The sequence below is a fragment of the Solanum stenotomum genome, chromosome 2 (assembly GCF_019186545.1).
Source record: "Solanum stenotomum isolate F172 chromosome 2, ASM1918654v1, whole genome shotgun sequence".
NCBI classification, from domain to species: Eukaryota; Viridiplantae; Streptophyta; class Magnoliopsida; order Solanales; family Solanaceae; genus Solanum; species Solanum stenotomum.
In genome coordinates this window covers 45,056,980-45,129,068 of record NC_064283.1, presented here as the reverse complement: position 1 = coordinate 45,129,068, position 72,089 = coordinate 45,056,980, and the positions used below count along the sequence as shown (strand labels likewise).

The 72,089-nt window shown below is 35.9% G+C and overlaps 1 protein-coding gene and 2 long non-coding RNA genes across 4 annotated transcripts; all 3 read right to left on the bottom strand.

The window, feature by feature from the left end:
• Nucleotides 1-42,133: 42,133 nt before the first annotated feature.
• LOC125856654 (uncharacterized) lies at nucleotides 42,134-42,646 on the bottom strand. Its single transcript, XM_049536243.1, has 2 exons — nucleotides 42,423-42,646; nucleotides 42,134-42,338 (listed from the first exon to the last, which is right to left on the bottom strand). Exons 1-2 carry the CDS (start codon nucleotides 42,629-42,631, stop codon nucleotides 42,182-42,184), a joined length of 366 nt encoding a protein of 121 aa, XP_049392200.1. The 5' UTR covers nucleotides 42,632-42,646; the 3' UTR covers nucleotides 42,134-42,181.
• Nucleotides 42,647-46,128: 3,482 nt separating this feature from the next.
• LOC125856657 (uncharacterized) lies at nucleotides 46,129-48,075 on the bottom strand. Its single transcript, XR_007445548.1, has 3 exons — nucleotides 48,033-48,075; nucleotides 47,880-47,954; nucleotides 46,129-46,354 (listed from the first exon to the last, which is right to left on the bottom strand). It is a non-coding gene; the product is annotated as an uncharacterized LOC125856657 (long non-coding RNA).
• A 46-nt stretch (nucleotides 48,076-48,121) lies between these two features.
• On the bottom strand, nucleotides 48,122-67,061 carry LOC125856656 (uncharacterized). Of its 2 annotated transcripts, none has more exons than XR_007445547.1 (7): nucleotides 66,380-67,061; nucleotides 66,147-66,245; nucleotides 65,548-65,686; nucleotides 64,941-65,004; nucleotides 57,261-57,334; nucleotides 48,316-48,534; nucleotides 48,122-48,229 (listed from the first exon to the last, which is right to left on the bottom strand). It is a non-coding gene; the product is annotated as an uncharacterized LOC125856656 (long non-coding RNA). The 2 variants fall into 2 exon arrangements; XR_007445546.1 differs by having other exon boundaries at nucleotides 64,969-65,004.
• Between the last annotated feature and the right edge of the window lie 5,028 nt (nucleotides 67,062-72,089).

Genomic DNA, 72,089 nt, shown 5'->3' with positions numbered 1-72,089 from the left:
GCTACTGGTTCAGAGGGAAGTGCAATGTCCGAAAGCGAATCTCAAGAATATGCTACCACTTCTCCACCTGCAGTAGTACCAGAGGCTGCAATTGGAGCTCAGACAACGACATCTGCTACGGAGGGGGATGATTAGGTGACTCCAGACGATACAATGGTCCAATATGTTAGCATCCACGAATTTGACCTAATAGTGCGACAACAACTTATTGACTGTTTCAGAGCCATGTGGAGGGTGATCAGGTAGGAAGACTTCTTCAAACATGGAATTGTGAGCAAGTCGGGGGTGGGGGGTAGAAAGATACCACTCATGCCCGAAACTAGGGTAGTGATAGAGGACATCCATGCATTCTAGAGATTTACAGGTTGTTCCAGATTCACCAGTTTGAATGGATGACCAATGCTCCTGGAGAATACACCGACCATTTACCTCGAGAGTTCTATGTTATCTACACAGCCACCCCAATGAACATTGTTGCGGAGACTGAAACAACAAAGCGAGCACAGAAGACGCTTGCAACCACATTGGCTTCTTTAGACACAATGAATATTCGGGGTAAGACTGTGAACATCTATGAGGAAACAATTAATAGGATGCTACATGGCCATGAGTATACAACACCAATTTCTGTGGGACTATTTGAGGGAAAACATCACACTGTCACTAGTGAATCGGAGATAAAGGATCTTACTTCGCGAGAGCGCATCATGCGTTGGATTGTCGGGTACATTGCCATAGAAAAAGAAGAAGTAGTATGGATGTCTGATCCACATGTGCAGATTTTCAAGGCATCCCTCACCTTTTCAGCCAAGGTTTGGTGGTCAATAGTTCGAGCTTAGTTGCGACCCATAACAAATGATAATACACTGTCTCCGTCATTAACATCATTGGTTGCTAGCCTCATGGCCAGTTACCTTGTGAATGCAGGTCGAATCATCGCCACGGAGATGCGAGACAAAGCGCTGAATGAGAGATCAGGTTCTTTCCTATCTAATAGGGAAACTTTGTTTGCAGGCGAACAGTCCTCCAAATAAGTTGGTGGATAAACTGGTTGAGGCATCCAAGATAACTGCGGCTTCCAAAATCCAGGATGTCAAGATAATTGCAGCTTCCAAACTGGTGGGACCATTAGCGGTAGTACCATGTCCAAACACAGTTGCTGGCTGCCAGATTGGGCAATAATGAAGAGTTTCAGAAACAATTAGCCGAAATGCGAGCCCAAGTTGCTAAACTGGCTGAAAAGCCAGTACATGTGTCCACTCCAGTCATGCCAGACTCATTAATGAAGATATTCGATAAGCAACCTAGTACTCAGTCTCTTGACAATATCTGGGGAGAACTCCCAAGAGTAAGTCCAACAAGAGGAAACACAGAGCCGGAGAATCTGGTGAGGACCTGCTGACTTGTCCAGAGAGGCAAGAAGGCAAGAAAAGAAAGCCCACAAGGCATCCAAGAAGGACGCTCGAGAAAAAGAAGCACTTGAACAACAACAACTAGATGTCATGTTAGCTGGAGCTTCTGGTAGCGGAGTACCTGTCCCGGTGAGTGGTAGCCAGCCTGATCCTGAGTTGGTGTCTCAGAGTGCACCCGTTGATAAGGGTACCAACATTGATCCGACTACCGACGCCTACAGCGCCATAAGTATGATTTACTTTGAGGGGAATGCCTTTTTGTTTGGGGAGGGGGTGGTAAAGAACCTACCAATTAAGTTGTTTGAATGAATGGAGGTTGATTTTGTGTTTAAAGTGAAAATTGTTACTATCTTGTGTTTTTGTTGGTATGTTGAGTTGTGCAGCAGCTAATTTGTGTGACATGATTACCTTGACATGAGATTTGACTGTTAGGATCTTTAGATGACGTCTTAGATACTGACATGTTGAACATTGCTAGTCTGATAAATAAATTGGTGAACCAAGAAACTGGAGAATGTAGTCCTGTGTCATGTGTGTGTGAGTGTTGTTCGAAGTCTAACACTAGGAGCAGAAACTAGAATTTGCTCGAGTAGTCTTACTTAAATTTGAGAATAACCGGATAGGAAAGAATCAGTAGGCCATTTTTGTTAAGCCATAAAAAAGCCAACAAAAATAAAAAATAAAACAACCAAATAAAAAGCTTATCACTTGAACCCGATTTGAGCCTAAAAATCAGTTTTTGTTCTTACCCAGTAAATATCATAACCTTTGGTTTCCGAAGATACGATGTCACAACTCAGGCCAAAAGCCTAAGTTGAGGGTGATTGCAATCTGAGCAGAAAGAAATAGTGGAAAAGAAGGTTCAACCAGTGAGCTGAGTGCATACAAAAAAATTTGCATATATATAGAGAAAGAGGTGTGAGGAAAAGAAAAGGAAAAGAAGAAGAAAATAATGGTTGCTTGGGATGTGCTGAAATGAAGTAAAAAAGGGAATCACTTAGAAAAGAGTTGTCTGCAAATGAAACTTTGGAAAACCAATGGACTAGTCACTCACAAATCCAATTATCCATTCCCTAACTTGAGCCTATGCTACAAGCCAATTAAGTCCTACAATGATCCTATTTCAGGTGTTTGAAAGATAGAGCGTAGAAAGCAAGGGCAAGCCTATGATAGTTTGTTGTTAGTGTTAGAAGTTCTTTGAGAGAGTGAGCATAGTACTTAGTCCCAATTATCATGAGTGAGGGACTTCTTTGGTGTGAGGACACATTGATTGCATTTGAGAGTAGATTGTGTTAGCTGAGAATTCACAGACATAAGCATGATCGACTGTGAGTAATGAGATGTCATAATTGATCCTTGCATGTTAGATCCATGGTTTTGGATACAAATTGTGTTTGAGATGGCTGCTGCGTGGTTGCAAAAGTGTTTGAATGATTTGAGGGCTGAAAATATTATTTTCTAATCACTTGAGGACAAGTAATGGTTCTAAGTTGAGGGTATTGATGTGCCGCGAAATCTTGGCACATTTGATGCTTGAAAACTAAGAATTGATACTAGAATCAAGTGTATTTATGTGGACATAATGTGTTTGGTAGTGTTTGTACATGTGAAACATGTGGACGTGAAAGAGAAAAGAAAAGAAGGCTGTTGATAACCAAATGCCAAGTGAAGACTACGGAGCCCATTACGGGCAGTGGTCAACTAAATGAGCCGTCGTGAAGCTTGTGAAGAGGAAGCAGTGCACTAGAAGTTGATGCAGCTGATGACAAAATTCTCCAAGTGAAGACCACAGGAGTTATTACGGGCCGTTGTCCTTGTCACGGATCGTGGTGTTGTCCATGGAGATAAGTCAGTAAGAAGACTTGAAGGAACCATATTATGGGTTGGCTAAGTGAAGACCATGGACGCCCAGACGGGCAGTGGTCATCATGACGGGTCGTGGTGATGATCGTGATGCAATTCCAGTAGGTAGACCTCAAGAAGTTGAAAAGTGAATTGGCCAAGTTAAGACCACGGGTACCTAGATGGATCGTGGTCATCGTCACGAGCTGTGGTGATGTCCGTGACAAGAATCTAGTCTGCAAGTTTTGAAGATTCGATTTTGGGTGAGTCCAAGTGAAGACCATGAAGGGCTTCACGGACCGTGAACCCCTTGACGGGTCATAGAGTTATCCGTGAAGTGCCCGACATTTCAGTCCTACTTCAAGTAGGACTCTTTTTAAAACACTATTTTTGAATTAATTAGGGTGTTTTTAGTTTTTATCTGATCTTACCATAAAGAAGGAATCTGTTTTCCATTATGCTGAGCTTTTGATTATCGACTTTAACATTGAATTAAGTTCGAAGTTTGGATTTCCGATTCTTGAATTATCGAAGTGGCTTGTTGATTTGCTTATTCTCGTAAGTACTGTTTTAACATGTTTTCAATATATAATTCTGATTGTTTATGTGAAATCATGAGTGGTTAAACACCACAACTGGGGTTGTGGGATCCATGACGTAATTATAATTGTAATTTCATAAAACGAGTAAAAGGCGATTTATGTTTACAAATTGTAATTTAGCTTTCGTTATTCATGTATTTGATGAGTGCACGCATTAGAGTGAGCCTGTATATGTTATTTGTTCGAGAGAAAAATGATAGTTAGGAAAAAGTTAAATTAATCTGACGAAATGGAGTCAAGGTTTAAGTTCGAGAGAAAAGAATCTTAACACCATTGTAAGCGAGGGTAAATAGTGTGACAATCTAGGACCGAGAGGACTTGAATGAGATTATCTGAGTAGACTAAGAAGTGTCAGATATGGCTAACTCGCATGTATTTTGTATAGGTAAATTGCATGAAACTCAATTACGGAAGAACATTGACGCAATGCTATGGGGAACACAATACTAGTTTCATTTAAGTATTGAAACAATTTCAAAAATAATATTTTGTTAATTGTTGAATTAGACTTTAGTTTACAACTTTGGTTACTAGAACATGATTCATGCATATCTGTAGAAGTAAAATAAACAAACTTGAGGTTACAGTAGCCAACATTGAAGATGCAAATCTCATTCATCAAGATTTTCCAGTTAGTAAAAGCACAGTAAATCACTAAAATGAAGTCAAATGTCACAAACCGTTAAATAGTTAGTCACAAATTGATCATGCAGGAAATGGGCAATTCGAGGAAGTAAAGAAGTTATGTTGAGGTGATCTTGGTGCTCCGGTATCTTAGAACAATTTCAGCAAGCTCCCTGTATATTATTGACATCATGAGTTCCTGCACATTTTGGTGATAAATTAGCTCTTATCATATCACAAGCAGAGATAATAATGGGTCCAATTCCCATAGCATATGACTTGAGCATATTACATTATTCTTTGTGAAGGAGACTAAAACAAAAGGCACATAAATGCTTGAAACTAAAGTAATTATGGTACATATTAGCATAACTAAATACATGGCAATACAACAAAGAAAAAACTGTCCTCCAATAGCTAGCAGAGGTACCTCGCCCACCACTCTCTTCATGCATCCATCCATCACCTAAAGAGCCTTCCCTTCACCCCACTAGCACCTCAAAGACAGGCAAACCGCTCCGTCACAAACCAACAACTATCCTAGAATCTTTTTGACTTTGAAATTTTTCATCTTTTCCCAAAAGTTATTTTCAAAACATTGTTTGGTTATGCATTGGAATGATTTTTTGGTTAACTTTTTGAAGATGGGTTTTTCAAGTTTGACATCAGTGAATATTTCTTTCAACTCATTGAACTTCAACTTTTTGCAAGTGCGATACATGTCCAATACAACTCCAACTTCAATTTTTTTTTTAAAGTTTCAATCAAAAATATGTCCAATAGCCTACTTAACCATTCAGGACCTTCATCCAATATCTCATGCTAAATACTGTATTTCGGGATCTTTCAAGATTAAGAGTAACAATAGCTAAGAAGTCCCAGAAACTCTAAAGAGAAAGGACAATCCAGTTACGTTGAAGTTCTATAAATTCTTTAAACTTATTTCTTCTTTTTATTTCTGAGAAGTAGAATTTTGAAACTAGTCGTGGTGGATAAGTTTATGGCCTTTCATAATACTGAAACGAAAAACACTGACTCACACCTATTCTGAAGGCATGATACACACGACTCACTATACTCAAATAGGTTTCTATAAATTACTAAAACCCCCAGGTAGCCCCAGAGATCATAATCAACCTATAGATCACAAAAGCATTCTAGATACAATCTATAAGTGACTACACCCTCCTTAAACACTACACAACGACTCGTCATTTCCAACTTTCTCCACTTTTCTTTCAATTCAAACCCATGCACATTCCACACTATTTTTCATTTTTTCTCTTCTTATTTCCACTTTAGATGCTCCACATGCAACCATTTTCAACTTTTGGAGGATTCAAGACTCATTTATTCATTTCCGTTCTTTCTTTTTCAAAACTTTTTCTTTCTTTAAGACTTTTCATCCATCCCTCAATTTCTCTCTTCTTTATATTTCCTTTTTTCTTTTTACAGCATGCCCTCATGTGGTAAGTATCCCTTTAATGAATTTCCCGTAACACCCACAACTTAGGCTTTTAGCCTCAACTTTCACAACATCAAGTTCTAGAAGGAAATGGTTCAAAAGAGAGTTACCTTTTCAAAAAGGATAAGGCTTGTAATGTGGTTTCCCATAAAAAAGATTAGGCTCAAAGGGGACAACTAAGGATATATTTAGTACAAAGGTGAGATTTTTAGGCCAAGTGGACTTCAAGACATTAAAGAAAGCCTAAGATCATTTCTCCAACCAAAACTCATTCAAGACCAATCGGGCATATTCTAGGTGACAAAAGCAAACACAAGGCATTATGCAACAACTCACCACACATAGCCTGCAAATCAATCAAGACGGTTCAAAATCTTTCTTCCTCTTGAAAATACAGGTAGCATTGAAAATTTTAACTGCTAATGAATCAAAAGTTACAAAAAGAGTTGTAAGAGTTATCACAAAATCACTCATAACTATTCAGGCAACCTCATGTATCTATTCGGGAACAACTACTCAGACTTCGCCACAATCAATGTTAATCAAACAAATGTTCCAACTCCACAATTTTCAACAAAAAAATTGAAAGAAAGAGAAGTAATCAAAGAACCTTAGGATTGCCTCTGGTGCATGAGTCAACAAGAACTCTATTGGAATGAAAGAAACCATAGACATTTTGAGGATAGTACCAACCCTGTTCAGACAGTCAAAGAAAACTGTTTCAATACATTATACTTTTGGGGTAAAGGTGTACTAGTAGATGAACGATGAGTAGATTTTATGGTGCTTTTGTAACTATTTAGTTTTTTCTTCTTCTGTTTTTACTCTTCCTTGTTTAATTTCTGGGCACATCTTTTAGAGGTTGCCGACATAGCCTTAATGCTAAGGAATACAACATTACCTTTATCAACAACAAAAAAAGTACATCTTCAATGACATAAATAACATACCACATCACCCAAGTGAGAGGTTATTGTCGGCAAATAGTTAATAAGTTCACCATATAGAGCAACTGACATCTCCCCAAGAGCAATGAACTCACTGGCACATTCTGCAGGTATTTTAAGGACATGAGGTATATGATTCATGCATATCTGTATAAGTAAAATAAACAAACTTGAGGTTACAGTAGTAAACATTGAGAAGATGCAAATCTCATTCATCTAGATTTCCCAGTTAGTAAAAGCAGATTAAATAACTAAAATGAAGTCAAATGTCACAAACCGTTAAATAGTTAGTCACAAATCAATCACGCAGGAAATGGGCTATTAGAGGAAGTAAAGTAGTTATGCTGAGGCGAACTAGGTGATCTCGGTGCTCCAGGTATCATAGAACAATTTCAGCAACCTCCCTGTATCTTGACATAATGAACTCCCCAGTGTTCCTGCACATGTTGATGATAAATTAGCTCGTCTTATCATATCACAAGCAGATATAATAGTAGGTCCAATTCCCATAGCATATGACTTGAGCATATTACATTATCTTTGTGAAGGAGACTAAAACAAAAGGCACTTAAATGTGTGAAACTAAAGTAGTCATGGAACATATTAGCATAACTAAATACATGGCAATACAACAAGGTAAAAATTGTCCTCCAATTGCTAGCAGAGGAACCTCGACCACCACCCTCTTCATGCAGCCATTCATCACCTAAGAACCTTCCCTTCACCCCACTAGCACCTCAACGACAGGCAAACCGATCTGTCCCAAACCAACAACTATCCTAGAATCTTTTTAACTTTGAAATTCTTCATCTTTTCCCAAAAGTTATTTTCAAAACATTGTTTGGTTATGCATTGGAATGCTTTTTTGTTTACTTTTTGAAGATGAGTTTTCAAATTTGACATCAGTGAATAGTTTTTTCAACTCATTGAACTTTAAGTTTTTGCAAGTGCGATACATTTCCAATACAACTCCAACTTCAAAAATTGCTATTGAAAGTTTCAATCAAATATATGTCCAATCGCCTACTTAACCATTCAGGACCTACATCCAATATCTATGCTAAATACTATATTCGGGAAGTTTCAAGATTAAAAGTAACAATAGCTATGACGTAACACAAACTCTAAAGAGAAAAGACACTCCAGTTACTTTGAAGTTCTATATATTCTTTAAACTTATGACCCCAAGGCCTAGCTTGAGTAGCAAAAGGTGGAGGATTTGTGGCTTAGGTCACAGGTTCAAGCTCCACACCATGCAAAACGAAGCCCGATATTCAAGTGGAGAAAGGTAGAGGGACATGCCCATTATCCACCGAGTTTAGAAGGCTGTGATTGGTCCAAAGAGCGGATCACAGACGAATTTCTTGGTTATAAAAAAAAAGAATATTCTTTAAACTTATTCCTTCTTTTTACTTCTGATAAGTAGAATTTTGAAACTAGTCATGGTGGACAAGTTTATGGCCTTTCATAATATTGAAATGAAGAACACTGACACGCGCCTATTCTAAAGGCATGATATCCTCGGCTCACCATACTCAAATAGATTTCTACATATGACTGAAACACCAAGATAGCCCCACAGATCATAGAAAATGCATTCTAGATACAATTGCTAATAAGAACAAGTAGGTAGTAGATACCTTTTGGTATATGGGTTGCATCCAGGAGTTCTTTCCCTCATTAATAATTACTTTATAGAAGAAAACAATTAGGCAGAAGGCATTCGCACCCAAAACACATATGTAATCAGCCTTGAGGTACTTAACTCCTCACAATATAACCAGAGATTTTAAGCTAGCATTCACCTCCAAAATATTCCAAATTCTGCGTTTTAGGGACTTCCAATTACAAAACTTCAATTCTTTTCCAAGTAAAATGCATGTCCAAAAATCACAACTTCAAATATTCAAGTTTCAACTTCAAAATCTCTAGTCAAACGGGAGATAAATATCCAGTTCCTCAGATATTCAGCAGATCACAAAATTTTACACAGCACAAGAGACTCTGAAATAGTTTCCTACAATGAAATAAATAATGTGATGCAATTTGATAGCAAACCTTAGCAGCTCCCCAACTGCGAGAAGAGGTCCATGTATACTATGAATATGAGTGTTTCTCCCCGATCCATCTTGGGTAGCCTCAACCATTCAATAATACCTGTCGAATCACCAATTTAAGAGTAGATGCCTTAGATCAAGAAATTTGTGACTGATACATTCTTTGACATATTGATAAAATGTTAATGACATTTTCTGAAAACTATAAGGGTCAGAGAAGTAGACATACCACTGAACACGCCATCTTGTCTCACGCTTTTCAATAACACGAACGCAGGCGCACAATGTCTCAACAACCTTCTCCCGAACAGCCAACGTTGGATCCCTCAGAGCAACCCAAATAGCATCCATAAACTTCGGCACGTGAACATTGAAGACGGTGGAAGCATTTTCTGCCATTGTTTTGATTCCTCTAAAACAAAACCAACAATCGAATGGTGCTAACCCTGCACCTTCAACATTTTCCAAGAACTCTCCATTTCATTTACGTGTAAATACGAAAAAAAACACATTAAAAGCACCAATTATAAACTAAAAGCCAAAATAACTACCAAAAGAGCTTCAAATGAGTGGAAATCAACCCCCCTCCCCCCCAACTTAGAAACTTCGTTGTTCCTCAAGTCACGAAAATAAAAAACACAAGAGACTCTTATTTCAAGATACACCACAAATCAATTTCCCTCTCTCAATTAAGCACAAAGGTAAAGGCTTCAGTTGGTACTAACAATTAGTCCACATGCAAATTTTTCACAAAAGAATCCTCTTATTCTCAGCCCCCAAGGCCTACCTCAAGTGGCAAAAGGTGGAGGATTGTGGCTTAGGTCGCAGGTTCAAGCCCCACACCATGCAAAGTGAAGCCCAGTATTTAAATGGAGAAGGGTAGAGGGGTGGGCCCATTATCCACCGAGTTTAGAAGGCTGTGATTGGTCCAAAGGGCAGGTCACAGATGAATTTCTTGGTTATAAAAAAAAATCCTCTCATTCTCATGAAACATTTTCAAAAATCAAGAATCATTTAAGTGACAACAACTCAAACTCAAGAAATGACTCAACTCATTAACTCTTTCACACGCTCACTTGACTTAATTAGGGATCTTCAAAATCACCACTTTTTCAACTTACATGCCCTCACAAGAAAGAAGTATCCCAAAACCACACATACATATAAACAAGACAAGGGACAAAGATGCAACACTTACACTCACAAAGAATCATCTCATGCACACAAATGTCACACCATAGGCTCTCCCATATTTTCAATCAACATTGACTCAACTCCATTTGGTTAGAAATCTCAAAGGACTTTGTTAAGTTTGTAATATAGGCTTAGGGAAGGTTGGGATATAATTTAGGTATAAGTGACAACACCCTCCTTGAACACTACACAACAACTCATCATTTCCAACATTATCCATTTTTCAAACCCATGCACATTCGACACTATTTTTTATTTTTCATTTCTTATTTCCACTTTAGATGCTCCACATGCAACCATTTTCAACTTTTGGAGGATTCAAGACTCATTCATTCATTTTCTTTCTTTCTTTTTCAAAACTTTTTCTTTCTTTTTCCATCCATCCCTCAATTCTTTCTTCTTCTTCTTCTTCTTTTCTTTTTTTGTTTTATATCATGCCTTCATTATTAAGCATCCCTTCGATGAATTTCCCATAACACTCCCAACTTAGGGTTTTAGCCTCAACTGTCAAAACCTCAAGTTCAAGGAGGGAAGGGTTCAAAAGAGGGTTACCTTTTCAAAAAGTATAAGGCTTGTAATGTGGTTGCCAATAGAAATTATTAGGCTCAAAGGGGACAACTAAGGATATATTTAGTACAAAGGTGGGAGTTTTAGGCCAAGTGGACTTCAAGATATTAAAGAAAGCCTAAGATCATTTCTCCAACCAAACTCATTCAAGATCAACCGGGCAAGTTCTAGGTGACAAAAGCAAACACAATGCATTATGCAACAACTCACCACACATGGCCTGCAAATCAATCAAGATGGTTCAAAATCTTACTTCCTTTAGAAAATACAAGTAGCATTTAACATTTTTACCGCTAACGAATCAAAAGTTACAAAAAAAGTTGTAAGAGTTGTCACAAAATCACTCACAACATGCTCAACCTTTTAAAAATGGAGAGGTATGCTCAACAGTATTCACGTGCATGACTATGCTCTTAGTACCAACCAAGGCAAAGCCTTCCCAAAAAGATGACGATTTTGCCCTTAAGAATGTTGTCAACTAATCCACCATCAAGCAACCACATGCATCAATTCGGGAACAACTACTCAAACTTCGCCACAATTAATGCCAATCAAACACTCACAAGCAATTGACGATTTACCCTTAAGATAGTCGTCACTTTCTATCCATCATTGGGCATCGTCAATCCAAATCTTATTATCAAAACAAAAACAGAAACACAGTAGCTACAAACTACAAATCAAAAACCAAAATAGACTAATCCAACACAATATCAATAGAAACATCCACAATATAGAATCTCGACAAGGGCACACCAATCCATAAAAAAGAAAGAAAAGTATGCCTGACAAGGGCACAATCACTATATGCAGAAACAATCAATAAATTAACTACAAGGGAGGCACACCCAACTGAAAATAAAATTGTGTCCTCACAATCCAATTATCAAAAGAGAATATGAGGGACTCCCTGAACTGCATCACTCTGAGCTCGAGCTGGTAGATAATGTGAGGTCCTCCTCATTCGAAGCACTGCTACCACATAAGCTCCTAAGCTTTACCATCATCTTGCTCTAGAACTTTCTCTTTGCCCGCTTATGCTCTTAGAATGTCCTTTGCTCTAGAGCTCCCCGACTGCAAGAAGAAATACATATATACAATGAACATTAGCATTTTCCCCCAATCCATCTAGGGTAGCCTCAAACATTCGATAATACCTGTAGAAATCACTAATTTAAGAGTAGATGCCTTGGATTAAGAAATTTGTGACTGATACATTCTTTTATATATTGATAAAATGTTAATGAAATTTTCTGAAAAACTATAAGGGAGGAGAGAGAGGTAAACATACCACTGAACACGCCATCGTGTCTCACACGTCTCCATACCATAAAGGCAGGCACACAATGCCTCAACAGCCTTCTCCCGAACAGCCAACGTTGGATCCCTAAGAGCAACCTAAATTCCATCCACAAACTCCGGCACGTGAACAATGAAGACGGTTGAAGCATTTTCTGCCATTTCCTAAATTTTAAAGATAGAGATTGAAACAGGGACGCATAAGCAAGTACATAGCTCATATATGGAATTGGAATTCAATATGCTATGTGGTGGGTGATATGGAGGGAGAACTGAGAATTGTTTAGGGGTAGGAAAAAAACCAGCTAGTCTGAAATATGGATGTATGTTTTTGCTAAATCTTTTAGGGGAACATGGAAGATGTAAATCATGTGAATGACACATGCTTGAGTCTTGACGTACTTAGTTCATATTGTTAATAATTTAACTTTACCTACCAACAAATAAAGACATAATTTGGGGAAGCCTGAACTATTAAGGAACTCTCGATTAGACACTTGAGAATTAATGGACGGGGTCTGCTGTTTCAATTTAACAGTTAGATGTGATTGAATTATTTATAAATAATGACTTCTTCAGGAACTATATCGCTAGACAGAATAAATATCTAAAGTAGCAGAAAAATATTTGGCTAGAAATACTTCCAGTTATTGATTAAAACAGAATTTGGTTTAGATAACCTACTCTCCAGCAAAGTATATATATATATATATATATATATATATATATATTTGAATATTGACATGATTACCTTCCCAATTGATCAAACATTATTTGTGTATTGTTTACTTACATGGATACTACAATATGTGTTTAGCATTTAGATAAGGAAATGTTGTTGACAAACTACAACATAAAGATATTTATTTAAAATATAACTAGAATGATAACCACATTTCTATGGTATGAACCATTTAACTCTTCATTCAGTAAAAATAGAAGAAGAAAAACACTAGTTAACCTTTGGGATACAATTCTAATAATAGCAAATATTTTGTATTCAGTTTTGAGAAATTCTAGCAGTCAAGTCTTATAGTATCTATGATTTGACTCAACCTTTTCCCATAACGCAAGGATAAAAGAAATAAAACCCAGCTTTCAAGTTTCAAGTTTCTGCTTATATAACAAATCATGAAGAAACATGTTAATTATACCTTCAATATAAGACAACAACAAAGCGACGATACTCAATTCTTTCACCACAAAGTCATTCTAGTGCAACTTTTACCTGGAAATACAACAGAATTGAGATCCTAATGTTAGACAATCAAAGTCTCTGAAGTATCACAATGTTACACACCTGATGCTCCACTTCATCTGCAGTCATTGCACCACCAGATCTATCTAGGTGACCAAGAACTTTACTATCAAGGACCAAGATTTCAAGATCATGATTTGTTTCAAAAGCAACGTGCCTGTAATTGGAGAATTTTGCAACTTTTGATGCATTTTCGCTAATGGTGACATCTATTAGCTAGTCAATAACCCTCAATGCTCCTAGATTTTCAGAAACTTCAATACTATCAAGAAATGTGGTAATGCATTCATATAGATGATCCATAAAACGAGCAAAAGCTTCTCCACTAAGGGCCTGTTTGGATTGGCTTTTGGCTAATGACTTATAAGCCAAAAGCCAAAAGCCAAAAGTTAGGATTTCTAACTTATGACTTATGGCTTTTGGCTTATTTTTGTTATTTTGGCTTTAAAATAAGTGCTTATAAGCACTTTTTAACTTTACCTAAAAACTTCAAACTGCTTAAAAGCTATTTTGGCTTAAAAGCACCTAAAATAAGTCAATCCAAACGGGGGCATTAAGATCAGGAGCTTCTTCCTCTACAGGCCACCTCAAAATCAATGCAGCCCCATCCTACCAGAGAATAAAATAAGATTTCTGGCATGGTTCACAAGCAACTCAAATATTTAGAAGAGAACTTTAGAAGAGGGAACTAGGAAGAATGGAAAGAGGCAGAGACAGCGAGAAAGAGCATCCAATATCATTCAAACTCAAACAACAACATTAGGCAAAAACAGAATGTTATATGATTAAGACAGAAACCCATGTAAAAAGATTGCTCTGCTAATCCTTCAATAGAAAATAAAACAGGAAAAGTGAATGAAAACAAACACAAACAAAACCTGGTATTCACATAATTATTCAAACCAAAAAGTTCACTAACATGATTGATATAAATTTAAAACCAGGACCTATCTATCCCTCTTGATTGATGAATAGGAAAGTAAATAAGCATAATTAACAAGAGGCATATAAGAGGAATCTTGGATACAAAACAGTGTACAGTCACTTATATTTCGTGTCATGATTCAAAACTGGATTTAAAAAAAAACATATAGAAATCCACAATAATAATAAAAGTTGTGTTAGATAAAAATAGTCGTCCTTTGATCTACCTTGCTTCTAAAACAAAAGAAAGACTTAAGGAGTATATTTGTTGGTCTTCTTCCACACAAATCCCAATAAAAATAAATGTGCCCAAAAGTGAAGTGTAGCATTCTGCTTTCTTTCTATTTCAAACTCTAGTTACTTTCTGTTAAATTGAGTAAGGAAAATAAAGAAAAGAACTCTTTATCTAACAAAAATCAAGAAAAGAACTTCAAAATGAATGTTTCAGATAACTCTATCCAATTGAGGAAAGAAAATCAAGAAAAATAAAAAAAATCAAGAAAAGAACTCAAGATGTACCAAGAACTAAAATCTTGAATGAACAATCTTATATCCTTCCTTAGTTTCCCTCAATCCTTACAAAATCAAAATCACGTCTGGTTCCACTTCCTCACCAATTCAACAAATGACTAAAGACCCTCAATCCTAACAAAATAAAAATCATGTCTGGTTCCATTTCAAGACCCTCAATCCTAACAAAATGAAAATCACGTCTGGTTCCACTTCCTCACCAATTCAACAAATGACTAAAGAACAACATCAATATTCCCTGAACTGTTCCAACTCCACAATTTTCAACAAAAAAAATGAAAGAAAGAAAAGAAATCAAAGAACCTTAGGATTGCCTCTGGTGCATGAGTCAGCAAGAACTCTATTGGAAGAAAAGAAACAATAGACGTTTTGAGGATATTACCAACCCTGTTCAGATAGTCAAAGAAAACTGTTTCAATACATTATACTTTTGGTGTAAAGAAGGTGTACTAGTAGATGAACGATGAGTAGATTTTATGGTGCTTTTGTAAGTATTTAGTTTTTTCTTCTTCTGTTTTTACTCTTCCTTGTTTAATTTATGGGCACATCTTTTAGAGGTTGCCGGCATAGCCATAATGCTGAGGAATACAACATTACCTTTATCAACAACAAAAAAAGTACATCTTCAATGACATGAATAACATACCATATCACCCAAGTGAGAGGTTATTGTCGGCATATAGTTAATGAGTTCACCATCCAGAGAACCTGCCATCTCCCCAAGAGCAATGAACCCACTGGCACATTCTGCAGGTATTTTAAAGAAATGAGGTATATGATTCATGCATATCTGTATAAGTAAAATAAACAAACTTGAGGTTACAGTAGTTAACATTGAAGATGCAAATCTAATTCATCTAGATTTCCCGGTTAGTAAAGGTAGATTAAATCACTAAAATGAAGTCAAATGTCACAAACCGTTAAATAGTTAATACTAATCGATCATGCAGGAAATGGGCTATTAGAGGAAGTAAAGAAGTTATGCTGAGGCGAACTAGGCGATCTCGGTTCTCCAGGTATCTTAGAACAATTTCAACAACCTCCCTGTATCTTGACATAAAGAACTCCCCTGTGTTCCTGCATATTTTGATGATAAATTAGCTCTTATCATATCACAAGCAGAAATAATAGTGGGTCCAATTCCCATAGCATATGACTTGAGCATATTACATTATTCTTTGTAAAGGAGACTAAAACAAAAGGCACATAAATGTGTGAAACTAAAGTAGTCATGGAACATATTAGCATAACTAAATACATGGCAATAGAGCAAAGAAAAAACTGTCCTCCAATTACTAGCAGAGGTACCTCGACCATCACCCTCTTCATGCAGCCATTTATCACCTAAGAACCTTTCCTTCACCCCACTAGCACCTCAGAGATAAGCAAACCGCTCCGTCACAAACCAACAACTATCCTAGAATCTTTTTCACTTTGAAAGTTTTTACTTTTTCGCAAAAGTTATTTTCAAAACATTGTTTGGTTATGCATTGGAATGATTTTTTGGTTACCTTTTGAAGATGAGTTTTTCAAGTTTGACATCAGTGAATATTTTTTTTAACTCATTGAACTTCAACTTTTTGCAAGTGCGATACATGTCCAATACAACTCTAACTTCAAAAACTTCTATTGAAAGTTTCAGTCAAATCTATGTCGAATCACCTACTTAACCATTCAGGACCTACATCCAAATATCTCATGCTAAATACTGTATTCGGGATCTTTCAACATTAACAGTAACAATAGCTAAGAAGTAACACAAACTCTAAAGTGAAAAGATACTCCAGTTACTTTGAAGTTCTATAAATTCTTTAAACTTAGTCCTTCTTTTTATTTCTGATAAGTAGAATTTTGGAACTAGTCATGGTGGGCAAGTTTATGGCCTTTCATAATAGTGAAATGAAGAACACTGACTCACACTCACTCGCGCCTATTCTGAAGGCATGATATCCACAGCTCACCATACTCAAATATGTTTCTATAAATGATTGAAACACCCAGATAGCCCCACATATCATTAATCAATCTATAGATCACAAATGCCTTCTAGATACAATTGCTAATAAGAACAACTAGGTAGTAGACACCTTTTGGTACATGATTTGCATCCAGGAGTTCTTACCCTCATTAGTAATTACTTTATAAAAGAAAACAATTAGGCAGTAGGCATTCGCACCAAAAACACATATGTATGTGAGAAATATATGGGAAAAATATTATTGAATTGTTGTTGTTTACATTATTACATGGAGTCCCTATTTATAGACCCTTGAATACAATCCTTTACCAAGTAGGATACTATTTAGTATTACTATTTCTATTTCTATTACTATTTCTATTCTAATAGGATTGTATAAACCTATTCCTATTCTAACACTCCCCACAAGCTAGTGCATACAATTCATGTACCTAGCTTGTTACAAATGTAATTAACACGAGGACCGATGAGGGGCTTGGTAAGATATCTGCAAGTTGATCCCTCCACTTCACAAAATTGACAATCAATCTCAATGTGCTTGGTCTTCTCATGAAATAATGCATAATGCCGATAAAACACAGAGTGATAAATTATAGTGTTGAACTTCCCAAACCAAACTTGCAAAGACTGTTTCAGACCATAGAGTGACTCACATAATCGACATACAAGGCTACTAAACTCCTCCTGAGCAACAAAGTGCTCAAAATCTAGTATAAAGTATATGGATCATGTTGGAATCAATAGATGAGTCGATATTAAACAAGAAAGTCACCAAAAAATTGGCTGAAACATGCTCATACGCTGGAGTATTAGATTTGATGGTTGAAAGTGGTCACAATCTAAGAAATAAAATTATATGGGTAGGGTCGGAATGATGGATGACCCAACTAGAAAATAGAAATTATATAGGAAAGGTCAGATTGATGGCACAACCCTATTGAAAAAGAGAAATAATATGGGTAGGGTCTGAATGATGGCAAGATCCTATTGAAAAAGAGAAATTGTATGGGTAGGGTCGGAATGATGGCACAACCCTCAAATCAGATTTGAGAAGTCACCGAAAAGATGAATGAAAGTACGCAAATCAAGTTTGAGGAGTCACCGAAAAGACATGGTGCTATGCAACTCAACATGAGAAAGTAGTTCAGAAGAATTCACGGTACTATGCAAACTAAATATGAAAGTAGTCCGGAGAGATGCACGGTGATATGAAAATCAGATATGTAAAAAAAAAGGTAGTCATCGGAAGGATGGCATGGTGCTACACAAATTAAATATGAAAAAGTAGTCACCGGAAAGATGACATGGTGCTACACAAATCAGATATGAAAAAGTAGTCACCGAAAAGATGGCATGATGCTACATAAATTAAATAAGAAAAAGTAGTCACCAAAAAGATGACACGGTGCTACACAAATACCGACGATATGGGGTTGACACAAAATAACCCTAGAAAATCACCGAAAATTGATGCAAGGTGACCTGTCTGTCTCAGTTTCTTCCCTTGAATATGAGGTTCATGCATGTATCATTAGTCCTACTTTTGTTAACATAATCATTGGCCAGACGGGCAGCATATATGGGTAATAGCCACCCGCCGGCAGCGAAAGCTCTTTGATTATCTACCAAGATCGTAGAGGCTCTGATACCATGTGAGAAATATAGGAAAAGACCTAATTTAACATGATATCAGAGCAGGGCCCGTCTCACCATATGTTGGGGCCCCCAAAATAAAAAATTGCCCTTGCACCAGATGCTAAGAACTGGGCATGAGGTGGGGTGTTAAAGAATGATAAAAGTCCCACATCGGTGGTTAATGAGATCGGTGGACTCCTTATAAGGCCTGGGCAATCCTCCTCCATTTGAGCTAGCTTTTGGGGTGTGAGTTAGGCCTAAGACCTAATTTAACATGGTATTAGAGCAGGGCCCGTCTCACCCAATGTTGGGGCCCCCAAATTAAAAATTGCCCACGCACCAGATGCTAAGCACTGGGCGTGAGGTGGGGTGTTAAAGAATGACAAAAGTCCACATCGATGGTTAATGAGATAGGTGAATTCCTTATAAGGCTTAGGCAATCCTCTTCCCTTTGAGCTAGCTTTTGGGGTGTGAGTTAGGTCTAATACCTAATTTAACATGTTAAAGAATGACAAAAGTCCACATCGGTGGTTAATGAGATGGGTGGATTCCTTATAAGGCTTAGGCAATTCTCCTCCCTTTGAGCTAGATTTTGGGGTGTGAGTTAGGCCTAAGACCTAATTTACCATGGTATCAGAGCCTCTACGATCTTGGTAAACAATCAAAGAGCTTTCGCTACCGGCGGGCGGCTATTATCCATATATGCCGCCCGTCCGGCCAACGATTATGTGAGCAAGAGTTGGGTCACCGTGTATCTTTTCGGTGACTATTTTTTTCATATTTAATTTGTGTAGCACTGTGCCATTATTCCAGTGACTACTTTTTCATACATAATTTGTGTAGCACCGTGACATCCTTCCGGTGACTACCTTTTTTTTTGCATATCTGATTTGCGTAGCACTGTGCATCTCTCCGGACTACTTCTCATATTTAATTTGTGTAGTACCGTGAATTTTTCTGAACTATTTTCTCATATCTGAGTTGCATAGCATCATGTGTCTTTTCATTGACTCTTCAGATTTTATTTTCATAGTTCCATTCGTCTTTTCGGTGACTCCTCAAATCTGATTTGCGTAGGGTTGTGCCATCATTCCAACCCTACCTGTATAATTATTCTTTTTCAGTAAGGTCGTGCCATCATTCCAATCCCACCCATATTATTTCTCTTTTTCAATAGGGTCGTTCCATCAATTCGAACTATCCTATATAATTTATATTTTCTATTTTATTTCTTAGATTGTGACCACTTTTAGCCATCAAATCTAATACTCTGGCATATGAGCATGTTCCGACCAGTTTTTCGGTGACTTGTTTAATATTGACTCGTCTATTGATTCCAAAATGATCCATATACTTTATACTAGATTTGAGCACTTACAACGACCGCTGCATTGTGAAGAAGTCTATATGGAGAAACCACCTAATTTTGTTGCTCAGGGGGAGTTTAGTAGCCTTGTATGTTGATTACATAAGTTACTCTATGGTCTGAAACAATCTTTGCAAGCTTGGTTTGGGAAGTTCCAACACTGTAATTTTATCACTCTGTGTTTTATCGACATTATGTATCAAATTCAGCATTTCATGAGAAGACCAAGCACATTGAGATTGATTGTCAATTTTGTTAAGTCGGTTGATCAACTTGCAGATATCTCACCAAGTCTTTCATTGTTCCTTGTGTTAATTACATTTGTAACAAGCTAGGTACATGAATTGTATGCACTAGCTTGAGGGGGAGTGTTAGAATATGAATAGGTTTATACAATCCTATTAGAATAGGAATATGTTTATACAATCCTATTAGAGTAGGAATAGCAATAGCAATAGAAATAGAAATAGGAATACTAAATAGTATCCTACTTGGTAAAGGATTGTGTTGTTGTGTCTACATTATTACATTGAGATCCTATTTATAGACACTAGAATACAATCCTTTATCAAGTAGGATACTATTTACTATTCCTATTCCTATTTTTATTCCTATTCCTATTCTAAATAGGATTGTATAAATCTATTCCTATTCTAATAGGATTGTGTAAACCTATTCCTATTCTAATAGGATTGCATAAACCTATTCCTATTCTAACACTCCCCCTCAAGCTAGTGCATATAATTCATGTACCTAGCTTGTTACATATGTAATTAATACGAGGACCAATGAGGGGCTTGGTGAGATATCTGCAAGTTGATCAGTCGACTTCACAAAATTGACAGTCAATCTCAATGTTCTTGTCTTCTCATTAAATACCGGATTTGATGCATAATGTCAGTCAATCTCAATGTGCTTATTCTTCTCATGAAATACTGAATTTGATGCATAATGCCGATAAAACATAGAGTGATAAAATTACAGTGTTGAACTTCCCAAACCAAACTTGCAAAGACCGTTTCAGACCATAGAGTGAGTCACATAATCGACATACAAGGCTACTCAACTCCCCCTGAGCAACAAAGTGCTCAAAATCTAGTATAAAGTATATGGATCATGTTGAAATCAATAGATTAGTCGATATTAAACAAGGCACCGAAAAACTAGCCGAAACATGCTCATATGTCGGAGTATTAGATTTGATAGCTAAAAGTGGTCACAATCTAAGAAATAAAATTATATGGGTAGGGTCGGAATAATGTCACGATCCAACTAGAAAATAGAAATTATAAAGGATAGTTCGAATTGATGGAACAACCCCATTGAAAAAGAGAAATAATATGGGTTGGGTCGGAATGATGGCACGACCCTGTTGAAAAAGAAAAATTATACGAGTAGGGTTGGATTGATGGCACAACCCTACGCAAATCAGATTTGAGAAGTCACCGGAAAGACGAATGGAACTATGCAAATCAAATCTGAGAAGTCAATGAAAAGACAAATTATGCTATGCAACTCAGATATAAGAAAATAGTTCAAAAAAATTCACGGTATTACACAAATTAAATATGAAAAGTAGTCTGGAGAGATGCACGGTGCTACGCAAATCAGATATGCAAAAAAAATAGTAATCACCGAAAGGATGGCACGGTGCTACACAAATTATATATGAAAAAGTAGTCACTGGAATGATGACACAGTGCTACACAAACCAAATATGAAAAAGTAGTCACCGAAAAGATCGCACGGTGCTACAAAAATTAATTATGAAAAAGTAGTCTCTGGAATGATGGCACGGTGCTACACAAATCAAATATGAAAAAGTAGTCACCGGAATGATGGCATAGTGCTACACAAATTAGATATAAAAAAGTAGTTACCGGAATGATGGCACGGTGCAACAAAAATTAGATATGAGAAAATAATCACATGAAAGGTACACGGTGACCCAACTTTTGCTAACATAATCATTGGCCAGACGGGCAACATATATGGGTAATAGCCACCCACCGACAGCGGAAGCTCTTTGATTTTCTACCAAGATCGTAGAGGCTCTGATACCATGTGAGAAATATAGGAAAATAATATTATTGAATTGTTGTGTTGTTTATATTATTACATTGAGATCCTATTTATAGACCCTAGAATACAATCCTTTACCAAGTAGGATACTATTTAGTATTCCTATTTCTATTTTTATTACTATTCCTATTCTAATAGGATTGTATAAACCTATTCTTATTCTAATAGGATTGTATAAACATATTTCTATTCTAATAGGATTGTATAAACCTATTTCTATTCTAACACTCCCCCTCAAGCTAGTGCATATAATTTATGTACCTAGCTTGTTACAGATATAATTAACACGAGACTGATGAGGGGCTTGGTGAGATATCTGCAAGTTGATCACTCGACTTCACAAAATTGACAATCAATCTCAATGTGCTTGGTTCTCTCATGAAATATTAATTTGATGCATAATGCCAATAAAACACAGAGTGATAAAATTACAGTGTTGAAACTTCCCAAACCAAGCTTGCAAAGATTGTTTCATACCATAGAGTGACTTACGTAATCAACATACAAGGCTACTAAACTCCCCCTGAGCAACAAAATTAGGTGGTTGCTCCATATAGACTTCTTCACAATGCAACGGTCGTTGTAAGTGGTCAAAATCTAGTATAAAGTATATGAATCATGTTGAAATCAATAGATGAGTCGATATCAAACAAGTCACCGAAAAACTGGCCAGAACATGCTCATATGTCGGAGTATTTGATTTGATGGCTAAAAGTGGTCACAATCTAAGAAATAAAATTATATGGGTAGGGTCGTAATGATGTCACAACCCAACTAGAAAATAGAAATAATATAGGATAGTTCGAATTGATGGAACGACCCCATTGAAAAAGATAAATAATATGGGTAGGGTCGGAATGATAGCACGACCCTGCTGAAAAAGAAAAATTATATGGGTTGGGTCGGAATGATGGCACAACCCTACGCAAATCAGATTTGAGGAGTCACCAGAAAGATGAATGGAACTATGCAAATCAAATCTGAGGAGTCACTAAAAAGACACATGATGCTATGCAACTCAGATATGAGAAAATAGTTTGGAAAAATCCACGGTACTACACAAATTAAATATGAAAAGTAGTCCGGAGAGATGCACGGTGCTACGCAAATCAGATATGCAAAAAGAAGGTAATCACCTGAAGGATGTCACGGTGCTACACAAATTATATATGAAAAAGTAGTCACTGGAATGATGGCACAGTGCTACACAAATTAAATATGAAAAAGTAGTCACCGAAATGATGGCACGGTGCTACAAAAATTAAATATGAAAAAGTCATCACTGGAATGATGGCACGGTGCTACACAAATTAGATATAAGAAAGTAGTCACTGACCTAACTTTTGCTAACATAGTTGTTGGCCAGACGGGCATCATTTATGAGTAATAGCCGCCCGCGGGCAGCAAAAGCTCTTAGATTTTCTACCAAGATCGTAGAGGCTCTGATACCATGTGAGAAATATAGGAAAATAATATTATTGAATTGTTGTTGTGTCTATATTATTACATTGAGATCCTATTTATTGACCCGAGAATACAATCCTTTATCAAGTATGATACTATTTACTATTCCTATTCCTATTTGTATTCCTATTCCTATTCTAAATAGGATTGTATAAATCTGTTTCTATTCTAATAGGATTGTGTAAACCTATTCCTATTCTAATAGGAATGTATAAACCTATTCCTATTCTAACAGTAATGTCGTCAGCCTTGAGGTACTTAGGTCCTCACAATATAACTGGAGATTTTAAGCTAACATTTACCTCCAAAAAAATCCAAGTTCTGCGTTTTAGGGATTTCCATTCACAAAACTTCAATTCTTTTCCAAGTAAAATGCATGTCCGAAAATCACAACTTCAAATATTCAAGTTTCAACTTCGAAATCTCTAGTAAAACAGGAGATAAGTATCCAGTTCCTCAGACATTCAGCAGATCATAGCAATTTAACACAACACAAGAGACTTTGAAATATTTTCCTACAATGAAATAAATAATGTGATGCAATTTGATAGCAAACTTTGGCAGCTCCTCGACTGCGAGAAGAGATCCATGTATACTATGAACAAGAGTGTTTCAACCCGATCCATCTTGGGTAGCCTTAACCATTCAATAATACCTGTCGAATCACCAATTTAAGAGTAGATGCCTTGGATCAAGAAATTTGTGACTGATACATTCTTTTACATATTGATAAAATGTTAATGACATTTTCTGAAAAACTATGAGGAGAGAGAAATAGACATACCACTGAACACACCATCTTGTCTCACACTTTTCAATAACACGAACGCAGGCACGCAATGTCTCAACAGCCTTCTCCCGAACAGCCAATGTTGGATCCCTCAGAGCAACCCAAATAGCATCCACAAACTCCGGCACGTGAACATTGAAGACGGTGGAAGCATTTTCTGCCATTGTTTTGATTCCTCTAAAACTGATAACATGGGCAGCATGGATGACACTAACATGAGTGGCATATACCCCTCAAGACCATTCACACGGAGTCAAGCAAAGGGTCTCCAAGGCCTACAAGCAATGTTCATGAAAAGGGAAGCATTAGAGGAGTTTGAAGGTCACTAAAGAAAAACATACAATGTGTGTAAGGTACATCAAAATTAGAAGGAAGAAGGAAAGCAGCCATGTGTGGAAATGACCATTTCATGAATTCAAGAATTCACAAAAGAAGGCAACCAAACAAGGCCCTTATCTCATTAAGGGTAAAATTGTCAAAAAGTGTCTTGTTTATTTTTTTAGTATAAATAGTAGTCTCTTTAATTTTGGGAAGACTTAGACTATATTGAATATTGACTCTCAAATTATAGTATCTTCTTAGTGAGTAATTAGGGTGAACTCTTGGGATTGCTTGTTAACTTCTTGTGTTTGATTAATCAAAGTGTTACCCCTTTGTGATTCTTGGTTTCATTTGATTATTCTTCCTTGGGTTGAATTTAGGTTGTTGAAGTCAATTGAGAGGTGAGGGTTTTAGTCCCTTGTTGCCCATAATTTCAATAACTTGAGTATTAATCCACATATCCTTTCTTTCTTTATTCCTTTCCTTCCTTGATCGTTATCATTTGGTATCAAGAGCCTAGGTTTAGATTTGTTCTTACAAATCTAGTCTTGGTTTAAAAAATGAGTCCAAAAAATTATCAAAAAAAAAAAAATTTGAATTTTTTAATTTTTTTTTTGTTTTGATTTTTTGTTTTTGACACTAGATAAGGGTTCCCTAATGTTTTTTGAGTCTAGGTTTCAAATTTTGTTCAATTTGGATTTGTAGAAGTGAAGTTACCATTAAAGGGTTTCAAGCTTTTTAAACTTTTCAAATTTGAAAATGGGTCTTTTGGTTGAGGAGAAATTGGAGGTTAATAATTAGTGGGCTTTGTTCTCTTAGTTGAAGGGAAGAAAATTCTAAATTTTGAGCCAATTTCGAGTTGATTTTAGTGTATTGGGGTTTTAGTGTGTGTTCTTGATGTTCTATGTGTTCTTGGTGTCTTCAACTTGCTCTTGAAGAAGAAGAAAGAAGAAAGTACATTTGATCCAACTTTTCAAGTCAAAGTTGGTCAAAGGTGTTTTTTTGGGGTCCATTAGTGGTGTTTTTTAAAAATGAAAGAAAGAAAGAAAGAAAGAAAGAAAGAAAGAAAAAAAAAACGAAATCTAAAAAAAAAAAAAAAGTGCCACGTGGACCGACACATCAGCAGCCAGCGCAGCAGACAACCTGCCAGCGACACCAATCGCACCTGACGCACGTGTGTGTCAGTTTCAAAGACCAAAACCTGCAGGTTTTGTTTAAGACCCCAAAAATATTCTAAGTATGGAAGTTTTTTGGACCTAGAAAATTTTTTAAGTGTCCAAACTTCGTGATTTTTTTTTCTAACATTTTTTCCTTCAATTCCTCAACTATTTAACAATTAATTATCATCTTTAATTACTTGTTAACTAGTTTTAATCATCAAATCATCCAATCAAAGTCTTACAAGTGATGGACTTCTTTGAGGCATAATTTTTTTTCTAAGTGTCCAAATTCACTTCTTCTTCTTCTAAACTCATTTTTTTTCTAATTTTCATCTATTTAACAATTAATTAACATCTTTAATTACTTTTAACTAGTTTTAATCATCAAATCTTTTCTTTGATACTTCAAATTAAGTAACAAGAAGTAATTCTTCTACTTTTGTTACTTAGTTTATTTTGAGTCCGATTTTTTTTTGGTACTTCTTCCTCTTTTTTAGTCATTTTAATTCGTTGATAACCTTCTTGATTCAAGTCCGTTAGTTTTTTTTTCTTTTTTGGGTCGTCCTTCTTTCAAGAGTCGCAAGAATCCACTCCATCACAAAGGATAGGTGATCTTGAGTTGATTGAACGGAGCTAGTTCACTATCAATTTTGAGACGACGCCATAGAAGGTGAGCTGAGAGCTACATACGAGTGACGTGAGGCTTTTCTACTAATCTAGTTTGTTGAGTTTTGTAGGTATCATGTCTAATACAAGTCCAATTGGGGAGAGCTCGGAGAACATCATGGAGGTTCTCGCCAACATCTCTAAGCAAGTAGCGGAAATGAATGGAAGGATGGGAGGTATGGAGGAAAGGTTGGTACGGGTGGAAAATGAGAATAGAAGGAAAGCAATTCAACCCGAATATGAGGAGATAAGGAGGGCATCGGTGCATTCCACCACCCTTGCTCCGGGACAAGCTCATAATCTATGTTCTCCTCCACAAAGCCGAACCCGAAACTACCAATGCCCCACTTTCCAAACTCCCAACCCTCCAAACCACCTAAGAAAGCCTACGCCACATCCAAATCCACAACTCTATCACCCGCCACAGGAGAATCTTCCTTTTGTGGCCAACCAAGTCCAATACCAAACACCATTTCGAAATGATTCAAATGCATCTTTTCATGAACCCACATCACATCCACAAAATGCACCACAAATGCCCTACCAAGACTACCAATACCAAAATCCTCTCTATGATGAAATTCATGAGGAGTTCAATAATGATGAGTTTTGGGAGCTTAGGGGTAGGGATGGAAATGGAGTACGAAGGGAAGGCGTACGACCTCGGGACTTGGGGTGGTACCAAGGCATGAGAGATCAAAAATATGGGAATAGAGGAGATAGAATGGGATATAGAGGAGATAGGATGGGATATAGAGGCGATAGGATGGGAAATAGAGGAAATAGGTTTAGGGAGAGGAATGATCATCAAGATAGGGGCTTGAACACTATCAAGGTCACACTTCCAAGGTTCAAAGGAAGTAGTGACCCCGATGAGTTCTTGGAATGGAAAATTCAAAGTGAGCGGATCTTTCTCACAAATAATATCTCAGAAACTTTGAAGGCGAAGTATGCTCTCACGCAATTTAAGGGGTACGCATCAACCTGGTGGGAGTCCAAAAGGAGGGAAAGGGAGAGCCATCATAACTACGAGTTACCTACTTGGCAAGAGTTGATTGCTCTTATGGAGTTGAGATACTTGACTCCAAATTACTACCAAGAGGTGCTCAAGAAGGTGTACATGTTGAGGCAAGGTACCAAAACTGTGGAAGAATATTATGATGAGTTTGAGAACTTGCGGATGAAGTCTAAAATTGAAGAGAATATGGAATGTACGGTGATACGATTCGTGGAAAACTTGAGGTATAATATCTTGAAGCCCTTGAAGCTTAAGCACTATGAGACTCTTGAAGCGGCTTTCCATGATGCCTTAAAGGTAGAAGCAGATTTGAAAGAAGAAAAGTCATACAAGGCCAAAAGTTTTTTAACTTTCACATGGAGCAAAGGTAGAGATAATTCGAAGATGACATCCTCTAGGGAGTAACCTAAAGGTGGAGGTCAAGTTGCCTAATTCAAGCTTGATTACAAATCCAAGGCAAGTGAGCAACCACAAGGAGGTAACTATGTTAAACCTAACTTTCCTCGACCCTCTACAATTCAATGCTTTAGATGCCAAGGGAGGGGACATGTTGATAGTGAGTGTAAAAATAGGAGAACAATTGTTGCTCTTCGTGATGGATATAAGACTGAAGATGAAGATGAGGGTGAAGAAAAAAATAAGGGAGAGGGAGATAGGAGTGAAGGAGAGGAAGGTGCTTCAGGGGATGAAGAAGAAAGGTTGGACGAGAGGGTGAATTTTGCTTGCTTCATGAAGAAGGGAAAGTCTTTGCTTGATGATGATGAAGACTTGAACATGAATGTCAATCTTTCATGTGTTGTGACAAGAATTATGGGAGCCCTTGCAAAAGAAGAACTTGACCAAAGGGAGAATCTATTTCATGCTAGGTGCAAAATCCAAGATAAAGTGTGTTCTTTAATCATTGATAGCAGGAGTTGCACCAATGTGGTGAGTAGTTCCTTGGTGGAGCATATGAAAATACAAACCAACAACCATCCCAATCCTTATAAGCTACAATGGCTCAACGAGAGTGGAGAGATGAAGGTCCTCAAACAAGCAAGTATTCGGTTTAGTGTGGGAAAGTACAATGAAGAATTGGTTTGTGATGTGGTTCCCATGTTGGCATGTCACCTACTGTTGGGGAGACCTTGGCAATTTGATAGAGATGTTGTGCACCAAGGGAGATCCAACAAATACACTTTTGTGATTGAAGGTAAAAAGTATGTGCTTGCACCTCTCAATCCATATCAAGTGAGTTAGGACTATCGGGCTATGAAGGAGCTTCAGGAGAAAATAAAAGACGAGGCGGCAAAAGGTGAAGGTGAAAGTTCCACCATTGTTCCAAAGGAGGGGAGTGCCTTGGTTAAAAATAATAAGAACATGTGCATGATAGCAAAGCCAAGCAAGTGTTTAAAGGGTGTGGATGAGGAATGCTTTCTAGTGTGCCTTGTCAACACCAACCTTTTGTTACATGCCAACCAAGATACTAGCACTTTGCCTAGTATTATTTCTTCTCTTTTGCAGGGCTATGATGAGCTATTTCCAGATGAGATGCCCGCTGGATTACCACCCTTGAGGGGAATCGAGCACCAAATAAATTTTATACCGGGTTCACAAATCCCCAATCGTCCAGCTTATAGGAGTAACCCGGCAGAAACCAAAGAGCTATCAAGGCAAGTGGAAGAGCTTCTTGAGAAGGGGTTGATCATAGAAAGCCTAAGTCCTTGTGCCATACCGGTAATTCTTGTTCCCAAAAAGGATGGCACTTGGAGAAAGTGTATTGATTGTAGAGCCGTAAATAAGATCACGGTGAAGTATCGACATCCCATTCCTCGACTTGATGATATGCTTGATGAGCTATGTGGTTCTATTATTTTCTCCAAGATTGACCTTCGAAGTGGGTATCATCAAATTCGTATGAAACCGGGTGATGAGTGGAAGATAGCCTTCAAGACAAAGTTTGGGCTGTATGAATGGCTTGTGATGCCATTTGGATTGACGAATGCCCCAAGCACTTTCATGAGATTGATGAACCATGTTCTCAAACCTTTCATCAACAAGTTTGTTATGGTGTATTTTGATGACATACTTGTGTATAGTAAGACAATGGAAGAACATGTATCCCATTTTAAACAAGTGTTTGATGTCCTACTACGAGAGCGTCTCTTTGCTAATTTCAAAAAATGTTCATTTTGTGTTGATAAAGTTGTGTTTTTGGGCTTTGTGGTTAGTGCAAATGGGATTCAGGTTGATGACGAGAAGGTGGAGTCCATCAAGACTTGGCTGACCCCAACCAGTGCAACTGAGGTAAGAAGTTTTCATGGGTTAGAAAGTTTTTATCGGCGATTTGTGAAGGGCTTTAGTTCAATTGCTGCTCCTTTGACCGAACTGATCAAGAAAGATGTACCTTTCGTATGGGGTGAGGAGCAGGAGAAATCTTTTCAATCCTTGAAATTGATGTTGAGTTCTGCACCCTTGCTCCAACCACCCAACTTTGACAAGGCTTTTGAAATTGAATGTGATGCTTCAGGTGTTGGTATAGGTGGTGTGTTGATGCAAGAAGGAAAACCATTAGCTTTCTTTAGTGAAAAGTTAAAGGGAGCTACACTCAAGTACTCAACTTATGACAAGGAATTGTATGCACTTGTGCGAGTGTTGGCTCATTGGCAACACTACTTGTGGCACAAAGAGTTCGTGATAAGGACCGATCATGAGTCCTTGAAGCATCTCAAGGGGCAATCCAAGTTGAACCAGCGACATGCTAAGTGGGTTGAATTCATTGAAACCTTTCCATATGTGATCAACTACAAGCAAGGCAAGGAAAATGTGGTAGCGGATGCTCTATCACGAAGGTTTGTATTGGTCAGTACCTTGGTTTCTAGAATAATAGGGTTTGAAAGTTTAAAGGGATTCTATTCTATGGATTCCGACTTCAAAGATACCTTTGATAATCTTAGTCAAGGGAAACAAGTTGATAGGTACCAATTGGTTGATGGTTTCTTGTTCAAAGATGGCCGAGCATGTGTGCCCATGAGCTCATGGAGAGAGTTATTTGTCAAGGAGGCTCATAGTGGTGGTTTGATGGGACACTTTGGGGTACCAAAAACACTTGATATTCTTAAGGAGCAGTTCTTTTGGCCCAAGATGAAGCATGATGTGGAGAGGATTTGTGGACAATGTCTAAAATGCAAGCAAGCCAAATCCACGACTAGGCCCCAAGGTAAGTATACTCCTCTTCCTACTCCAAATGGTCCGTGGATGGATATTTCTATGGACTTTGTGTTGGGACTTCCTAGGACTAAAAAAGGACATGATAGTATATTTGTGGTAGTGGATAGATTTTCTAAAATGGCTCATTTTATTCCATGCCATAAATGTGATGATGCATCCCATGTAGCATATTTGTTTGTTATCAATGTGCTTAAATTGCATGGAGTCCCTCAAACCATTGTTAGTGATAGGGACTCCAAGTTTCTTAGTCATTTTTGGAAGAGTCTATGGGGTACACTTGATACCAAACTTATGTTCTCTACTTCTTGCCATCCTCAAACGGATGGACAAACCGAAGTAGTCAACCGAACTCTTGGAAGCATGCTTTGATGCATGATTAGAGGAACCCCAACTACTTGGGAAGACCGTTTACCCTTGAGTGAATTTGCATATAATCGGTCTTTCCACTCCTCTATTGGAATGTCTCCATTTGAGGCATGTTATGGTTTTAAACCTTTGTTTCCATTAACCATGATTCCTTTGTCTAGCGATGTTGTTGTGAGCCTAGATGCCAAGAAAAGGGCAAAGGAGATGATGAACATTCATGCCTAGGTCAAAGAGGCCATTGAAAAGAACAATTCAAAGGTGGCCATTCGAAAGAATCGAGGGAGAAAGGAAGTGATCTTCGATCTAGATGATTGGGTGTGGGTGCATTTCCGAAAGGAGAGGTTTCCACAAGTACGAAAAGGGAAGCTAAGCCCAAGAGGGGATGGACCCTTCAAAGTACTCAAGAGAATCAATGACAATGCTTACATGATTGACCTACCAAGTGAGTATAATGTTCATAATGTTTTCAATGTTAGTGATTTGTCTCCTTGTGTTGTAGGTGATCTTTTGGATTCGAGGACGAATCATTTTCAAGAAGGGGAGGATGATAACATGGGCAGCATGGATGACACTAACATGAGTGGCATATACCCCTCAAGACCATTCACACATATTCAAGCAAAAGATCTCCAAGGCCTACAAGCAATGTTCATGAAAAGGGAAGCATTAGAGGAGCTTGAAGGTCACCAAAGAAAAACATACAATGTGTGTAAGGTACATCAAAATGAGAAGGAATAAGGAAAGAGGCTATGTGTGGAAATGACCATTTCATGAATTCAAGAATTCACAAAAGAAGGCAACCAAACAAGGCCCTTATCTCATTAAGGGTAAAATTGTCAAAAAGTGTCGTATTTATTTTTTTAGTATAAATAGTAGTCGCTTTTATTTTGGGAAGACTTAGACTATATTGAATATTGACTCTCAAATTATAGTATCTTCTTAGCGAGTAATTAGTGAGTAATTAGGGTGAACTCTTGGGATTGTTTGATTAATCAAAGTGTTTGATTAATCAAAGTGTTACCCCTTTGTGATTCTTGGTTTCATTTGATTATTCTTCCTTGGGTTGAATTTAGGTTGTTGAAGTCAATTGGGAGGTGAGGGTTTTAGTCCCTTGTTGCCCATAATTTCAATAACTTGAGTATTAATCCACATATCCTTTCTTTCTTTATTCCTTTCCTTCCTTGATCGTTATCAAAAACAAAACCAACAATCGAATGGTGCTAACCCTGCACCTTCAACATTTTCTAAGAACCACCATTTCATTTTCATGCAAATATGAAAAAAACAACATCAAAAGCACCAATTATAAACTAAAACACAAAATAACTACCAAAAGAGTCTCAAATGAGTGGAAATCAACCACCCATCAATCCCCCAACTTAGAAACTTTGTTTTTCCTCAAGTCAAGGAAATAAAAAACACAAGGGACTCTTACTTCATGGTACACCACAAATCAATTTCCCATTCTCAATTAAGCACAAAGGTAATGGCTTCGGTTGGTACTAACAATTAGTCCACATGCAAACTTTTCACAATAGAATCCTCTCATTCTCATGAAACATTTTCAAAAATCAAGAATCATTTAAGTGACAACAACCCAAACTCAAGAAATGACTCAACTCATTAACTCTTTCACATGCTCACTTGACTTAATTAGGAATCTTCAAAATCACCACTTTTTCAACTTACGTGCCCTCACAAGAAAGAAGTGTCCTGAAACCAAACATGTATAAACAAGACAAGGTACAAAGATGCAACACTCACACTCACAAAGAATCATCTCATGCACACAAATGTCACACCATAGGCTTTCCCATATTTTCAATCACCATTGACTCAACTCCATTTGGTTAGAAATCTCAAAGGACTTTGTTAAGCTTGTAATATAGTCTTAGGGAAGGTTGGGATATAATTTAGGTATAAGTGACTACACCCTCCTTGAACACTACACAACAACTCATCATTTCCAACATTCTCCATTTTTCAAACCCATGCACATTCCACACTATTTTTCATTTTTGTTTTCTTATTTCCACTTTAGATGCTCCACATGCAACCATTTTCAACTTTTGGATGATTCAAGATTCATTTATTCATTTTCTTTCTTTCTTTTTCAAAACTATTTCTTTCTTTTTCCATCCATCCCTCAATTTCATTCTTTTTTTTTTCTTTTTTTTTAAATCATGCCTTCATTAGTAAACATCCCTTCAATAAATTTTCCATAACACCCTCAACTTAGGATTTTAGCCTCAACTTTCACAACCTCAAGTTCAAGGAGGGAAGGGTTCAAAAGAGGGTTACCTTTTCAAAAAAGGATAAGGCTTGTAATGTGGTTGCCAATAAAAAGGATTAAGCTTAAAGGGGACAACTAAGGATATATTTAGTACAATGGTGGGATTTTTAGGCCAAGTGGATTTCAAGATATTAAAGAAAGCCTAAGATCATTTCTCCAACCAAACTCATTTAAGACCAACATTTCAAGACCAACTGGGCAAGTTCTAGGTGACAAAAGTAAACACAAGGCATTATGCAACAACTCACCACACATGGCCTGCAAATCAATCAAGATGGTTCAAAATCTTACTTCCTTTAGAAAATACAAGTAGCATTCAACATTTTAACCGCTAACGAATCAAAAGTCACCAAAAGAGTTGTCACAAAATCACTCATAACATGCTCAACCTTTTAAAAATGGAGAGGTATGCTCAACACTATTCACATGCATGACTATGCTCTTATTACCAACCAAGGCAAAACCTTCCCTAAAAGATGACGATTTTCCCTTAAGAATGTTGTCAACCAATCCACCATCAAGCAACCTCATGCATCAATTCGGGAACAACTACTCAGACTTCGCCACAATCAGCGCCAATCAAATTCAATGGCATTCAAACTCAAACAGGAACATTCAGAAAAAATTGAATGTTATATGATTAAGACAAAAACCCACGTAAAAAGACGGCTCTGCTAAGCCTTCAACAGAAAATAAAATAGGAAAAGTGAACGAAAACAAACATAAACAAAACCTTGTATTCACATAATTATTCAAACCAAAAAGTTCACTAACATGATTCATATTTAAAACCAGGACCTATCCATCCCTAAATCCTAACAAAATCAAAATCACGTCTGGTTCCACTTCCTCACAAACTATACAGGTGATTCTTAATATACTCCAGTAAACACTTTATTCTTCCTCAAAATTGTCTCTAATTAATATATGTGATAAGACAATAATATATAGTATGAAGAAATTATAAGACTATAGTATACTCATCCAATGATATCAGGCCAACATCTCCACACACACACTATGACACTATCAACGGGAAAAAATCGATCCAAGTAACTTTACAGTTCAATAGGGAAGAACATGCAAAATAAATAAATAAAATTAGAAATGATAACCTAGAACAAACTCACACCTGCGATTTTAGGGCTGTGAATACAGAACAACAATTAGGACTCTGAAGACAGTGATTTTAGGGCTCTGAACAAATGCACACCAGCGAAGAAAAGAACTTAAAAGAAGAATGTTTCAGATAACTCTATCCATGTTAAAATTGAGGAAAGAAAGAAAAAAAATCAAGAATAGAACTCAACATGTACCAAGAACTAAAATCTTGAACTGAGCAGTCTTATATCCTTCCTTAATTTCCCTCAATCCCAACAAAATCAAAGTCACGTCTTCTTCACCAATTTAGTTCAACAAATGACCAAATAATAACATTTAAACTGTTCCAACTCCACAATTTTCAACAAAAAAATTGAAAGAAAGAGAAGGAATCAAAGAACCTTAGGATCGCCTTCAACAAGAACTCGCATTGATATTTCTGGCACCGGTGGTTTCAACTGGATAACGGATCGCCTGGTAACCATGCTTTTCACACTCGCACAGAACACGATCCAAAGAACATCTATGATTCAAAATCTACAAGAGAACCCATTTGTATTTAATTTGAATTTTGAATAAGAGAGAGAGAGAGTGAGCGAGCTTCATCTGGAGAAAGAAACCCTCTTAAAAGGGAAAAAGTCTTTCGCCTATGCGCAACAACTGTTACTCTTTTCTTCTTTTTTCCTATCAAAATATTTTATTTTATTACCTATTTTCATAAAAAGAAGGGAAATTATCAACGAACTACATATTATTTAAAATTTTCTAAAACAAATTCCAAGGTATTATATATTATATATTTATTAAAATGATATTTTGATAGATGGAAAAAAATATTTACATGAAATATATATATATATATATATATATATATATATATATTGAACAGTGGCGGAGCCACCATATCTTTAGGGGGGTCATCCGAACCCCCTTCGGTGGAAAATTATATTATTTTTACATGATTAAAATAACTTTTTAGGTATATATAGTAGATGGCGAACCCCATTCGGCTACTTCGTGTGTCTATTTCTTCAGATTTTGAACCCCTTATCGAAAATTCTGGTTCGGCCATTGATATTGATGACACATAGGATATTATGAATCATGTGATTGTGATTTTTTCGTTTTATTACAGTACTGATATTTGAGAGATATAAGAAACGATGGGTAAGTTGTTACGTAGAAATGACTCAATTGGTTAATGCAAATGAACAAATTCTATCACACAAACATGTTGACAATTAGGCGATCACGAAAAATATCAAAATTTATAACCAGATAATGTATCACGAATCGTGTAATAATGAATGTGTCGTTTAATGATATTAGGGTGATATTTGTCAGGTGGAAAAAAAACTTCACACAAAAAATATATCGTTAGATAAGCTATTATGAGTCACTCGGTAATGTATATGTCGTTAATTGAGTGCGGGTGATATTTGATAAATGGGAGAAAATATTGACTAAAAAAAAAAATCACCTGATAAGTTACCATGAGTCAAATAATCATAAATGTGTCATTTAACAAGGGTAGGGTTGAGTTAATTAGGATATGTGTCATTTAATTAGATTATGATGGCTAATTAAAAGCTTAATTATCCTTAGATTTAATTTTTATGTCATATTTTAAAATAAACTAGTCCGCGCTTCGCGCGGTTATAATAAATGATAAGATATTAATAATTTTAGTAAATAATAGATGAAAGATATATTTATAATATCATTGTAACGATCTTAATCGTTTAAACTCTTACAATGTCTTTATTTATAGGACTACAATATGAAATATCAAATAATATGATATAATTATTAATTATTATTGAAGTTATAACAATAAAAAGTTGTTAAAGTAATGAAAATAAAAATTATGAAGATTAATTTCTATGTATCGAATAGTGTATATAATATTTTAACTCTTTTTTTTTGCTTTTTTAGAATAAAATTTGAATAGTTTCATAATTTTATCCTTGTAAAAAATATTTTAAAAAGAAAAAAAATAATGTAAAGAAAAGGTCTAAAAAATCTCTAACTTTATACTTTTTTATTCGTTTATTTTCCTTAGAAAAAGATATGATTATATTTCACTTATGATTCACACGTGATATATTTTGTAAGCAATATATTGTTAATCATAATTTGTAAGTAATTTTCTTATTAAAAAGCATATTTTTTTTTGAAGTTGCGAGCTTTCACCATTTACATATTTCAGATAACAAAGTTAATATTCTTATGCATGTGAGATATCAAAAAATATAATGAAATTTCTCTGAAATAGTTAAATACTTACATGTTTACTAACATGCTATCTTCATGTTATCAATGTATACTACAAAATAATCACTATTTAAATATTTCAGATAATAAATTTAAATAATATTCTTAAGTGAAATTAAAGAGTAAGATATAATTTTGGACAATAGCATAAAACAATGTCAAAATTTTGGAATCACTTTATGAAGAGAAATTTTTTATATGTGTGGAGGAGTTTCATCTACATGGTAAATTTATCCTTTTATGTATCACTTACATAAATTCCATAGTGTAAAGAGTAAATTACATTTTATCCCTACTCTTTTTTCTAATTGCAATAATCTCTTAAAATTTGTACCTTCCGGATACATAAGTCATCTTCCGGATACATTAATTTACCATCCGAATACATTAATTCTGAGACAAGAGGTACTAGTCTGTTGCGCTAAAACAGGAAATAAATTTGAAAATCTAATTAAATCCCATAAATTACGCTTACGTTTCTTCTTACTATCAATTAGACAGATGTTAATCCTAACAAAATGAAGAAATTAAAAATTCAAATCCCTCCCCCCTGTTCGTTGAAAAGACCTTTACAAAGTGATGAAGAAATACAAAGTTTTGATGTGTGCAATTGTGTGTGTTGAAGGTGGAAAAATGGACGCACATGCTCTTAACATGGTTGAATCGAAAATTGATGATTCTTGTTACATACAATGAATAAATTATATAGTTGATACAAACAATTCAGATGTGAAGTTGAAGCAATTATACCCGATAAAGCAATTCTAATGGCTGAAATGGCAAAATACAAAATAGATCATAGCTTCAATTTTTGAGTTGAAATATCTGATAACAAAAGGTATGTGATCAGAATTATTGTGTTGTAATACTTTTTTTTTTAACTTTTTGTCAACGTGTTTGTTATATATTGGTCATGATACATTACTAATTACAACTTGATAATTACTAGTTTGCCGCAAATATGTTGGATTTTTAGATCTGTCTATCAATGTGGTTATAATAAAGTATCATGTACATGTTAATTCGTTCTTCTTATTTTCTGTAATGTATCATTATAGAGGCATGGGTAATTAAGACACACATTTTTTTGTGTGTTTTGAATGTGTTTGTTAATAAATTAGTCATGATACATTGCTAGTTACAACTTGATACAATATTAGTTTGCCACATATGTGTTGGATTTTTAGATCTGTGTATCAACGCGTGGTTATTATAAAGTATCAGGTACATGTTAATTCGTTCTTTTTTTTTTTTGTAATGTATCATTATAGAGGCATGGGTAATTAAGACACAAAAGTATAAAATGTATCAGTTAGTTGATGTGTATCTGACACATATAATTTGTTGTCGACAATAATATGTAAGACACTAAGTGCATTTACGGTCCATTAAGAATAAATGATAATAATGTAGCTTGAACTTTTTTTTTGGAATGATACATGAAACTATGCTTCATTTTAATGTATTTGGTATAATTAAAATTATATAAAAGTGTGTTTTTTCGAAGACTGTTGTTGAAGATTGAAGGCATCTGTTAGGAGAAATTTAGATATTTTCAAAGTGAGGTACTTCAATATTGAACATAATGGATTCAATGCCAGATAAGAACGATTGGTTAGTTTCAAAATTCGTTTTGAAAGAAATTGTCTAGCCACCAAGATACAAAAGGATGTCTAGACGACCAAGAAAAAGAAGAAAGAAAAATTCAGAATGAAAAGCTAACCACAAACACAAACTGTTGTGGGCATTGTAGATAAGGTCAAAATCGAAGAACTTGTACTTTATTTTTCGAAAGATGGTTGACGAAGTTTTTATTTAGAATACCGTGATGTTTCAGATTAATAATTTTCAAATTGTAACATTTCAATTTATAGAGTTTTCATTGTTACAAATATATACATTACAAAGTATTATTAGTTTATTAATTTCTCATACAATAAATTGAAATGTTACAATTTGAAAATTTTGTCTATATTTCTTATTGTTAATATTTGTTCACATTGTCAAGTTATATAAAAGTTTGAGAAGTTGGTACAAGATATTATCTAAAATGATAGATGCTAAACTGGTTGAAATCAAATTGAAATTAAAATGTGAGCATAATTCTAGATAATACATAATTGTAACTACGTAGTATCTTTCGCTTTAGTCGATACTTAATGATAAAAAAAATTGTAACTGATTCTCAATACCAAATGATGTTGTATATAGTATATTTGAATTTGATACAAAATGTAACATCATATATTCATAATATGATATTTAAGTATCACGTGTTCAACTTTTTTAGACTATGGTACACTGTTCTTCAATTTACACCCATCATATAATTTGAACTTTACTCTTTGATACATTGACATAAATATACTAATACTCAATACCAAATGATGTTGTATACAATCTGCCATTTATTTGAGTCTGATACAAAATGTAAGATCATTTATTCATTAAATGTTATTTAAGAATCACATGTTTAACTAATTTATATTTTGAAACATTGTTATGCAGGTTACATTCCATCATATAATTTGATACTTAACACCTTTGATACACTAATCATAATATATCAACAAAATATATCAAAATTAAGATTTAATGTGTAAAAGCGAGAGATTTAAAACAAGATACATAACAATATGATACTTAGATCTTTAACAATAATGTATCAAATTTAAAGAAACTAACAACAGGGGAAGAAATAGATACTAAATGAACTGATATATTTGAATATCTTATATAAATGTATAAGTTGAATTTATTGATACAAAAGTATATCATCAATAAATACATTTGATTACATTGATACAAAAAGTACAATAGTGAAACGATACCCCTAAATATACTGATACAAATATCTAAAAATGAAGAAATACACAAAAATTTCACCAAAAACTCAAAAAATACATCCAGATCTAAAAACAACCATAAAAAAATACATAAACAAGTTGAAACACTCACCCACCCATCGTGTTAGGCATAAAAAATACATACACAAATTGAAACACCCACCCATAAACATAGTCTATTAAGAACTCATTTGATCTCACAAAAAATTACACACCCATCGTTTGGATATTGTGGTACAACGAAGATGATGGAGCATGCAGAGGTTGAAAATAATAATGGGTGAAGAGGAACCATGACAAGATTAACTCAAAAAAATACAAATAAAAAAAGAAGTTAATTAATTGTGAGAAATTCTGAATCATCTTGGAGATTCACATTAAGAATCGAAATCAATTTGATTTTTTTTTACGTTTTGAAAGGAAAAGAGAAAGAAGTGTGAAGGTATCAGACAAAATCTATGAAAAATAAAAAGACGCAGAACAACAAATTGAAGAAGATGAGACTACCTATTTTCAGATTTGAAATTGGTTGACTAGAGAGAAACTTTTTGAAATTCAAATTAGGAGAATGAGATAATTGATTTGATTGTGTGACTGAAAATAGGGAGAGATTGAAGGAGTGAATTTAGGAGTGTGGAACGTTTGTTTGGAGTGAAGAGGAATAATGTATCTGGATGGTTTGGATTTTGGGTGAAAAGTAGGGATTTTTGTATTAATCTGAAATGGTAGGGAAAAATTGAGAATTATGATAAGTAATGGTGTGTAATTAAGTAATTTATCCTTTTATTATTGATCAAGAATATGATATCATTGTTAACAACTTGTTCCTTGCAGGCTGCAACAATTATTGATCAATCTGCAGTCATTGCACCAGATTTAGCTAGGTGACCAAAAACTTTACAAGCAATGATCAAGATTTTAGGATCACACTTTGTTTCAAAGCAATGAGCGTGTAATTGAAGAATTTTGCCACTTTTGATGCATTTTCGCTGATGATGACATCTATTAGCTCGTCAATAGCCCTCAACGCTCCTAGATTTTTAGAAACTTCATTACTATCAAGAAATGTGGTAATGCGTTCATATAGATGATCCATAAAACGAGCAAAATCTTCTCCACTAAGATCACAAGCTTCTTCATCTACAAGCCGCCTCAAAGTCAATGCAGCCCCATCCTACCAGAGAGAATAAAATAAGATTTCTAGTAATTGAAACTTTTGAAGAGGGAACTTGGAAAACTGGAAAGAGGCAGAGGGAGAGAGCATCCAGTAGAATTCAAACTCAAACAACAACATTTGGCCAAAACAGAATGTTATATGATTAAGACAGAAACCTATGTCAAAAGACTGCTCTGCTAACCCTTAAATAGAAAATAAAACAGGAAAAGTGATTGAAAACACAAACAAAACTTGGTATTCACATAATTATTCAAACTATAAAGTTCACTAACATGATTGATATAAATTTAAAACCAGGACCTATCCATCTCTCTTGATTGATGGAGGGGAAAGTAAATAAGCATAATTAACAAGAGGCATATAAGAGGAATCTTGTATACAAAACAATGAACAGTCCCTTATATATGTCATGATATCAAACTCGATTATAACAAAAACATAAAGGAACCCACACTAGTAATAAAAGTTGTGCAAGATAAAACTAGTCGTCCTCCGATCCACCTCACTTTCCTTCTAAGGCTATACAAAAGAAAGACTTTAGGAGTATATTTGTTTGTCTTTTCCACACAAATCCAAATAAAAATAAATGTGCCCAAAAGTAAAGTGCAGCATTCTGCTTTCTTTCTATTTCAATCTCTTTTGACTTCCTGTAAAATTGAGGAAGGAAAATCAAGAAAAGAACTGACGAGGAATGTTTCAGACAACTGTATCCAAGACTTCCTGTTAAATTGAGGAAGGAAAATCAAGAAAAAGAATCTTTATAAAAAGAAATCAAGAAAAGAACTTAGGATGAATTGTTTCAAATAACTCTATCCAAGACTTCCTGTTAAAATTGAGGAAAGGAAATCAAGAAAAAGAACTCTTTATAAAAAATAAATAAATTCAAGAGAAGAACTCAAGATGTACCAAGAACTAAAATCTTGAACAGTCTTATATCCTAACAAAATGAAAAATCATGTATGACTCCTATTCCTCACCAATTCAACAAATGACTAAAGAACAACATAAAGATTCCCTGAACTGTTCCAACTCCACAATTTCCAATAATTTATTTTCTTGAAAGAGAAGAAATCAAAGAACCTTAGGATTGCCTCTGGTGCATAAGTGGACAAGAACTCTATTGATAGCATTGATATTTTCGGCACCGATGGTTACAACAACAACATCATAATAAGTAAATTCAGTGCTGATTTTCTGACAGTTGCACTCTTTTCCTCCGACCTCCCATCCGCTACTTCTGCAACCTCACATATTACACGTGGCAAATGAAACTGAATGCTCTTCACATAATTTAGCCCAAACCTGAAACACTCGACTCCTTGCATAGGCTGACACATCCCTACAAAGAAGATTTCCAACATGGCCTGCGTGGTTCATAGACGAATCGATTTAGAACTCACTTCAACTTCACTATCATCAAAAGCCTTCACGACCAACTTACCCAACATCCTAACAAGAACATTTCTCATCTAATAAGATTCAACTCCAAAATGTGGGATTAATAAGCCAATATTAGTTGAGACCAACTTAGGCTATCTATCAGCAAACTCTACAAGAAAGCGCCCAACCTTTTCGGCCCCTACTATATCCATCACATAATCTTTCGGGGGCTGTCCTTCCTATCTCTCTGATAAGAGAAGAATCGATGCTACCATCAGCATACTTCTTTTCAACCCAAAGCAACTATATTAGCCATATGGGAAACTGCAAAATCATATTTTTGAACCAGATGCAAAATTGAAGCACATGATTGTGCACCATAGTGGTATTTGGTAATTGGTAGCACATGTCCCGATTATGCGAGTCAAGGCGCCTTTTGTCTCTGAATATTTTAAGATTACCGCATTCTCGAACACCGAAAAAACATTCCTACAACAAACCACATCATCAGATTAAGTTAGTATTTTGATCCACTAAAAGATAATCAGCTCAACGAAAAGGAAAGAACCTTACTTAACCATGAAGGACAAGTAATTTTCATCAGGGTCTGATGATCCTGGAGCAACGAGAGGTTGATCTCTAAAGAATTTGCAACTGAGTTCGGTATCCTTGCCATTTGTGACTCCCAATTCCACGCAATAACAGTTACTTCTTTCAACTAGTCGACGCTGCTTTCCACTTGCGCGATTGATTCTACAAGGACTAAACTGCGTAGAAGACATCGCGAAAAAAGAATTTGCTATGAGTTTGCAGCAACACAGCGCAACATCCTTCTGTGTAGCTCCATCCTAATCTTCTAAATATACAACAACAGACTCCCTTGCGTTTCTCAAGAAAATCATGCCCCTGTAACCCCAAATCCACTATCAAACTAAACTGTCAAGAAGGGAAATAAAGTGCACAAAAATATAGATGACAAACCTTGAAATTAAAATGAGCAAGAGTTTGCAAAGTAAGTTGAACTAGCGCAGAACCACTCAGTTCTGGTACTTGGGGGGTAATTGTAGCAAGATGCCTTCGACTCAAAGCAGCTGATTGTCTTGACATTGGATATGAGATCTTAAAAGGATTGCTGAGATACATTTCAAGTAGCTGATTCTGAATGGTCGGCAACAAAGGTGGAATGCTGAGATAGAAAATACACATGTTACATAGAGTAACACCACACAAAAGAACCAGTTCATGAAAGTTTTGCTCAAACTCAGAGAACCTTTCAGATAGTAACTCCAACGAATCTACCAGTGTTACGGAAAACCCAACAAAAAACATAGGATCCAAGAGACCACGAACATGAGGCTCCATGGTTGATCCCATTGCTTTAGCAATATTTCCAACAGATGCTAGAGCCTCAAGTGAGGGTCTGCCTATACGGGAGCAATCTCAGAGAAACATATTTCACCTGTCAGGGTTATTACTTCATGCATATAAATGTTACAGAAAGAACCTACAACATAGATGTGTAATGTTGCGACACATAAAATACATATGTTACCCTTGAGCAACATCACACAAAAACCAGTTCATGAAAATTTTGCTCCAACTCAGTGAGAACCTTTCAATTATTTATAACTTCTTTATAAATTATGAACACAGAAAATATAATTTCCCAATAAAAGATTTGGAAACAGTACCGCAAGTACATCTGCAGGATCAAGAAGTCTGGAGGAATGAAAGCTTTTCCTTATCAGCGGACCGCTTAAGTTATCCACTTCGTTTATTTAAACCTATGATTCTAGCCGACCTCATTTTTTTGATAACTGAGAAATCCATCTGTGACCCTCCTTTGAACCAATCACAGCTTTCTAAATTCGGTGAATAATGGGCCCGCTCCTTTACCCTTCTCTACTTAAATACCAGGCTTCGCTTAGCATGGTGTGGGGCTTAAACCTGCGACCTAAGCCACAAATCCTCTACCTTCTAGCCGACCTCATTTGTTTCATTAAGATTAAGACTAGAGTGGCATGGCCCATGCTTGTGCACGGGCCCAACATTTTACACTTAAAAGCAATAGATGCACGAAGATATACAACTATAAACAATGTCGATATATTGCAACTGTATTGATGCAGAAGTATTTAATACCTTTCATAGGGAAACATTGTCTTTCTTTTCCATCAACAAAGGCGTATAGGAATTATCCATTATGGTGGTCACTATAAATTTCTTATCAAACAATTCTACCAAGTACAAAGTTAGTTCTATCCACTAAAAGAACAAAAGGTAGTAGATAAATTATCAAGGAAATATTCTTAGTCCAATTTGAAATATAACATATATACCAGTCTAGTACCAGACTTCAAAAAAAGAAGGGAATAATCCAGAGTCCTATCAACAGACCATTCTAATAGTCATCATACAACAACTATCCATATCTTCAAATACATCATGAGCATATCCTAATTCAACAGTGCTGGAGGTGGATCCCCTAGTTTAGCAATCATTCTTCAACAATCCAAAAAGGCAAAAGCTATATCATATAAAGCAAATAGGTCCCTTGGAAAGATATGTATCAATATGTCAAGTAAGGTGTAAATAAAAGAAGTGTATACATTTTATAAGAAGATAACAAAATCTTATGAAACAATGCAGCAAGAAAGAATTGCTGGAAAAGAAACATAAAAGAGATGACCCCATTTAGCAGAAAAGCTTTGTACTTACAATAATATAGAGTATGAAAACATATTGTCTCCAGTCATGTTGTATGTAAGCTAATATGAAGATACAATAAAATGTCAAGCCAAAAAAATGTAGTCCTCAAGTCTAGAGATACCTATATATGATGTAAGCATATTCACAAACCCATTGATAAATTAACTGGGACTAAAGGTCAACTATGCATCTTAATAAAGAAAACAATTGAAAATCATTCTATTTCTTCTCATTACCAACAAAAAGAAAAGGTGCTATAAAAAATAAAGGATCACGAAAAGCTATATGAGGTGTCCTTTTTTGGGATGAATAAGAAGCTCAGAAGGTTTCATGTCTCCACCCCACCCAAAAGAAAACAAAGTAATTAACAGATAACTCAAAAGATGTTACCAGTTATATCACAATTCATATATCCTTATGAAATTCTAGATAATTTAAGTTACTATCTTTGTAAGTCGTTTTGAGCATCTGTGAAGATAAAAGTAACCATCTAACATACTTATGGTCATTCTTATGGCATAGATACCATTAACTTTCTCCGCAGTTTGTACCAAATGAAAATTAATCGTAATAAGGATGTACCCAAAATTTTAGTGAATGACAGGGACTACTCCTCTTAGAAGCCATTCTACCCCCCAAAAAGTTACAAATACTCAATGAATACCAAGATGAAAAACACGTGCTGCTAGAATCTAGATTTTATCAACTTAATGAGTTTGAACTACCTTTAGATCAATATTTAATAACAGACACTAATAGCTAACAAATTCTCAATGAATATTTCATAACAAACACTAACAACTTGCTACCTTTAGATCAATAGTTATTAACAAACACTAACAGCTAATAAATACTCAATGAATATCAAGTCGAAAAACATGTACTGCTAGAATCTAGATTTTATTAACTTGAAGGGTTCGAACTACCAACCTGGGCTAAATTAAGCAGCAAAAATACTAAATAACATCTTTGTTAGTTCCATGTGATGGTTCTCCTTACTGAGTGTAGTTGTACTAGATGATAATCCCAAAAAGTTTTGTTTGCAGTCATCAAAAGTAACAACTAAAAAGTTTCCTTTAACATCCACCAAAAGTAACAAAAATAAGGAAGATACTTCCTACAATCATAGACAATATCGAGAAAGTCAAAATATATGAAAAGAGAATTTAAGTTACATTATATTTCAATCGTCTCAATTTAAAAGTCCGATCCCATCTAAGCTTTGTTGTACGTACCTAAGAAGTCGACCTTTTATAGCCCTTTTACTGGTGTGGATGATTCAATTTTCAATCCAAAGCTTGAATAATCGAGTAGAACATCATATGGTTCCAACGCTATCTCACTTGTGCTTCGAGGCTTGACTTTTTTTATTTTCTCATCATCTGCTCTTTATCTCACAATTTTTTATGAGAAATATATATATATATATATATATATATATATATATATATATCATTTATCTATCTCTTGTCTATCTATCCTTGATTCTCAAGTCCAATTTTTTGGTTCCCCGAAGCCCCGAATAGAATGGATGGTTTTTGCCAACGAAATAAATGCGAAGCTTGTTCTGAATGCTTCTACGATCCGAAAGTTCTCACGAAGAGAATAAGATGTTGCTCCCCTTCCCTCTTTCTTTTCCCACTATTGGTGGAAAAATGACTTCCTTTTCTGTGTAAGACAACTGATAGGGTTATGTTTGTGACATAGGAGTCCCTCCTGTATGACTTTCGTAGTTGAATTTGGAAGCGTCTATCTGACAACATGCTTTGGACATGGTTAACGGGAAGGAGTTGCTTCTGAAACTGGAAATAGGCATTTCTACGACTCAATTAAATATATGGTGCAAATGAAGTTGGTTGGACAGCTTTGCAGTATTAGTAAATTTAAAATATATATAAACTATACTAATACATTTAAATAAAGGATAGCTTTGACGCAAGTTGTGTCAAATATGTTCAGCTGTCATGAAGAGCATTTTTTTTAGCCAAACCTCAAGAAATTAAGGCTCATGTCAACCCACTACCATCAATTAGGTCAATTTGAAAGGTACACTTGCAATCATGGTGAGGAAAGACATACTATTCAACCATCTCTCATCTGCTCTATCAATGTATTTGTTTCGATCATAAGTAATATAAAGTTGATCAAATATCAATAGAAGTAATACTATTAAGTTGATCAAGTACTCACAACATATTAACCACAAGTAATACCAAGTTATATAGTATAGAATCGACATTGTTTAACGTAATGTGAATAAGCCTTCAGTTATATGATAGCGATATATTCTGTTGTAAGGAAATCTATAAGCAAAAAATATAATACGAAGGTACTAATGTTGCCTATCGGTGACATGCTGTGCATTCAAACGCTTTTGTCTTTCGTATGCTTTTTCTGCTAATTACATCCAGAACACTCGAGCACACAAAACTTTTGCAAATTATGTGAAATTCACTTTATGTGCTTCCACATGGATAATTCAATCTGTCCAGGAGAAAAAAAATAGTAATGTGAAATGTATAGAAAAACTCCTCCGCAATGTGAAAGAACTAAAAGGAAAAGGCACAGTAGAAAGATTAGCAACCTAAAAGAGAAAATCACTCTAGCATCAAAAGCAAAGTTTTGCCAAAGAAAATGTATGAATTATTTTTGACCAGCTTTTCCTTCTAACAACTTGTTTACAAGGCAGTGGATAGCGAAAACACCACAATCATAATATGATTATTACCATGATGACCATAATATGATTTGAAGTCATAGCTATAAACACCCTGCCCCATAAGATTTTAGTAGGACTATATTTATATTTGTAAATGCTTCCAGGAGAAATTTATTATATTTGTAAAACTTACAGATGTTTCGCAATGGGAATAACTTGCTGGTGAGTAGGAGTCACTATGAGAGACATAGATAATCTGGAGATGTTGTCCAATGTATAGCTTGAAAGCATGTCTTTGTTTGTTTTTTTTTCCTTATTTAGAAGAAAGAAGAGATAACTTATTTTTACTAATTACACCATATATACATATATAAACTAACATGCAAACTTGAGGGGAGAAGTTTTTATTAACCATAGAACACCTACAATATGAATTTTTTTTATTACAACACTCATGTCAAGGACAGTGATCTTTAAACTTTACAATTTTAGAGCTAAATCATACCTGCAAATTCAAAAATATTTTCTAAGATCAATTCGCGACTATGCAACATAGTCATCCACCATTTCTATCCCTCAAATTAAGAATTCGTATCAACTTTAAAAGAAGTAAGTAGTCAATTTGATTAGACGAATAAAAATGGAATGTAAATTTCACTAACCTTGTTGCGGAGTGCAGAGTCTTTCTTTGGCAAAAGATTACCACTCTGTTAATTGATTTCAAATCCTTTTTTAACCTTTAGATGGTAAACTATAATTACTATTATAAATAATTTAAGTTAAATGTGATATTGGCCTAGCAAAGATAGACATACCTCTATTTGAAGTAATCAATGTGGTGGAAAAAACTTTTCTGCTACATCACATCCACTTGACGTTGATCTTGGTATTCAAACACACAAATTTTAGACATAAAACTTATTAGATTAAAAGAAATTTTCAATTCTGCCGACTCACCTAATTCAAAGATAAGAGGTGTAAGTAGTTGTTTTTGTAGCCGCGGAAGCATGTACTACAAAATGGTAGTAGAGAAATATATAAATGGCAGTAAATCAATTTATGAATGAAATACACCTATATATACAGAAGTAACATTACGTGAAAATTTGACTTCTTATGATTTTCATTTAGCTAACAAAGGATCAGAACTTGGAAGCACACTTTCGTTTTTGTCGTGACTCTCAACTTCAGACAAAGACAATGTATTTTTTGAATGTTGCAAGAGTCAACACCTCTATGTATAACTTTTTTAGCTAGCTGTTTGTGATTGAAGTAGTTGTTTATCCCGTGATGCAACATGAAGCTCGATTTCAAGTACTGCGGTCATTGGAGAAAATTATTACTTATCAGTAGTATTACATAGAATATCCAATTAGTTCCAGAAAAATAGAAGATATTCATTCATAAGATGACAATGTTCAGACACTAAATTTAGATATGCTCAAAAATGACATTTCATCTTAAATTGAGCTCTACACATGATTGGCCCTTTAAAATTTAGAGTGTGTCATGCCGGAGGCACGACTGGAAGTTTGTTTTATGAAACTAAACAACCAAACTAAATCTTTTGGGCCAGTGTTAACCATACATATATCAGCCAGTAGTAGATATTATTGTTGAATAGATAAGTAAGAGATGTAGTGGCACCTAATGAACATATTATGACAAGGAAGAGCTCAGATTGTGTTTATTTGTACTCCGAACAATCTGAATTAAAGGGTTCAACACCTCTAAATGCCCCAATTATTATGTTTAGATGGTAGTTTTATCATGATATATGAATCCTTGAGTCGATTTCTTTTGGTTATACTCTGCCAAGCACAATATTTGTATTAGCTAGAACTCTACTCTTTATATTTGGTTGGAAATGTTCCCCTCTGTCCTAATTTGGTTATTTCATTTACGATATCAAGCAAAATAAAAGTATAAAAGAATACATTCAGGCGAGCTACTTGGATTGAAGGATAATAAATCCATATCAGACACACACATTCAATATATATGCTCTAGCGATATAACTAATGATTAGAAATACTTGGCCCAAATTGATGTGTAAAATCAAAAGTCAAATACAATTATTGATATGCATGCCCAGAAGAAGAAGAAGAATAACAAGGGACACGCGAGATAAACTGTGCAAAAACTTCTAGTATAGCCATAAGAAAATCGGGCATTTTCTATAATACTCAGAATTCAGTAGTAAAATAATGAACATTGATGAAGCCTCGGAGAATATATTTTTTTTTATGTCAAGGAAACCCCACAGCCGTTACCGTTTGGGTGCGCACAGGGTAAAACCCTTGCTTCTATGCAACTAAACTAATCTAAATCCCTGAAAATATATGAAACGACACCCATCACTGATCTCTTGAGACCTCTTAGAGAAGTGTCCATGAGATATGTAAGAGAAACCCCAAACTCCAGCAACAAAGTAGCAGTAACATGGAGAAGTGAAAGTTGAAAGAAGATGTCCACACAAATATAAAGATTGAGCATGTGTCGCGAAATGAACATAATGAACTGGTGGCATGAGATTTCTTTTCTAATTGTAAACGAACCAAGCCAATCTCTTAGATATTATTCACTCTTTGTTCGTTTGAATTGGAAGCTTTCTTCAGTATTCATGTTTTGCAAAAGTCAGAGCTCATTAAAACTTTAATGTTCGAAGAATAGTCATTTATTCTGCAATCATAAGTAGACTGACCTTTTACAACTCTTTTGATGGCATGGATGGTTGAATTTTTTCTATGGATTCAGATTCAACACATGTTGCTTCCTTCTCTACGTCACTGGTGCTCAAATACTTGAGCTTTTTGTGTTCATAACTTGTCTTTGTTTGTCTTTGCCCCATCATCACATAAAAAAATGTATGCAATTTATTCTGCAATTGCAATTTAAACGTAGAGATAACACTGAAAATTAGATACCAGTCGATGAACTCCAACGCTTGTAGGTAAATAGGATTTATGCATATTGACGAATTAAATACAATCTATAGTGGTAAACCTGTATATGCACAATCAAGCCAGTGAGTCAAGCACAAACACACAAACAAATGCTCATATAAGTTATGTACTAAGAGCACACATACACACTCATATCTGTCTGACACCACGAGAGGAGCTGCAACCCAATTAAAAGCTATATAAAAATCTGCAGTAGTTGTTCAATATTGATCAAATTGCATCTTAGCTTCTCGATGTGCTTTCTATAAAATTGATTACTTCATCAAAATAGACATTGCAATAGATGTTCGATATTGGTCGATACCTAATTAATGTACAGCTACAAAGTCTACATCACTTTGGCTAGATGTTCCTTTTCTGATACCCTTTTTCTTTTGCTTTTTTCTCAATTAGGAACAACGTGTGTGCTAGGCTCCAGATTCTCAATATATGTGTTGCATCTCGATGTTAACGCATTAACATTGAGAAATACATATTAACTGAATACAACTTAACTAAGAATCAAATGAACAAAACAAAATCTAATCGATCAAAAATAGTTAAATAAGATGAGAATATGTAAAAGACAGAAAATAATGAATCACAAAAAGGAAAATGCTGTAAAATCTCTAAACGACTTATCAGGGGAGGGAAATCATCGAAAACGACTATCGACTGTCATATACCAAGTCTGCACTGTGCCTTCCCTCCCTGAGCCATCGCTTCCTCCCGTCAGTCACTCGCACAAGGGTAGGTCTCGAGCAGTAGTCGCTGATGAAGAAGAAGATAATGAAGCAAATTGGAATCCGCCCTCATCTGCGGCGACGGCCTCGTGGTACCAGGGCTGACTATGAGGAGTATGAGAGAGCGATTCGACATGATCTTCGAAAGAAGCAAAAGAGCAGTACTAACCTTTGAGAATTCTGCTCAAAGAGCTTTTCTATATTCTCATTGAATTTTTCCTAATCTAAACCTAAGAAATTGAGACAAAGTAGAAATGATCTCCCGTGGCTCCAAAAGAGCTTCAAGAGCTCACAAGATTTCTGGTGAGATTCCTGTTAACCTTCCCAATTCCCAAACCAACAACACGTAAAAAGTTAAAGATAATTTTGAATTTAATAAATAAGAAATCAGTATCTCATGAAAAAAATAATTAAACCCAGAAACTGGAAGGAAAACCTCATAAATTTACGATTAGAATGAAAACTGACCTCCAATTTCGGTAGTCAAATATAAAATTTCATCACCAATTGATGCAGCAGCTCAGGAGTTAAATCACTCTTCTCAAAATTTCCATCAATTTTCTCTTCCTCTCCGAAAATGTAAAACCTCTATTTCTAAGTCTCTTATTCTCTTTCTCCACCAAGAGTGAGAATGGGGAGAATGAAAAATAGAAAAATAGAAACGACCGAAAAGATAAAAAGAACTGACAGAAGAACCAAAGCGAACTAATTTAAAATAGCAGGACGTAAAAGGACACATGTTTATTTAGCTGTGAATAGGGCTCAATATAGTGGTACTATTTTCAATGCTATTGGTACAACATTGTAGAGCTGTGTTGGTACTTCACCTTGTTGGCCTATATATAAGGGTAATGTCTGAATTTGAATGTATATTTGGATATTAAGATGTACATTAACATTTAGAGATCTGAATCTAAATACACATTTGAATATTAAGATATTGCATTAAGATCATAATGTTAAATAATTAAGACTGTGTTTTTCAACATTAGAATGTACAAAAAATAATAAATACAAAATTCAAATAAAATACTAAATTGATCTAATATTATATCAATAAAATATTTTAAAATTTGTATATGACAATTGATGGTGGTAATGATTAACAATGGTGATTGTGTATGCCAATTTCGGATGGTGTCGACTGATAATGGTGGTTGTGGGGTACTATCATATAGTATAGTGGATGGAGGTGGTGGCGGCTAATAATTAGAAGTGGAGTGATATCAATAGCAAATGGAGGTGAATGATGATGGCAGTTAGGCTGAAATGGTGGTTGTGGGTGATGGGTGAAAGTAGGTGGTGTAGCGGTGAACTGTCATCTTTGTACAAATTCTTAAAAAGATTCTTAATGACATTAATCATTTAGACCCATTAATTGGTGTAAAATAAGAAAACCAAATGCACTTAATGATTAAGATTCAGGCCTTGCAAACATATTTAATGAGATCTGAATGAATAAGATTAAGACCTTCCTTAAGTGCAAACAAATGAGACCTTACTTTTGATCGTATAGTAGAATTTAAGGATACAAAAATATCAAAAATCTCTGGAGGCTGTATATATCGGAAAAGACTTTTACTTTCTTACCTTCTTGTACCGTACTCCAATTTTCCTACAAACTCACTTCATCAGAATCACATTTTGTTCTTATCCTGCTTATGTATCTTGCCGTATGGAGAATAGAATCTATTTCAGATTAGGGGGGGGATCCTATGACCTTACAGAAACCAAATCAACATCTGGAATCTAGTATGAATGGCTGGAGAGTGCAATCTTTTATATGAGAAGGATGANGAAGAACCAAAGCGAACTAATTGAAAATAGCAGGACGAAGAAGGACACATGTTTATTTAGCTGTGAATAGGGCTCAATATAGTGGTACTATTTTCAATGCTATTGGTACAACATTATAGAGCTGTGTTGGTACTTCACCTTGTTGGCTTATATATAAGGGTAATGTTTGAATTTGAATGTACATCTGGATATTAAGATGTACATTAACATTTAGAGATCTGAATCTAAATACACATTTGAATATTAAGATATTGCATTAAGATCATAATGTTAAATAGTTAAGACTGTTTTTTTCAACATTAGAATGTACAAAAAATAATAAATACAAAATTCAAATAAAATACTAAATTGATCTAATATTATATCAATAAAATATTTTAAAATTTGTATATGACAATTGATGGTGGTAATGATTAACAATGGTGATTGTGTATGCCAATTTCGGATGGTGTCGACTAATGATGGTGGTTGTGGGGTACTATCATATAGTATAGTGGATGGAGGTGGTGGTGGCTAATAATTAGAAGTGGAGTGATATCGATAGCAAATGGAGGTGAATGATGATGGCAGTTAGGCTGAAATGGTGGTTGTGGGTGATGGGTGAAAGTAGGTGCTGTAGCGGTGAACTGTCATCTATGTACAAATTCTTAAAAAGATTCTTAATGACATTAATCATTTAGACCCATTAAGTGGTGTAAAATAAGAAAACCAAATGCACTTAATGATTAAGATTCAGGCCTTGCAAACAAATTTAACGAGATCTGAATGAATCAGATTAAGACCTTCCTTAAGTGCAAACAAATGAGACCTTACTTTTGTTCGTATAGTAGAATGTAAGGATACAAAAATATCAAAAAACTCTGGAGGCTGTATATATCGGAAAAGACTTTTACTTTCTTACCTTCTTATACCCTACTCCAATTCCTACAAACTCACTTCATCGGAATCACATTTTCTTCTTATCCTGTTTATGTATCTTGCCGTATGGAGAATAGAATCTATTTCAGATTAGGGCTGGGGGGGGGGGGGAATCCTATGACCTTACATAAACCAAATCAACATCTGGAATCTAGTATGAATGGCTGGAGAGTGCAAGATTTTATATGAGAAGGATGACCTTAAGCAGAGGACCTCTGGTGTGGTTGTGCAGAAGAATAAATGAGGCATTAGACTTAAAAGGGAAATCCATCAAGTCTTGGAAACGCAGAGATCCGTCCACATACATTTATTGCTCCTTGAAGTTCAAAAAATATTGCATATTTATTTCAATTATTTCAGTTACTGAAGAATCCAAATCAGTCATCATTCTTCCAGAAACCGCATTTAATGAAGCTTGGGAGGGACTAATTAAGAAAATTGAAAATTTTATTAACAAGCTACCGGAGAAAAAAAATTCAATTACAACAAATAAGGATGAGTCTAACTGGGGAGAAATAGGTGAAGGGAGTTACAAAGATGTGATGCACAAGAACAAATGGACAACACTTGAACATACTAACAAATCAGATTCAGTAGCAAAAGAAGTGATCGGTGACAAAGATCCCCTGATAAGAAGCTTGGTAGGCAGGTTTTAGGGATGCGACGAGATCCGCATTCACAACGATGTCGGAAGTTGGACTCAAAATACTTGGAAAGGTATCTATAACCTTTTTTGTTTTTATAAGGTAGCATTTATATGGATTCCAAAGGAAAACCCCATAAAGGTTAAAATTACAAGCTACATCTAAGCTTGGTTAGCAAAAGTACAAAATCTATAGGTACTATAAAAATTGACAGGCTCGACTAATCAGAACAATAGAGTCAGAGGTTTCAGAATAGGCAATCACTCAAGGGATGAACTACAAATATGTCACTTGTTGTATGCAGAGGATATTATTATATTCTGTGAGGCTAAGGCAGAATGACGTAGCTACAACAAAGTGGTGTTAGTAGTCTTTTAGGTTGTTTCTTGTCTGGCTGTCAAAGGGTAAAACGATAGTATTTTCCCAGTAACGGAAGCACCACAAATATAGAGTTTGGCCATCATTCTAGGGTGCAAAATTGAGAATTTCCCAACTACTTATCTCGGCCACTGGGTAATAGTCATAGAGAGTTGGAAATTTAGGAAGGGATTGTGGAAAAAAATATAAGGAAACTAGCCAATTGAAAAGCTCAATATATATCTCTTGGTGGCAGCCTGGCAGGATCACTCTAATCAACTCAGTCCTGGATACTTTACCAACTTATGAAATGCCTGTGTTCCCCATTCGTTCTAGGGTGGAAGAAAGACTAGATAAGTTGGAAGATAATACCATCATGTCTATGGTGATATCCAAAACTGTAACAACTACAAGGGTATCAAATTGCTAAGTCATACTATGAAGATTTGGGAGAGAGTGGTGGAGATGAGGGTGAGAAGAGGGGTGTCCATTTCTGAGAATCGGAAATTTTGGATTCATGCCGGGACGATCGACTACCGAAGCCATTCATCTTATGCGAAGACTGGTAGAAAAATATAGAGAAAGGAAGAAAGACCTACATATGGTGTTCATTGACCTTGAAAAGGCCTATGACAAAGTACCGAAAAATGTCCTCTGGAGGTGCTTGGAGGCTAAAGGTGTCCCGACGATTTATATTAGGGTGATAAAGGACATGTACGGTGGAGCCAAGACTCGGGTTAGAACGGTTGGAGGAGACTCAGAACATTTCCCAGTTGAGATGGGGCTGCACCAAGTATCAGTCCTTAGCCCTTTTCTATTTGCTTTGGTGATGGATGAGTTGACGCGGTCTATTCAGGAGAAGGTCCCATGGTGTATGTTATTTGCGGATGACATAGTACTGATTGATGAGACGCGGGACAGAGTTAATGCGAGGTTGGAGGTGTGGAGACAAACGCTGGAGTCCAAAGGGTTCAGGTTGAGTAGGACCAAAACAGAATATTTGGGGTGCAAATTCAATGATGCGTTGGATAAGGCAGATGTGGAAGTGAGACTTGCCACACAGATCATTCCTAAGAAAGAAAGTTTTAAGTATCTTGGGTCTGTAATCCAAGGAAGTGGAGACATCGACGATGATGTCACACATTGCATTGGGGTTGCTTGGATGAAATGGAGGCTTGCCTCTGGAGTCTTATGTGATAAGAAAATTCCACCTAGACTTAAAGGTAAGTTCTACACAGTGGTAGTTAGACCGGCCTTGTTGTATGGAGCGGAGTGTTGGCCAGTTAAGAACTCACATGTTCAAAAAATGCATGTTGCGGAGATGAGGATGTTGAGATGGATGTGTGGGCACACTAGGAGCGATAAGATTAGAAATGAGGTTATCTGGGAGAAGGTGGGAGTGGCCTCTGTTGTGGACAAGCTGAGGGAAGCGAGACTGAGATGGTTTGGACATGTGAAGAGACGGTGCGCAGACGCCCCAGTGAGGAGGTGTGAGGGGCTGGTTGTAGAGGGTACGCAGAGGGGTAGAGGTAGGCCTAAGAAGTATTGGGGAGAGGTGATTAGACAGGACTTGGCTCAGCTTCACATTACTGAGGACATGACTCTAGATAAGAAGGAGTGGAGGTCGCGTATTAAGGTTGAAGGTTAGTAGGGTTAGCGTGTTGTCTTTCCTTGCAAGGGTATGGGTTGTTAGCATTTATAGTAGTCCTAGCCTTGCACTTGCAGTTCTTGTCTGTGATACCATAGCCTTATGTTGTTTACTGCGTTTCACTTCTCACATTATTTTATTGATGTTATTGTCTCCTTTGTTGATTATATACTATCTTTCTTATTGGATGTTATGTTGTATACACCGTTTTCCTCTCCTTTTACTTGGATTTGATGTACTTGAGCTGAGGGTCTTTCGAAAATAGCCTCTCTACCTCCACGAGGTAGTGGCAAGGTCTGCGTACACTCTACCCTCCCCAGATCCCACCTTGTGGGATTTCACTGGGTATGTTGATGTTGTTGTTGTTGTTTATGGTGGTCAATTTGGAAGAAAAGAAGCAATAGATGTTTTGAGGGTATTACCAATCTTGTTCAGACAGTAAAAAAAATTGTTTCAATACATTATACTTTTGGTGTAAAGAAGAGGTACAAGTAGATGAACGATGAGTATATTTTAAGTTGCTTTTGTAAGTATTTAGCTTTTTCTTCTTCTGTTTTTTCTCTTCCTCGTTTAATTTCTGGGCACATCTTTTAAAGGTTGTCGGCATAGCCTTAATGTTGAAGAATACAAAATCTGCAAGGACATATATAACATACCACATCACGCAAGTGAGAGGTTATTGTCGGAAAAAGTTAATGAGTTCACCATCCAAAGCACCTGCCATCTCCCCAAGAGCAATGAACCCACTAGCACATTTCAGCAGGTATTTTAAGGACATGAAGTATATGATTCATGCATATCTGTAGAAGTAAAATCAACAAACTTGAGGTTACAGTAGCCAACATTAAAGATGCAAATCTCATTCATCTAGATTTTCCAGTTAGTAAAAGCAGATTAAATCACTAAAATGAAGTCAAATGTCACAAACCGTTAAATAGTTAGTCACAAATTGATCACGCAGGAAATGGGCTATTCGAGGAAGTAAAGATACCTTGGTGCTCCAGGTATCTTAGAACAATTTCAGCAACCTCCCTGTATATTGACATCATGAACTCCCCTGTGTTCCTGCACATTTTGGTGATAAATTAACTCTTATCATATCACAAGCAGAGATAATAGTGGGTCCAAATCTCATAGCATATGACTTGAGCATATTACATTATTCTTTGTGAAGGAGACTAAAACAAAAGGCACATAAATGCGTGAAACTAAAGTAGTTATGGAACATATTAGCATAACTAAATACATGGCACTACAACAAAGAAAAAACTGTCCTCCAATAGCTAGCAGAGGTACCTCGACCACCACTCTCTTCATGCAGCCATCCATCACCTAAGAACCTTCCCTTCACCCTACTAGCACCTCAAAGACAGGCAAACCGCTTCGTCACAAACCAACAACTATCCTAGAATCTTTTTCACTTTGAGAATTGTTTTTATCTTTTCACCAAAAGTTATTTTCAAAACATTATTTGGTTATGCATTGGAATGATTTTTTGGTTAACTTTTTGAAGATGGGGTTTTCAAGTTTGACATCAGTGAATATTTCTTTCAACTCATTGAACTTCAACTTTTTGCAAGTGCGATACATGTCCAATACAACTCCAACTTCAAAACTTCTTTTTAAAGTTTCAATCAAATCTATGTCCAATAGCCTACTTAACCATTCAGGACCTACATCCAATATCTCATGCTAAATACTGTATTTCGGGATCTTTCAAGATTAAGAGTAACAATAGCTAAGAAGTCCCAGAAACTCTAAAGAGAAAAGACAATCCAGCTATGTTGAAGTTCTATAAATTCTTTAAACTTATTCCTTCTTTTTATTTCTGAGAAGTAGAATTTTGAAACTAGTCATGGTGGATAACTTTATGGCCTTTCATAATACTGAAACAAAAAAACCGACTTGCACCTGTTCTGAAGGCATGATACACACGACTCACTATACTAAAAATAGGTTTCTATAGATGACTGAAACCCCAGGTAGCCCCACAGATCATAATCAATCAACCTATAGATCACAAATGCATTCTAGATACAATCTATATGTGACTACACCCTCCTTAAACACTACACAATGACTCATCATTTCCAACTTTCCCCACTTTTCTTCACTTTTCAAACCCATGCACATTCCACCCTATTTTTCATTTTTTCTTTTCTTATTTTCACTCTAGATACTTCACATGCAGCCATTTTCATCTTTTGGAGGATTCAAGACTCATTTATTCATTTTCGTTCTTTCTTTTGCAAAACTTTTTCTTTCTTTAAGACTTTCCACCCATCCCTCAATTTCACTCTTCTTTATATTTTCGTTTTTTTACAACATGCCCTCATGTGGTAAGCATCCCTTCAATGAATTGCCCATAACACCCACAACTTAGGCTTTTAGCCTCAACTTTCACAACCTCAAGTTCAAGAAGGGAAGGGTTCGAAAGAGGGTTACCTTTTCAAAAAACGATAAGGCTTGTAATGTGGTTGCCACTAAAAAGGATTAGGCTCAAAGGGGACAACTAAGGATATATTTAGTACAAAGGTGAGATTTTTAGGCCAAGTGGACTTCAAGATATTTTTTTTGAAACTGGTAACTTTATTGGACTTCAAGCTATTAAAGAAAGTCTCACATCATTTCTCCAACCAAACTCATTCAAGACCAACCGGGCAAGTTCTAGGTGACAAAAGCAAACACAAGGCATTATACAACAACTCACCACACATGGCCTGTAAATCAATTAAGACAGTTCAAAATCTTACTTCTTTTTGAAAATACAAGTTGCATTGAACATTTTAACCGCTAATGAATTAAAAGTTACAAAAAGATTTATAGCAGTTGTCCCAAAATCACTCATAACTATTGAGGCAACCTCATGCATCTATTCGTGAACAACTACTCAGACCTCACCACAATCAACACCAATAAAACACTCACAAGCAATCAACGATTTACCATTTAGAAAGTCGTCATGCTCTATCCATCATCGGGCATTGTCAATCCAAATCTTTTTATCAAAATAAAAACAAAGAAGCTACAAACTACAAATAAAAAATTAAAATAGACCAATCCAACACAATATCAACATAAACATTCTCAATATCAAATCCTGACAAGGGCACACCAATCCATAACAAAGAAAGAAACGTACTTCCGACAAGGGCACAATCACTATAAGCAGAAATAATCAACAAAATGACTAGAAGGGAGGCACCCCCAACTGAAAATGAAATTGTGTTCTCATAGTGCAAATATAAAAAAAGAACACGAGGGACTCCCTAGACTTTTTGACCAAGAACTTTACTAGCAAGGACCAAGATTTTAGGATCACGCTTTGTTTCAAAAGCAACGTGAATGTAATTGGAGAATTGTGCCACTTTTGATGCATTTTCACTAATGGTGACATCTATTAGCTCGTCAATAGCCCTCTATGCTCCCAGATTTTCAGAAACTTCATGACTATCAAGAAATATGGTAATGCGTTCATATATATGATCTATGAAACAATCAAAAAAAGACATAAAGGCTCAAAAAAAATTAGAGAATGCTCCTAGACAAAAGTTTTGAGGAAAACACCTAAGGTCCCTTATGGACCTCAGGACACCTATTCCGGTGGACCTCTTCCATCAGAGTCTTCCCTCTTCTTCTTTCCAACTATTTGAAATTCTGGTATCTTGTCGAATATTTCTAACCAACCTTTGTTTCTTTCTTTCCCCTCTAATTCCTCCATTCAGGGTTAGTTTTCTTTATTCTCCATCTCACTACTACAGTGATCATGGGGGATAATATGACTAGGATTTACTTCAATGCTGGATTCAAATCTTTTGACATCATGAGATGGATAACGAACACAACAGTCTAGTATGAATGGGTTGATAGAAGCCGCACACTGATGAGAAAGACAGAAATGAGCAACAACACTATGGAATGGATTTGCTTCACCTTGGAGGAAGCTTCGAAGGACCAAAAGAAATTAATCCAGAGATTTAAAATGTCGAAAAAGGGGGAGAGCATTTTAATACCAGGAAATGAAATGAACACGGAAGATACATGGGCATTCTTTCTTTAAATAAGGGGTGAGATCAATATTGATTATTCCAAAGACAACATTGAATGCTGGTTGGTGTGAAATTGCTCATAAAATTGAAGGGTTTATTAAATGCCCAATGAAACAGGAAGTGGTAGGCCCACCCACGTTAACTGAAGTCAACTACTCTTATGTTAAGGCAGTTGAAGACAATAAATGGTATCCAAAGAAAATGGGAGAAACATAAGTTAGAGAGAGTAATAAAAATTTATGTTAAACCAGGAGCTGAAGAGATAGGGATGCTAAACAAATGTCTGGTTTGGGACTCGGAAGATGAAAGCAAGGAGGGACCTACATTGAGTGAGATAAGAAGATGGTCCTCAACCACCTGGAAAATCATCTTTGGGGTAAATATCTACTAGATGAATATTAGAATATTTTTGTTCGAATTCCCCAATAGATTCATGGTGGACCAGATTGTACAACATCAATGGTACTGGCAGAAGAACAAGCTCAATCTCAAGTGGTGGAGCTCGACAGATGGGTGTACATCAATCTCTAGAAGTCCAAAGGAAACCTGGATTAGAGTTGTTGGAATACCACTATAGTTGTGGTCGCACAAAGTTATCTAGGAAATTGGAGAAGTGTGTGGGGATAGTTGGCTACGGTGGAAGAAACAAAGCTCAGGAACCACATGAAGTGGGCTAGAATTCTGGTCGCGAATGAAGGGAAGAGTATTCTGAAAGAAGTAGCAATTTCACAAAATGGCCTCAAGTTTTACATCCCTATCTGGTGGGAGTCAAAACCCCGATTGAAATTTTGTCTGAATTCGTCGAAGGTAGCGCCGGAGAAGATGATGGATGGCATTACCCAGCAAATCCTATTACCCAGCGGACAAAGCAGAGTTTGCTCTATGACAAAGTACCAATATCCCATGCTTTTAGGGATTTGGTTGACAGAGAGCACGTGGGTTATTTAGAGTTGACAGTTGGAGGTAAAGAAAAGTCACAGTCATGTGCACAACATGTGCAGGGTTTTAATGAGAAAAAATCCAAGGAACAATACACTCTGAACCCAGCAAATAAAAAGTTAATTGGGCCGAACTCAACAACCCACTTTATTTACAACAATTTAAATGAATTTGGGTCCATATTCTCAATAAAAGATGACTTCTATGAAGTGTTTCTTAGCACCCAACAAGAACAAACTGCTCCAGTGGATACGCAGATAGCAGAGATGAGAACAGAGGATGAAGTAATGGGACTACGATGGAAACTAAGGGGGGAACTTCGCAGCTATCAAAGGGGTCAGAACATCTTGAAAATTCAGCGAGAAAGGGTAACAAAATTACACAAGGGACTATAGATTTAATAATCCAAAAATTCTGTAGAAGAAATAGAAAATTGGGAGGTGGAGGATGTCGAGCCTCTTTGCACTCAAACTCAACTAATGATACAAGACAAAGAGAAGGAGACTTCACTATAGGTAAAACAAAACATGGTTAGGGAAAATCTTGGGTGCAGACTTTCAGGGTCACGAAGAGGAAGCTTTGGAATTACTTATTGTTGCAGGTAGATAGTAGCAAAAAAGTAAGAAGAATGGAGACATGCAATATTCAGGAAGACAAGAATCAAAAGTGCCCAGGAACTCAAAAATTTGGTGGCCTTTGATGTAAAATTCAAAAGCGGGGCGGAAACAGGGCCAAGGGGAGAGATAACCACAATAGTTCTTGATGCGATTCAAACTAATTTCATGGAATGTGAGAGGATTGAATTGTAGAGATAAAAGGAGGCTTGCTAAAACTTAAAAGTATGGTGTTTGATTGGAAAGCAGACATTTATTGTTTCCAAGAAACAAAGTTGCAGGGGGACATTACAGAGTTACTAAACCAAATTTAGGGAAATATATGGATCAAATATGAGTACTTGGAGGCCATTGGAACAAGAGAGGGTATATTAATGATGTGGGATATCAGAATATGGAAAGGAGAAATTCTCGAGATTGGTTCATATACCCTAACTTGCAAGTTTGAAGCTCAACTCCAAAGCTTCTCGTCATATTACTAGGGTGTACGCACCAAATTGCCACATTGAAAGACGATCAGTATGGGAAGAGATTGGTGATGTCAGAGGTCTATTCTAAGGGCCTTGGGTTGTTTGTGGTGATTATAAGTTAGTAGGTTTGTGACATAAAACAGGAGGAGTTGTGTTAGAAGAACTCTACGGATGAGGGAATTTTCAGATTTCATTGAAGATATAGGGCTAATTGATTTTCAAATGGAAAATGCAACATTCACCTAGTACAAAGGGGACAACAATGAAGTATCTTCCAGAATAGATAAAGTCCTGTTTTCAAAAGAATGGGATGAAAGGTTCAACGAAGTGAAAGTAATCCCACTTTAAAGGATTATTTCAGATTATGTACCATTAGCTCTACAAGGTGGGACCTGGAACAAAAATAAAAGGTATTTCAAGTTTGAAAATTGGTGGCTAGATACTGAGGGGTTCACAGATAGAGTCAAAGACTAGTGGAACAAATTAAATTTTGGGGGGAAATCGGACTATCTTTTGGCTTGTAAAATGAAAGCCCTTAAGAATAAACTTAAGGAATGGAGCAGAGAAATTCAAGGAAATTTAGGTTTTCAGAAAGAAATTGTTAGAGAAGTTGGCAGATTTGATTCTGTGGTTACAACCATGATAAACTACAACCAGGACTTTATCAGAAGAAGAATCCACAAGGAAATGTGAGGTGCTAATGGAATATGAGAATCTAATCAAAAAAAGAAGAAATTGCTTGGAGACAAAGATCAAGAACCCTATGGTTGAAAGACGGGGACAAAAACACCAAGTATTTCCACATAATTGCAAATTCCCACAAAAGGTATAATAACATTGATCAATTGGAGGTATAAGGTGAGATCACACAAGATACAAACAAAATTGTAAAAAAAAAAAGGTAATCGAGTTTTATCACGGACTTTACACAGATAATTACTTAATTGCAATATGCAGATGACACACTCATGTTTTGTGGGGAAGAAGAACAACTCAAATATCTGAGAGTAATATTGGTCCTGTTTGAAGGAATCTTTGGGTTGCATATTAATTGGAGAAAGAGTTTTCTTTATCCCATTAATGAAGTACATAACATGGAGGCACTAAACATAATCCTAGGTGGACAAGTTGGGGCTCTCCCAACTACATACCTTGGGATGCCTTTGGGTGCTAAATCAATGTCTAAAGAGATCTGGAGCAGTGTAATAGAAAAGTGTGAGAAGAAATTGGCTAGATGGAAGGGTCAATACTTGTCTCTTGGAGGAAGAGTTACTCTAATTAACTCAGTCCTAGATACTATGCCTACTTACATGATGTCTTTATTTCCCATTCCAGTAGGGGTCATTGACAGGTTGGATAGAATCAGAAGGAAGTTCCTATGGCGGGAAAACAAGGACAGGAAAGGTTACAATCTGGTAAAGTGGAATGATCTGATAATAGAAAAAATGTATGGGGGTTTGGGTATTAAAAATCTGCAGAATCATAGCAAGGACCTCAGAATGAAATGGTTGTGGAAATATGCTAACGACAAACATCTGTTATGGAGAAAAGTCATCAAGGCCAAGTATGAAGTAGAAAATAGGTGGATGACATAGGAAGTATTTTCCCCATATGGAGTGAATTTGTGGAGATCTATAAGGGCCTTGTGGGATGATTTCAAGATCAAAACCAAGGTTAAGGTTAGAAATGGGGAAAAGACAAGTTTCTGGGGAGATAACTAGCATGAGATGGGGATTCTAAAGAATATCTACCCAGATATCCACAACTTAATGTTAAATCAGCAAAGAACAATTGCAGGAATGTGGACACCTAATGGGTGGGAAATCAGTTTCAGAAGATAAGTAAATGACTGGGAAATCACAAGAGTTGCAGCTTTCCTTAACACTATTGGCCAGTTTAAAGGAACACAAGAAGGGGAAGATGAGCTTAACCTTCAGGGAAGGCAAATCATACAGATGGTTGAATAGTCACAATCAACAGAATGCCAACTGGCCCTGGAAAACTATATGGAAAGTGAATATACCTTACAAGGTATCATGTTTTATTTGGCTCCGATCTAAGGAAGCTATCCTAACATAAGACAATCTGATGAAAAAGGGGATGATTTTATGTCCGAGATGTGTTTTTTATGGAGAACAAGCAGAAACTGTTCGGCATTTATTCCTTCACTGCAAGATCACATGTCAGCTTTGGAGGCTATTCCTAAACCTTAAAGGTTTCTCCTGGACTATGCCAAGAGGCCCTTCAAAGTTGGGAAGAAGTTGGGGTTCTGGCAAGAAGCAGAAGTAGGTGGAGAATCATACCAGCCAACATATGGTGGACAATCTGGAAGTAGAGAAATGCTAGGTGTTTTGAGAACATAGAAAATAATATAGAACAGATCAAATTGAATTGTATTTTAATTCTATGTTTTTGGTGTAATCAGATTCGGTCTAATGATCCTGTATCTATTATTGGTGTGTTAGCTTCATTATAGACATGGGATCATAGGATCTGGATTTACTGGTAATATGGCCGTAGTACAGCCCATGTACAGATTTGTTTCTATCAATAGACACAAAGTTAACAGTTTCAAAATAAATAAAAAAAAAAGCAAAACCTTCTCCACTAAGATCCCGAGCTTCTACCTCTACAAGATGCCTCAAAGCCAATGCAGACCCATCCTACCAAAGAAAATAAAATAAGATTTCTGGCATGGTTCACAAGCAACTCAAGTATTTAAAAGAGAACTTTAGACGAGGGAACTAGGAAGAATGGAAAGAGGCAGAGAGAGCATCCAATAGCATTCAAACTCAAACATCAACATTCGGAAAAAAAAGAATGTTATATGATTAAGACAGAAATCAACATCAAAAGACATCTCTGCTAACCCTTCAATAAAAAATAAAGCAGGAAAGGTGAATGAAAACAAACACAAACAAAACCTGGATATTCACATAATTATTCAAACCAATAAGTTCGCTAACATGATTGATATAAATTTAAAACCAGGACCTATCCATCTCTCTTGATTGATGGAGGGGAAAGTGAATAAGAATAATTAACAAGAGGCATATAAGAGGAATCTTGTATACAAAACAGTGAACAATCACTTCAATATCATGTTATGATACAAAACTGCATTAAAAAAAATCATATAGAAACCCACAATAATAATAGAAGTTGTGTTAGATAAAAATAGTCGTCCTCTGATCCACCTTGGTTACCTTCTAAGGCTGAAACAGAAAAAAGACTTAGGAGTATATCTGCTGATCTTCTTCCACACAAATCCAAATAAAAATAAATGTGCCCTAAAGTAAAGTGCAGCATTCTGTGTTCTTTCTATTTCAATCTCCTTTTTACTTCCTGTAAAATTGAGGAAGGAAAATAAAAAAAGAACACTTTATCGAAAAAATAATAGAGAAAGGAACTTAAGATGAATGTTTCAGAAAACTCCATCCGAGACTTCCTGCTAAAATTGAGGAAAGAAAATCAAGAAAAAGAAAAAAAATGAAGAAAAGAACTCAAGATGTACACCCTTCCTTAATTTCCCTCAATCCTATCAAAATCAAAATCATGTCTGGTTCCACTTCCTCACCAATTCACTTCCATTTACAAAACTTCAATTCTTTTCCAAGTAAAATGCATGTCCGAAAATCACAACTTCAAATATTCAAGTTTCAACTTCAGAATCTCTAGTCAAACGAGAGATAAATATCAGTTCCTTAGACATTCAGCAGATCACAGCAATTTAACACAGCACAAGAGACTCTGAAATACTTTCCTACAATGAAATTAAATAATGCATTGCAATTCGATAGCAAACCTTAGCGGCTCCCCGACTGCGAGAAGAGATCCAATTATACTATTAACAGGAGCGATTCTCCGCGATCCATCTTGGGTAGCCTCAAACATTCGATAATACCTGTCAGAATCACCAATTTAAGAGTAAATGCCTTGGAACAAGAAATTTGTGACTGATACATTCTATCACATATTGATAAAATGTTAATGACATTTTTTGAAAAACTATAAGGGAGGAGAGAGAAGTAGACGTACCACTGAACACGCCGTCGTGCCTCACGCTTTTCAATAACAAGAAGGCAGGCACGCAATGTCTAAACAACCTTCTCCCGAACAGCCAACATTGGATACACAGAGCAACCCAAATAGCATCCACAAACTCCGACACGTGAAAAATTGAAGACGGTAGAAGCATTTTCTTCCATTGTTTTGGTTCCTCTAAAACAAAGCCAACAATCAAATGGTGCTAACCTTGCATGTTCAACATTTTGTACGAACTCTCCATTTCATTTTCGTGCAAAATCACATCAAAAAGCAACAATTATAAACTAAAAGCCAAAATAACTACGAAAAAAAGACTCAAATGAGTAGAAATCTACCACAAATCAACACCCCAACTTAGAAAGTTTGTTTTTCATCAAGTCAAGAAAGTCAAAAAACATAAGAGATTCCTATTTCAAGATACACCACAAATCAATTTCCATTTCTCAATTAAGCACAAAGGTAATGGCGTCGGTTGGTAACAACAAATAGTCCACATGAAAACTTTCCACAAAAGAAATCCTCTCATTCACATGAAACATTATAAAAAATCAAGAATCATTTAAGTGACAACAACTCAAACTCAAGAAATGACTCAACTCATTAGCTCACTTGACTCAATTAAGAATTTTAAAAATCATTAATATTTCAACTTGCATGCCCTCACAAGAAAGAAGTGTCCGAAACCACACATACAAATAAACAAGACGAGGACAAAGATGCAACACTGGCACTCACAAAGAATCATCTCATGCACACAAATGTCACCTATATTTTCTATCAATATTGACTCAACTCCATTTGGTTAGAAATCTCCAAGGACTTTGTTAAGCTTGTAATATAGGCTCAGGGAAGGTTGGGATATCATTTAAGTATAAGTGACTACACCCTCTTTGAACACTACACAACTACTCATCATTTCCAACTTTTTCCACTTTTCTTCACTTTTAAAACCCATGCACATTCCATACTATTTTTCATTTTTTCTTTTCTTATTTCCACTTTAGATGCTCCACATGCAACCATTTTCAACTTTTGGAGGATTCAAGACTCATTTATTCATTTTCATTCTTTCTTTTTCAAAACTTTTTCTTTCTTTAAAACTTTCCATCCATCCCTCAATTTCTCTCTTCTTTATATTCTTTTTTTTACACCATGCCCTCATTTGGTAAGCATCCCTTCAATGAATTTTCCATAACACCCACAACTTAGGCTCAAGTTCAAGGAGGGAAGGGTTCAAAGGAGGGTTACCTTTTCAAAAAGGATAATGCTTGTAATGTGGTTGCCGATAAAAAGGGTTAGGCTCAAAGGGGACAACTAAGGATATATTTAGTACAAAGGTGAGATTTTTAGGCTAAGTGGACTCCAAGATATTAAAGAAAGCCTAAGATCATTTCTCCAACCAAACTCATTCAAGACCAATATTTCAAGACCAACCGGACAAGTTCTACCTGACAAAAGCAAACACAAGGCATTATACAATAACTCACCACACATGGCCTGCAAATCAATCAAGACGGTTCAAAATCTTACTTCCTTTTGAAAATACAAATAGCATTGAACATTTTAACTGCTAACGAATCAAAAGTTACAGAAAGAGTTGTAAGAGTTGTCACAAAATCACTCATAACATGCTCAACCTTTTAAAAACGGAGAGGGATGCTCAACACTATTCAGGCAACCTCATACATCTATTCGTGAACTACTCAGACTTCGCCACAATCAACGTCAATCAAACACTCACAAGCAATCGATGATTTACCATTAAGAAAGTCGTCACGCTCTATCCATCATCGGGCATCATCAATCCAAATCTTTTTATCAAAACAAAAACAAAGAAGCTATAAACTAGATATCAAAAACTAAAATAGACCAATCCAACACAATATCAACATAAACATTCACAATATCAAATCTTGACAAGGGCACACCAATCCATAACAAAGAAAGAAAGGTACGTCCGACAAGGGCACATTCACTATATGCAAAAACAATCAACTAAATGACTACAAGGGAGGCACCCCCAACAGAAAATGAGATTGTGTTCTCACAGTGCAAATATCAAAAGAGAATACGAGGGACTCCACTAAGATCACGAGTTTCTTCCTCTACAAGCTGCCTCAAAACCAATGCAGCCCCCTCCTACCAAAGGAATTAAAATAGGATTTCTGGCATGGTTCACAAGCAACTCAAGTATTTAAAAGAGAACTTTAGATGAGGGAACTAGGAAGAATGGAAAGAGGCAGAGAGAGAGCATCCGATAGCATTCATACTCAAACAACAACATTCGGCAAAAACAGAATGTTATATGATTAAGACAGAAACCCATGTCAAAACACTTCTCTACTAACCCTTTAATAAAAAATAAAGCAACTAAGGTGAATGAAAACAAACACAAACAAAACTTGGTATTCACATAATTATTCAAACCAAAAAGTTCGCTAACATGATTGATATAAATTTAAAACCAGGAGCTATCCATCTCTCTTGATTGATGGAAGGGAAAGTGAATAAGAATAATTAACAAGAGGCATACAAGAGGAATCTTGTATACAAAACAGTGAACAGTCACTTCAATATTGTGTCATGATACCAAACTGGATAAAAAAAACATATAGAAACCCACAATAATAATTAAAGTTGTGTAAGATAAAAATAGTTATCCTCTTTTGCTTACCTTCAAAGGATGAAATAGAAGAAAGACTTGGGAGGTATCTAAAATCATGAACAGTCTTACATCCTTAATTTCCCTCAATCCTATTAATAAGAAAATCACGTCTGGCTCCACTTCCTTACCAATTCAACAAATGATTAAAGAACAACATCAAGATTCCTTGAAATGCTCCAACTCCACAATTTTCAACAAAATAATTGAAAGAAAGAGAAGAAATCAAAGAACCTTAGGATTGCCTCTGGTGCATGAGTCAGCAAGAACTCTATTGGTAGAAAAGAAACAATAGACATTTTTAGGATAGTACCAACCCTGTTCAGACAGTCAAAGAAAAATGTTTCAATACATCATACTTTTGGGTCAGAGAAGTAGACATATCATTGAACACGCCATCTTGTCTCACGCTTTTCAATAACACGAAGGCAGGCACACAATGTCTCAACAACCTTCTCCCGAACAGCCAACGTTGGATCCCTCAGAGCAACCCAAATAGCATCCACAAACTCCGGCACGTGAACAATGAAGACGGTGGAAGCATTTTCTACCATTGTTTTGATTCCTCTAAAACAAAGCCAACAATCGAATGGTGCTAACCCTGCACCTTCAACATTTTCTAAGAACTCTCCATTTCATTTGTGTAAATATGAAAAAAAAACACATTAAAAGCACCAATTATAAACTAAAATCCAAAATAACTAGCAAAAGAGCCTCAAATAAGTGGAAATCAACCACTCATTAATCCCCTCCCCTCCCTCCCCCCCCCCCAACTTAGAAATTTTATTTTTCCTCAAGTCACAAAAATAAAAAACAGAAGAGACTCTTATTTCAAGATACACCACAAATCAATTTCCCTTTCTCAATTAAGCACAAAGGTAATGGTTTCGGTTGGTACTACAATTAGTCCACATGCAAACATTTCACAAGAGAATCCTCTCATTCTCATGAAACATTTTCAAAAATCAAGAATCATTTAAGTGACAACAACTCAAACTCAAGAAATGACTCAACTCATTAACTCTTTCACATGCTCACTTGACTTAATTAGGGATCTTCAAAATCACCACTTTTTCAACTTACATGCCCTCACAAGAAAGAAGTGTCCCGAATCCACACATACATATAAACAAGACAAGGGACAAAGATGCAACACTTACACTCACAAAGAATCATCTCATGCACACAAATGTCACACCATAGGCTTTCCCATATTTTCAATCAACATCGACTGAACTCCATTTGGTTAGAAATGTCAAAGGACTTTGTTAAGCTTGTAATATAGTCTTAGGGAAGGTTGGGATATAATTTAGGTATAACCCTTCTTGAACACTACACAACAACTCATCATTTCCAACATTCTCCATTTTTCAAACCCATGCACATTCCACACTATTTTTTATTTTTCATTTCTTATTTCCACTTTAGATGCTCCACATGCAACCATTTTTAACTTTTGGAGGATTCATGACTCATTCATTCATTTTCTTTCTTTCTTCTTCAAAACTTTCTTTCTTTTTCCATCTGTCCCTCAATTTCTTTCTTCTTCTTTTTTTCTTTTTTGTTTTATATCATGCCTTCATTAGTAAGCATCCCTTCAATGAATTTCCCATAACACTCCCAACTTAGGCTTTTAGCCTCAACGATCAAAACCTCAAGTTCAAGGAGGGAAGGGTTCAAAAGAGGGTTACCTTTTCAAAAAGGATAAGGCTTGTAATGTGGTTGCCAATAGAAAGGATTAGGCTCAAAGGGGACAACTAAGGATATATTTAGTACAAAGGTCGAATATTTAGGCCAAGTGGACTTCAAGATACTAAAGAAAGCCTAAGATCATATATCCAACTAAACTCATTCAAGACCAACATTTCAAGACCAACCGGGCAAGTTGTAGGTGACAAAAGCAAACACAAGGCACTATGCAACAACTCACCACACATGGCCTTCAAATCAATCAAGATGGTTCAAAATCTTACTTCCTTTAGAAAATACAAGTAGCATTTAACATTTTAACCGCTAACGATTCAAAAGTCACAAAAAGAGTTGTAAGAGTTGTCACAAAATCACTCATAACATGCTTAAGCTTTTAAAAATGCAGAGGTATGCTCCACACTATTCACATGCATGACTATGCTCTTAGTACCAACCAAGGAAAAACCTTCCCAAAAAGATGATGATTTTGCCCTTAAGAATGTTGTCAACCAATTCACCATCAAGCAACCTCATGCATCAATTCAGGAACAATGACTCAGACTTTGCCACAATCAAGGCCAATCAAACACTCACAAGCAATCGATGATTTACCCTTAAGATAGTCATCACTCTATCCAACATTGGGCATCGTCAATCCAAATCTTATTATCAAAACAAAAACAAAAACACAGAATCTACAAACTACAAATCAAAAACTAAAATAGACTAATCCAACACAATATCAATAGAAACATCCACAATATAGAATCTCGACAAGGACACACCAATCCATAAAAAAGAAAGAAAAGCACGCCTGACAAGGGCACAATCACTATATGCAGAAACAATCAATAAATTGACTACAAGGGAGGACTTCAAGATATTAAAGAAAGCCTAAGATCATTTATCATACCAAACTCATTCAAGAACAACATTTCAAGACCAACTGGGCAAGTTCTAGGTGACAAAAGCAAACACAAGGCATTATGCAACAACTCACCACACATGGCCTGGAAATCAATCAAGATGGTTCAAAATCTTACTTCCTTTAGAAAATACAAGTAGCATTTAACATTTTAATCGCTAACGATTCAAAAGTCACAAAAAGAGTTGTAAGAGTTGTCACAAAATCACTCATAACATGCTTAACCTTTTAAAAATGGGGAGGTATGCTCAATACTATTCACAAGCATGACTACGCTCTTAGTACCAACCAAGGCAAAACCTTCCCAAAAAGATAACGATTTTGCCCTTGAGAATGTTGTCAACCAATCCACCATCAAGCAACCTCATGCATCAATTCAGGAACAATGACTCAGAATTTGCCACAATCAAGGCCAATCAAACACT

What these genes read in the sequence shown, in the direction of transcription:
- LOC125856654 (XM_049536243.1), bottom strand. Translation starts at nt 42,631, where the DNA reads ATGTCTTCTACGCAGTTTAGTCCTTGTAGAATCAATCGCGCAAGTGGA. An exon ending in TACTTGTCCTTCATGGTTAA is followed by an intron (nt 42,339 to 42,422) that starts GTAAGGTTCTTT and finishes GGTTTGTTGTAG; the next exon opens with GAATGTTTTTTCGGTGTTCG.